At 32.4% G+C, this 72,089-nt stretch overlaps 4 protein-coding genes across 4 annotated transcripts; 3 read left to right on the top strand and 1 right to left on the bottom strand.

The window, feature by feature from the left end:
• Positions 1-13,892: 13,892 nt before the first annotated feature.
• On the top strand, positions 13,893-19,291 carry LOC110621189 (S-formylglutathione hydrolase). Its single transcript, XM_021765342.2, has 7 exons — positions 13,893-14,130; positions 14,736-14,853; positions 16,222-16,269; positions 16,982-17,178; positions 17,540-17,638; positions 17,721-17,786; positions 18,849-19,291. The coding sequence occupies exons 1-7, from the start codon at positions 13,984-13,986 to the stop codon at positions 19,026-19,028; spliced, it is 855 nt and encodes a 284-aa protein (XP_021621034.1). The 5' UTR covers positions 13,893-13,983; the 3' UTR covers positions 19,029-19,291.
• Positions 19,292-26,629: 7,338 nt separating this feature from the next.
• LOC110620568 (protein MIZU-KUSSEI 1) lies at positions 26,630-27,774 on the top strand. The gene has a single exon (XM_021764355.2). It carries the CDS (start codon positions 26,825-26,827, stop codon positions 27,635-27,637), a length of 813 nt encoding a protein of 270 aa, XP_021620047.1. The 5' UTR covers positions 26,630-26,824; the 3' UTR covers positions 27,638-27,774.
• A 14,824-nt stretch (positions 27,775-42,598) lies between these two features.
• Positions 42,599-51,983, bottom strand: LOC110621282 (NADPH-dependent thioredoxin reductase 3). Its single transcript, XM_021765505.2, has 10 exons — positions 51,732-51,983; positions 51,069-51,276; positions 50,800-50,905; positions 48,626-48,891; positions 46,649-46,928; positions 45,709-45,816; positions 44,512-44,598; positions 44,279-44,383; positions 43,328-43,458; positions 42,599-42,943 (listed from the first exon to the last, which is right to left on the bottom strand). The coding sequence occupies exons 1-10, from the start codon at positions 51,952-51,954 to the stop codon at positions 42,883-42,885; spliced, it is 1,575 nt and encodes a 524-aa protein (XP_021621197.1). The 5' UTR covers positions 51,955-51,983; the 3' UTR covers positions 42,599-42,882.
• A 16,776-nt stretch (positions 51,984-68,759) lies between these two features.
• Positions 68,760-70,900, top strand: LOC110620163 (heat stress transcription factor B-3). Its single transcript, XM_021763782.2, has 2 exons — positions 68,760-69,291; positions 70,167-70,900. Exons 1-2 carry the CDS (start codon positions 69,037-69,039, stop codon positions 70,632-70,634), a joined length of 723 nt encoding a protein of 240 aa, XP_021619474.1. The 5' UTR covers positions 68,760-69,036; the 3' UTR covers positions 70,635-70,900.
• The last annotated feature ends 1,189 nt before the right edge of the window (positions 70,901-72,089 follow it).

Here is a 72,089-nt window from a genome sequence, read left to right as displayed (position 1 = left end):
TTCTACTCTAGCCTTTTACTACCTGAACCGGAATCCCTGGTCTATCCTGCTTTTCCCACACATCACTGGAACATTCCAGGGTGAGGTACTAGGTCAGATAAACCATCATCTACTAGCTGCCTTACAGCACTACTCATCCACTTCTCTTCTAACTCTTACCTCTCAAAAACTCTTAGAACTTATACCAACACATCAAAGTTCACAACATCTGAGTGTATCCAAGAGTGAACATACCTAACCCCATTAGGTTTGATGTGTTAGTCTCCTGTTGAGTCCAGGTGAAGATCCGTATCGGAGCTGACGGATTCGCTCCAGGAAAACTTACCAAAGGAGGGGGTACACCTCTCTCTCCATCTTGACTACTAGCTTGATCCAAAGCTGGACCTGCTGGCTGAGCTGCTCCTCCTGAAACTGTCCGTGGTGACCGTGATCTGTTAAGCTTCGTAGGACATTCACGTGCGAAGTGCCCCTCTTGTCTACACCGGTAGCAAGCGGTTGTCCCTGCTAGACACACTCCTCCGTGTGACCTTCCACATCTCTTACATCTTATAGGGCCTGAACCTGAGGCATCCAGACTAGCCTTCAGCCTCTGCCAAAACTTACCCTTCTTTGACCTTCTCCGACCTCTGGTCTTCTTCTTTCCTCTTGTGGCTGCTGTGCTCAGAGTGGAGGGATCAACTTCTCCTGTGCTTGAGTTCTTGGACTCCTTGGTCCGAACATCATCTTCTGACCTTCTCATACTTTCTTCATCCATACTTACTTGCACACCTACATCCCTTCTCCGCACCATTTCTTCCCTGTTAACCTCATAAGACCTTTCTCGGTCTCTTGCTGTCTCCTCTCTACTTGCTCTTGCCTCTGGCAATTCTGGGGAAAAGGTATCCATACCGTCCCATTCAGATGGATCTGACTCCACCGATTGACCATCACCTTGCATCTCAGCTCTTTCTGAAACACGTAGGCCCACATGCAATCAAACAGAGCATCACGTAATCTCTTCTATAAACATATGTATTATGAATGCATCTGTCACCAATACTCCTCAACCTAGCATACATGCCATGACCAACTGTGCCAAAAGCCATTTCTGGTCTCTCAACTCATCTCATATCATAACATAGCATATTGAGGAATCAGGGATCCGTTAACATTCATAATACATCTAAATGCACATGCATCAAACATGGCATTACACATCTACATGCAAGACAGGACTCCTTATCCTATCCTAATGGACATGATCTTTCTCTTAATCTTTCTTATTGTGCTTGCCTTACTAAAACAACCTCTTTCCGATGTGAGAGACCTTGCTCAACACACCGTACTTATGAGGCCCTCTGCTCTGATACCAACTGTAACAGCCCGGAAACCAGTACCCTTCCGTAACGGTTCCAAACTGTTCGGCACTAGGATCCAGATCGGCTTAAGGCCGCCTAGACCCGTAGTAAGCCTGACATTCCTTCTATACATCTGGTCTAATCCTTTACATGATCACTCTTTTCATAAAACTTTATACCTTTAAATGCCCCAGGCTTACCCCGAGGGACTGTGATTAAAAACTCTTCTTTCATTTTTTCCAAGCTCAACGCATGCATGCTCTTATTTATTAAGCTTGGCCATAAAATCCTCTGTAAGACATTTCATTCTTCCTTAAAACATCTTTTCTCTTTAAACTTACTCGTTCTTGAAAACATTTCATACATCATGAAAACATATCCTTTCTGAAAACTCATTGATCATGTACCCCTTATAGGATTAGCCAACCATAGACATTAGGCATAGCACATCTCTAAACCATATTTCATATACTCTTCCTAGCTTTACTTTATCTCTTTACATTCATACATCTCATGTCCATACATTCTCATGTCCACAACTATACTATACATGCATACATTTATAACATATCATCACTTACATAACCATCTATTTCATTACATCTCAAACATAACTCTTCATTACTTTAGTCTCTACCATCTTTAACTTCTCATAGCTCCTTCCTATTATCCATCACTCTAACTGGCCCTGCAAAAATGGGAATAGGGGAGAGGGATGAGCTTCTAAAGCCCAGTGAGTGGAATCCATAAAAACCATTCATTAAAACACATGCTCTTATGTCATACTTCACATTACAATAATACACATCAAGGAAGAAGTTGTCACCTATAGCCCTCTTCCTAACTGACTCACTTGTAAAATTTCTTTTGTACTTAACTTTCTGAAAACAGATTTGTCAGGGCGATTAGGCCTCCTGACTGAGTTCTGAAAATGTTTTGTCAGGGCGATTAGGCCTCCTGACTAGCTCATGAAAACATTTTGTCAGGGCGATTAGGCCTCCTGACTAACTTCCTGAAAACATTCTGTCAGGGCGATTAGGCCTCCTGACTAACTTCCTGAAAACATTCTGTCAGGGCGATTAGGCCTCCTGACTAACTTCCTGAAAACATTTTGTCAGGGCGATTAGGCCTCCTGACTAGCTCATGAAAACATTTTGTCAGGGCGATTAGGCCTCCTGACTATACTGACTCAATAATAGGGGCAGTTAGGCCTCCCTGCTCATACTCTTTATGCTTGACTCTTCCATTACTCTTTTCTCGACTTTTCATGTCATACTGAGGGCTACAGGGTTATTCAACATTCATCCGCATACTTATCCAGTTATGCAATGCAGCATCTTCATGGTTCTAGTGCAACAACCTATTATCTCATGGCATTCATGATGCATGTCTCATGTTCATCACATTATTATCTTTTAGTATTAACCATCCTAGCATTAACATGGCAATTATGATGCATGGATCATGCTGAAACATTCTTTAATTTAAAACATGCATAGTTAGTCCCACTCACCTGGAACCTCTGCTTTACTAACTTGGGCCAACTCTGTACTGTAGCTAAACACCTCTTCTTTGCTCAAATCCTACACAAAAGGACTCTTATGAGGTGTTAAACATCTCTAGCATAACTCTAAAACACCTTCCCAAAACCCCTCTAATGCCTCATAAACATGCATGACAATTCATGCAAAGGAAGGCAAAACAGAGCACCTTCGGTGACACTTTCGGCGGCCGAAAGTCTCTTCCAGAGACGAAACTCGCCTACTTTCGGCGGCCGAACCTCTACTTTCGGCGGCCGAAAGTCCCATTATCTCTCCTTCGGGTGCACCTTCGGCATCCGAAAGTCTCGTCCAGAGACGAAACTCAACCTTCGGCGGCACCTTCGGCGGCCGAATGTGCATGACAGATCCGAAAGTCCACCTTCCGGAAGCAGCCTTCGGCAGCCAAAGCCACCTCCACAAGGCATTCGGCGGCCGAAACTCACTTCGGCGGCCGAACCTGAGTTCTTCCAGAACCCAGTTCATGCACCAACGCCTCTCCTCAACCCTTCCTCACATACCCAACATGCATAAAACCTCCTCAAGACATGTATAGACCTCTAAACATACCCAAAGAGGCCTAAAACACTCTTAAACTCTAACAACAATAACATAGAAACACATAGTGCACAAAGGGTCCCTAAAACCCTCCCATGCACACCCATGCTCATCTAACCCTTTCTTCCCATAAAACTCCTAAAACTATCCATCAAACATGCTTAAAACATCATAAAACATAGAGATCAACCCTTACCTCTTGCGTTGGTGTGACCTCAACTTCAAAACGTGGAGAAAACACTTCCAAAAGCTTCACACTCCTCAACTAGCTCTTTTTACTCAAAACCTTCAAAATCAAGTTAAAAGCTTACTACAACTTTGAAAGATCTTGGAAAACTAAGAAATCATGCCAAGGAGGACATAAGCTCACCTTGGATGGGAAGAGGGAGAAAACTTGCCTCTTCCACCGCCCTAAGTGGCTTTTATAGAGGAGCTGGTCAACCACGTTCGGCGGCCAAACATGCAGGCGAACCATGCAATGTTCGGAAGCCGAACTTTTCTTTCGGAAGCCGAACCTCAAGCACTTTCGGCGGCCGAACATCACCTTCGGCGGCCGAAACTGCATTTTGTCTCCTTCGCCGTTTTCTCTTCAAAACTCAAAATCCTTTTTACTAAACCTTTTGAAAACCTTTGCTTAAACCCTTACTGGCAACTCCAACATCCGAAATTCCACCGGACTACAGGAATTTCGATGCCTGAGTAAGCCGGGTATTACATTCTGCCAGGCTGTCTGGTGAGTATCATTCTGGATCCTAGGTTGGGCCGAGAGTTGGGCCAGAGAGGAAAGGGCCTGCTTTGTGCGGACTGGGTCGATCTGAGTGAGGAAGCTTGGTCGAGCCCAGCCTTGAAAGTTGGATGAGCCAGGCCTGCTTTGAGTACCAAGTACGTGGGCCTTTACTTTGTGGGCTTTAGGTTGTGGTCGAGGCCCTGGACCGGGGTGAAGAAATCTAGCGGTCATCAATTGCCCCTTCACCTTCTCGGTAGTTATTGCTCCAACTGCCGAGGGGGTGAATACCGAGAACCATTATGACCGCGCCTGTTCGTGTTCAGATGCCTTCATAACACCCTTTCATCTTTTCGTCACTGCTCAGTTTTTGAATCCTATCTGCTCTTTCCCCTTTCGGGCTTTTCTCTATTCTCCGTGTTCTCTGCTATCTTTGCTTTCCTATCACCGTCATCTGGTCATGCCTTTTCTTTCCTTTTCCATGAATATCTTTTAAGATTCGGACATCGTTATCTTAGAGTCTAGCATAACTCTGCCTTGTGCTAAGGCCTTAGGCTCTGAGTATATATATCAGCGCTAGCTCTTCTTCATTCTCAAACCCTCTGTTGGAGCGAGAGATTCTTGTTTTATCTGTGAAGGGTCCATTTGACGCCTTCTTCAGATAGAGGTGAGCTTGGGGTTACATTGCTTTGCTGCCCCAGAGATTTGCTTTAATCTTGCATTTGTCATCTTGCTAGAAAATAATTCTAACTTATCTCTGTTTTGGAACTTTTCTGCAGTACCTGAGATAAAGATGAATCAGTTCAAAGTTCTTGAGAATTTGAGGTTACCTCTAAGGAGTTTGAACGTTGCTTTGGAGATCCTTCTGGTAGGGCGGTCGATGGGTGGGACCATTCGGCAGGTTGTTGAAACTGCTTTACCTAGGTCTTCTGGCCGGCCTCCTCCTTTGCTTGTTGTCCGGGCTTCAAAGAGGTTCTGGGCTGTTAAAGGGTTTATTCTAACTTTGCCTTTCTTCGAGAGGGAAAAGGAAATTTCCCCGATGTCCATGTTGTCTTCTTTTGATATAAATGGAGGTGGCGAAAATGATCAATTTATTGTCCCCTTTGGTGTGGAGTACTTGTATTATGAGGAGCTGAGATCTGCTGCGCTCAGTCAAGCTTCCGTCGATGCCTTCGAATATATGTTCTGTGATCTTCCTGAAGTCGTGACTAGAAAACTTATGTTTTCAGGGTACATTCGAACAAGCTCGGATATTATATCCTGTTCGTATGTACCATGAATCACATTTGGGCAACATGATGCCGACCTATAGGGGAACAGTGAGAAATGCTTATGGGAATCAACTTGTTCAGTTCCCCTATAATAACGAGACAGATCTTGGCCTTTCTGCTAAATTTATTTTCCGAGCTACGAGAATTCCTCCGATCCGAAGACTAGGGTAGTGGGGTAGGTGATAATGATGTAAACGCAGACGATGTATCTGATCATGTAAATCCTCTAAGGATAGCTTTTTGTTCTGTAATGTGGGTATTTGTAACGCGCTGTAATGAAACTTTCGTTTTAATGAAATGCTTGTTTTTCATTCATACTTGAGCTGTTCTTCCTTTGTCATGGGTGAAGTACTGAGACTGCTTTCTTCGTAGTTTTATCCAATTAAATTTTGTTTTGCGTTTCCCGAGCTGGACTGACCATATTCGTGAGCTCTTGCTTTTAATCGATGAGCTGAGCTCCGGACTCACTTAGCCAACTGAGCTTTCAGTTAACTTTTTCCGAACTAGAATATCCGACCTGTGAGCTCTGTCTTTACTTGATGAATTGAGCTTTGAGTCTCCTTAGCCAACTGAGCTCTCAAGTTATGTTTCCCGGGTTGGACTAATCGACCTGTGAGCTTTGTCTTTTAGTCATGAGTTGGACTCTGAGCCCTCAGCTCTGTACAATTCCGAAGTGCCCTCATCGCTTCTTTCCGATCTCGTAGCCTTTGTTTAATAACGATAAGTCAAATTTATAACTTTTTAAGTGGTGGGCAGGTCTGACCTTTATCGTGCTCCTATCTACTTGTATTTTTGAGTCTTTTCATGACTTGCCCCTTTATTTGCTTTGTGTTTACCATAGGGGTGGTGAAGTGGTAAATTTTTGTAAGTTAAGTTGTACTGACTGGGAAATCCGGGTAGAGCCCTATCTTTGAGGTTCAGGCGAGTTGGGCTTGTATTATGTAAACGGCGAATGGGCTTTTGAATGATGGGCTGTCATCGTGGACCTGGCTCTTGATGGATGTGGATAGGCCCAGCGATCATCTTTTTGCCCCTTTACCTTCTCGCCGGTTATTATCTAACCGTTGAGAGGGGAAACTTCGAGAGTAATTAATGATCGCACCGTTCCAAGACAAAACTGTTCAGATCAACGTTCCGTCGCATTATTGCCTTTCATTTTGACTTCTTTCTGTCTTCCGAAGAAACTAGCTCTCTTCTGCTTTCTGTTGTCCTGCAACTCCTTTTGCTTTTTTCACCCTATTGCATTTTCAGGTACGCTTTTTTGTTCTTCCATGGAAGGTCCAAAGCTCCCCGATGTCGTTAATATTAGGTCGCATATTACTTCTTCCAACATAACTAAGCACATTTCCCAGAGGCTCTTAGATACTCCTCTGTATCTTATTCGAGCGCCTTTTCAAAATGAAAGGATAGTCCTTCCTAACCCTCCTCCTCCTGGTTTGATTGATCCCCAAAGGGGTCGCTGTATAGTGTTCTTTCTCAAACAGAGGGATTTCGGTCTACCGTTTCCTTTTACCCCTTTCTTTATTGAGGTTTTCGATTACTTCGGGGTAACCCCTCAGATGTTATCCCCAAATTCTATTTTGTTTGTCCTGTTTTGAGTCTATCTGCCTGAGTTGGGGTTTTACCCCCACAGCGTGCCTGTTTGTCACTTTTTTCCGTCTGGTTAGGGCGGTTCAGAATTTTTATTACTTTTCCCCTCGTAGTGGGTTGTCTCTTTTCACGGGCTACAAGGATTCCATAAAGGGATGGGTATAGAATTTCCTTGTGGCGGAGCTGAAATTAGAGTCCGCCTGATCGTGGGATGTGGATCTAAGTTGGGAGGAGGTCCATCCGGGTTGCAATGAGCTGCCCCAATTGAGCCTTATTGAGCAGGTGGGGTTGCTTCGACTGACTTCCGTTGAAAGGAAGTATGACGTCGAGAAGTGTATGTTCGTGTCCAATCTTAGGGATGTCCGGGACACGGGTATATTGCTTTGTCTAGCGATTCTGTTTCTTCTTTGCTCATGATATCAGAAAGTATGCTGACTCTTTATAATTTCGTGTTTTTTGCAGCTTCTGAGGTTAAAATGGATGACATCAAGTTCCCTAAGAACTTTGTCCTGTCTCGGGATAATATGCACGCAGTTTTCGACGCTTTTTCGGCTGGGCGTTCGGTGTCTGAGGCTGCTGCGGAGGTGGTTCAAGCTGTTTCCTCCAAAAAGGTTAGCCGACCTCCTGCCAAAGCTTCTTCTCGAGCTTCTAAACCAAGCTCTCGCGGCACCAAATCATGTCGGCCATCTAGCCGTGGTGGATCGAGCTCAACTCTTAAGCCCACTGAAGGGTCTAAATCTACTCGAGCTTCCTCGGAGGACGCGAGGGAAACCTCCCTAACCATTGTGGAGCAGACCCAAGTCGTTGAACAAGTGGAGTCGGGTCTTGTCCATTCTCCTGAAGGGGTGTTAGGGGGAAAATCTAAGTCCCCCGTTACTGAAGACAAGGAGGCCTCTGGGACAGGGATGGAGATCATCCTCATAGAGGACCAAATCCCAAATGTTCCTTCCCAAGATGCCCCTGCCTCTGTGGGGACTGGGCCTGAGGGATCTGAAGGCATTCCACTAAAGACCGGGGATAAGCGCCCAGCCCCTTCTGGAACATCTTCCCCATCTCCTGCCCGAAAGAAATCCAGGGCCACCACAGGATCTTCTCCAGCTCTTCCTCCCATTGGGAAGGAGAGAGGTGTTCCTGCTGTGCCTTTGTTATCTTCTTCTGACAATGCTCTAAACGCGTCGGACATTACCTCTGAATCTCCGGCCAGTGCTGTTGCCGAACTTCTTAGAGAGCGAATGTTCGGTGGAATTTCCGAGGCCTCAGATCCGCGTCTTCTTGCCCTGACTGGTCTCTTAGCCAGTTCTACCAAGGAACAGGCGTCCTTTCGGTCTCGCTCTCGTGAGGAGCTCGGATCGATGATTAGGGAGATGCTTCTGATGGTAAATTACTTCTCCACTTCTCTTTTAGTTTGCTTTATTTCTTTTTCTTTGACGATTGTTATTCCGTACTAGGTGACGGGCCTCTTTATGGAGGTGGATGTTCGTGATCGCTCCTTTCGGGAGTCTGTAGACCGTCGGATTGAAGAGGCACGTCTGGATGAAAATTTATCTGCAACTAGTGACGCCCGGGGTAACCTTGCAGCAGCTCGGGAGCATACCCAGTCCCTCCAGGTAGAGTTGCACTCTGCGCTGGAGGTCATTAAAAAGGCTGAGGAGAAGGCGGCTGAGACAGCAGAGCACACCAAGTCTTTAGAAGCAGAGCTGTCTCATACTCGCAAGGTTCTCAAGGAGTCTGATGAGAGAGCAGCTGCCGTGGAGGCTCATTGTGCAGAAGTTTTAAAGCAGCTGTCTTCTATGACGGGGGCCCTTCGAGAGAGAGATGAGGCTGTGAGCCAGAGAACTGAGGTCCAGCGTCAATATGAGGCCTTAAAGGCTGATTCTGAAGGACTGCAGGTTCACCTGAAGGAGGTGAAAGCTCAGAAGGAAAGGGCACTAGCTCGGGTGGAGGTCCTTGAGCGGGAGTTGAGTACGAGCTCTGATCGTATCCGAGACCTGGCTTCGTCGGCTGAAGAGTTCAACCTTCGCCACCAACAGCTCAGCCATGAAGTCAGGACCTTGGAACGTAAGTGTTCGGCCCTGCTCAAGGTAGTAAAACATGTTGAAGACAGGGCTCAGCTAGAGCGTGAGCAATGTATAGCGGAGTATCAGGAGTCTGATGAACTGAAGAGGAAGATCGAGCAGGCCTGTGAGGTTCACCTTCAGGACTACAAAGATTCTTCTGAATTGAAGGCGTTTGTAGCTGAGGCTTGTGAAGCACATCTGGATGAATATAAAGCTTCCGCTGAGATGGGGTCGGCTATTTTTAAGAAAGCCTTCCGTATGTACGTAACCGGTTACAATCGTGGTTTGAGGGAAGCTAGACACGCTCCTGATATTCGTTTGGAAAAGCTTCGTAAGCCTGAATTGGACTCAGATGGCGAGCCGATGTTATATGGGGAAGATGATTTCCCTATGCCCAGAGGGGATTATCGCGTCGTAGGCCGGCCATCTGTGTCTTCTTCAGAAGAATCCGAGCCGGAGGGGGAGGACGAGGAAGTTCTTGGGTCAGAGGGAGATGACCCTAATTCTGAGAAGGAGGACCCCCACCTAGGGTCAGAGATTGCCCCTGTTGTTAATGTTGAGAGGCCTGATCCAAAGGAGGCCGTGCTTCCTCCAGATGTAGTTGTAAATAAAGATAGTGTAGGCGAGGATGTTCTCACAGATGTGAGTCCTTTAAGGACTATTTTTCCTTCTACTTCGTCCGAAAAATAGATTGTAACAGCTATTTTAATGAAACTTTGATTCCTTTTTCCTTGAACTATTCTTGTTCTTCATATTTCTCTGCTTTTCATACTTGTAATATTTGCACTACTTATTCTCATTTATAAGCTTGTTCCCCACTGAATCAGTCTTAAGTTGTGAGCTCGGTTCTTAGCTAATTGTTTGAGAGATCAAGTCTCATATCTTTTAATAGCGACTAAAGTGTCTGTTTTTCTGTTTTTAACCCTTTCTTATTGGTTGTGACTTCGGATGTCTGTTCCAGACAAACTGATTTGGGCTTTGAGTATAGCCTTTTTACCTTCATTTATCTTTCTGCTGGTTTCGTCATTTATGAGCCTTTTTATAGAGGGAGCTCGGCTTTTCGCTCGGCCTTTATACTTCGAGCGTTAGGGTACAGGATTATCCGAACTGGGAGCTCGGCCTTTTCTTCTTACCCAGGCTTTAAGTATTAGCAGTCATTTCGAGGTCGGTGTTTTTTAGCTGTTATGCCCCGAACCTCTTCAAGAGGTCGGAACCTCTTTGGGAGGTCGGAATCTGATTTTTGCTTGATAGCCTTGAGTCCTTCTTTTTTGTGAAGTTGGAACAATATTTTTATAAGTTGTCCCTGCATATGATATGAGAAGTTTGTACTTCGAGAGGTTTTTGGGACCTTCACCGACCGTTCTTGTTTTGTTTTTCCGGGAGTTCTTAGGGGATCCCGGTCTTCATGCTCTGGGAGGTCCTTTAAGGTCCTCACCGGCCATTTTTGTTCTGGGGTGACCTCGGGGCCCCGCCGGCTGTTTTTTGCTTCAGGAGATCTTACGGGATCCTGATCGTTTTGTTCCGGGGTGACCTCGGGGTCCCGCCGACTGCCTTTTGCTTCAGGAGATCTTACGGGATCCTGATCGTTTTGTTCCAGGGTGACCTCGGGGCCCCGCCGACTGTTTTTTGCTTCAGGAGATCTTACGGGATCCTGATCTTTTGTTTCGGGGTGACCTCGGAGCCCCGCCGGCTGTTTTTTGCTTTAGGAGATCTTACGGGATTCTGATCTTTTTATTCCGGGGTGACCTCGGGGCCCCGCCGGCTGTTTTTTGCTTCAGGAGATCTTATGGGATCCTGATCTTTTTGTTTCGGGGTGACCTCGGGGCCCCGCCGGCTGTTTTTTGCTTCAGGAGATCTTACGGGATCCTGATCTTTTTGTTCCGGGGTGACCTCGGGGCCCCGCCGGCTGTTTTTTGCTTCAGGAGATCTTACGGGATCCTGATCTTTTTTGTACCTCCTTGAGGTTTTGCACATTATTCAGGCACATTGGCCTTACTGTCGCTTCGTCATCTCAGCTGGTTTTGTGTCTAACTGAGGTCTTGTTTTTCAAGGGATCTCTCTGAGCCCTATTTGTTCTTTTTCACGGAGGAGTATTTATTCACAAAGATAATCACATTGTATAAACAATTTTATTCACTCATGTGTGTCAGAATACAATGTTTTTCTTTACAAATATATTAAGGGAAATACCTCTTTAAGTGCTGGATGTTCCAAGCGTGAGGCTCAGGGTTTCCTTGCATATATTCGATCCGGTATACCCCTGGCTTGACCACTTTTGTCACCCTGAATGGACCCTCCCAGGTCGGTGCTAACTTGCCTGCGGCCGCTCTTTTCCCTGTAGCTTCTAGGTTTCTTAAGGCCAGATCTCCCACTTTCAAACTTCTCTCTCTAACCTTTTGGTTGTAATATCGTGCTGCCCGTTGTTGATAAGCAGCAGTTCGGATTTGGGCTTCTTCCCTAACTTCTTCAAGAGCATCTAGGTTGCTTCTTAACTTGTCCCCATTAGTGTCCTCACTAACGAATTGGACTCGGTGAGTGGGAATCTGCAACTCAACTGGGACTACGGCCTCTGTGCCATAAGCAAGTGCAAAGGGTGTTTCTTTAGTGGGTGCTCTGGGAGTGGTTCGGAGTGCCCACAGGATACTGTTGAGTTCTTCAGCCCAATTCTCCTTTGCGCCATCTAGTCGTTTCTTTAACCCTTGGAGGATAGCTCTGTTAGTGACTTCTGTTTGGCCATTAGTTTGAGGATGGGCCACAGAGGAGAATTTGTGCCATATGCCCATGTTCGTTGTGAAGGCTCTGAAGGTACTGCAGTCAAATTGTCTGCCATTGTCTGAGATAAGCACTCTAGGTATGCCGAATCTACATATGATATGCCCCCACACGAAATCTATCATATTGCGAGCTGTGATTGTGGCCTCTCCAGGATTGGGTCACGCGTCTCTGCCATACAGATTCGGGCGTACGAGGGTATCAGGCGCCTGCCCCATGCGTAACGGCCTCTGATTCTCCTTGTGCGTACGTTCGAGCGGATCTGCCAGGCTGTCTGGTGAGTATCATTCTGGATCCTAGGTTGGGCCGAGAGTTGGGCCAGAGAGGAAAGAGCCTGCTTTGTGCGGACTGGGTCGATCTGAGTGAGGAAGCTTGGTCGAGCCTGGCCTTAAAAGTTGGATGAGCCAGGCCTGCTTTGAGTACCAAGTACGTGGGCCTTTACTTTGTGGGCTTTAGGTTGTGGTCGAGGCCCTGAACCGGGGTGAAGAAATCTAGCGGTCATCAAATAGAAATACTTAATAATATTAAAATTATCTATAAAATCATGAAGTTTAAAGATTAGTCTCCATTATACTTTAATATACAATATTATATTTTAACATTTAAGTAACCGTATTTTCGCAGCAGTTATAAAATTATTACTTTAAAGTTTTAAAGGTCCGACAATCACTCTTCTTCTCAAGCGGTTCTCTTTAATGACTTTGTTTCCTTGGCCTGCTGCTGTTGCTTTTTTTTTTTTTAAGATTTGGCAACTTAGCATATACGATTCAATAATTCTCAATCAAGCTCAGCCATCCTTGTTGTTGTTAGTCTTCGTAGTTGCCTGGCCTCTGATGCATTTGCATGTCGATCGTGAATTTCGTTTGAGTTGTTGAGGTATATTGATGTTTGGGAATCCCTAGAAGCTTCAGTTGGTTCTTTAATATTTTCGGGCGGTTCTCCTCAATGCAGCTATTTTTCTTTATCAACGGCGCTCCTTAACATTTTTCTTCTTCTTTCAGGTAGTTTCTCTATTTTGATAGGGCAAAACGCCTATTTTATTCCTTAAAATATTTGTCAATATTTATATAATCCTTTTTTTTTTCCAAATAAGCCTTTTAATTATTTAAATAAATTAAATAAGATTTTTAATTTTTAATTATAAATTAAATATATTTTTCTAGGATATATAAGCTTTTAAATTCTAAAATAAACTATTAATTGATTAAAAAGCTAACCTTTAGTGTCACAAATTATAATCCTAAATAGCAGATTCAGTCAAACCATAACAATGAAAAAAGAGTGAGAAGAAGAAAAGAAAAGAAAAATAAAATAAAGCAGCAATCTCAGTCACCTCATGATAAAGGAAGAACAAGAAGATAAAGGGAAAAAAAGGAAGACCATGCTACCATAAAAGAAGAAGAAGAACAGGAGTTTAAGAGGAAGGAAAGAAGAAAGAAAAAAGAGATTAAGTAAAAGGAAGAAAAACAAACTTGAATAGCAGTTAGTAAGCTTTCCTTCTGTTCTTTCCTGATTCTTCTTCTTTTCTTTCCCTATTTCTTGGTAGCTGAATGACTCAATGGAAGTAGAAGGGCAAAAAGGTTGAAGTTGCTCGCCTCGCAAGCTCTGCAAGGTGCAGGACTACACTCAGTAGCAGCTTTAAATTAAATAAAATTATGCTAAATTAATTATAATTTAATTAAAATTAAATTTAATAAAAATATCATTTTAATTTATTAAATTTAAACTCATTAAATTTTTATTTAGCTAGACCAATAAAAATATCAACTTTCTAAACTATTTTATTAAAAAATAAAAAAGCTAAAAACAAATTTAAGGTAATACGAGACTAAACTTAATAATATTTAAATAAATATTTATCAATTTTAATTAATATATTTAATTAATTTTATAAGAAGTAATAATTTTTGGTATAAATATATAATTAGAAGAAAAAATCTAAAAAGATTTTGATGAAAAAGCCCATCTACCTAACAGTGGGTCCACTGTCATGGAGGCCCAGAAATGGACAAAAACAACCAAGTCCACCTGCTCCTATAACCTTTCAAAGAAAAAGTTCTCACTACTCACCAGCCGAGCAAAAATCTCTACATAAGATTTTTCGCGAAGGAAGGGAGAGATTTGCTGTGGAAGAAAATGGAAACGAAGCCGAGTGAGATCAGTAGCTCAAAGATGTTTGGAGGATACAACAAGAGATACAAGCATTTCAGCCCAACACTGGGCTGCTCTATGACTTTCCACATCTATTTCCCTCCTTCCACTTCCTCTTCTCACAAATTCCCTGTATATCTTCTCTGCCTTTTTTTTTCTCTCTTTTTTATAATACCCATTTCCCATTTTTTTATCATATTTTGTTTCCCAAGTTTTAATTTTCAATATTTGCTGCCTCTATTTTTTTATATTATGCGATTTTGTAGTCCAAATTTTTGAATGATTAATTGTACCAGTGAGATGGGATTCTCTTTAAATCCATCTTTTGCTGAGGGGTTATTAGCGGAATGCACCCAAGAGAAATATGATCGTCTTTGTGTGTGAGTGAGGTAGTTGGGTTAGTGTGTGGTTGGTGAGAAATGGTGAAATCAAATTACTATTTTTTTTTAAAGAAAAATATCAATCAGCTAACTCATGATTGTCTGTCCAAAATTTAATCCAAGTTAATGGTGATCTTATTGCTCATTTGCTACATACTCTTTGAGTCCCTTGATTACTGAATTTAATCATTTCACTTGTAAACATGCAGTTTCTTAGTGTTAAGACTAGACAAAAATATAATCCCATCATTAATCCTTATGAATAGTTTACCATTAATTTGCTTTATTTGTGATTATGATTGTTGCTGCAACATAATATGTATACATCCAAATGATATTGCTTTCATGGTTGAGCAGATCCTTTATTGGCTCTCAGGCCTTACCTGCACTGATGAGAACTTTATAATGAAGTCAGGAGCTCAACGTGCTGCCTCAGCTAATGGTGTTGCACTAATTGCACCTGATACATCTCCAAGTAAGGTTATAAAACCTTTAGAACTGATTCTTGGCATGCCTTTTATTAGCATGTATGGCTTAAACATTCATATATAGATTCATGATTCTATTACCCGTTCACTCTGCTTTTCCCAACACCATGTGAAACTGTGTTGGGGACCAGTCAAATGACTAAGACAATATGTTAGGCTTGCGGAATTCTCTATTTAAGTTTTTGATCTTTTACTTTTAAAATTATACCTAGATTAAAGTATTTTGTCTTCCATTTTAATGTGTTCTAGCACTGGTTCCTGATTTTCAGTCACTAGACTATGTTGAATTTTTGTTACTCTATTTAGGAACTAGGCAATGATGTTATTGTTATGATTTGGAGGATGTCTCTTTTAACAATTGGGGGTTGGCGAATAGCTGTTTGACCCACAATAGCTGAGACAACTTGTTTCACAATGATAAAAATTAGTTATTATTATTACTAATTGGATGTTTGGATAATTGGATATCTAATAATAGTTGATCTAAGGGTCTGATCAAGTTAAGCGCTAGTAGTTTATAGTTTATAGCTGTTGTTGATGGTTTGCTGCTGATAGCTAATGGATTTTAATGCTTTGGTGAGAATTATTCTTTAGCTGTTATTGCTTGTTGAATATTCAAAAGTCTGGTATTATTACTTGATATATCTTTAGTGTATTACTTTTATTAATTTAGAAAATTACTGTTAATAAAAATAAAATGAGATTTGGTTTTCTATAGACTTCCACATTGTTTTTTTCCTTGGAAAAAATGCAAATAAGAATTGTTATGGAAAATATTGAAAGGGACAGTTCAATCTGACTATTAGAAAAAATCCCAAAGACTACCAGCTGAAGGGTAAAAGTTTCAAAATGGAGCATTTGGAATCACGATAAGTTGCTGACTTTCTCAGGGTAAGTGTTTATTCAATATGCTAACTGAACATATTTGAGCCAATTCTTTGGGATTAAACAACTAGCAGTTCCTCCCATGTCTCAACGATTAAAGCAAAGCTCCTTATGTAGGGCTTTTGGTACCAACCATTGATGTCCTAAAAATGATAATATTGATTTAACTTTCTAGTTTCTATAGGCCATGGAGGTAGGAAGTGAGATATAATGTGAAATTAACTACAGATTGACACATAGTTGACATTTTGAAGACTTTAATCCTGCACTTATTGAAATCTTGATTAGCAAAGAAAGTAAGAAACATAATTATTTGCTGTTAGTGAGTGAATTTCAATATCTTTTCACTTGTGGTTATCATTTTTTATTGTATGAATACCGTTGTTATTTTTAAATCTATTTACGTTAGTACTTGTATTCTAGGATCTGTTTTGCTGACAATTTGTCATTTCTTCTTCTATTGCTTGCAGGAGGCCTGAATGTGGAAGGAGAATCAGAAAGCTGGGATTTTGGTGTAGGTATGGGCTTGGGCTGCTAAGCTTCTGAAACTTGCATATATTGTTTGCTTGCTGAAAATGCTTATGCTTGGAAATTGCATCCCAAATGGATAAGACAATGGAAATTGAAAATTTTCCTAATTTTATTGTCTGGTGAATTTAATAACTTTTCATAGTTGTGACTAGAATTTTTCATGGAGATGTGAAGGAAAGAATGAAGTTCATTCTTTCAATATTCCTATTACTAGCCAAGAAGATAAAATTGCTTATTCCTTACATTCATTTTTGATTCTTCAGCACTGCTAAACTCGTGGACAATTATTTTCCAATCATAGGAGAATGATGCAACCAAGGAAACTTAACGATATCTATGTTATTTTAGTAGAGAGCTTATTATTATTGGCAATGGCTAATTAATCAAATTTGAGAGACTATTCCTTTTCTTTTCCCCTTTGAGTGTTCTTGGTTCTACATTACTTTGCTTCCTGCAGATGCAAAGCTGACATGGGGCATTCTTGTTTTCACTTTTCTCACCAGCAAATATCTTTATTTTTTTCATCAATCACAGAGTTTGCATCAAAGCCCAGTGCTGTATTATCTTTCTACAATGTGGCACAGCAATACTGGCATACAAGCTTGCCAAAAACGGCTGTGTGTCCAAGTATTAAGGCGTGACTTCAATTTGCTCAGTGCTGTTAATTTTCTAATTTTATTGTTTTTTCCCACCCATTAGGTGCTGGATTTTATCTTAATGCTACTCAGGAGAAGTGGAAAAACTGGCGCATGTATGACTATGTTGTGAAGGAACTGCCTAAACTTCTCAGCAATAATTTTCCACAGCTTGATACATCAAGGGCATCTATATCTGGTCACTCAATGGGTGGTCATGGTGCCTTAACAATATATCTAAAGAACCTTGATAAGTACAAGGTAAATTTCATCATTATTTTTGTTTTGCTTTTGGATGTTCTGACTTGTGCAGGCTCTTTTACATCAATGAGCAATTTTGTTTCTCTCTCATTTTTTAATTGTTGATACGATTCAATCCATGACCCTCACCATCCCACCCAAGTACTGTTCTTACCATTTAGGTAGGATGTAATTGGCATTGAGATAACACTCGTAGACTAGATGAAAGTCCTTTTCCTTCATTGGGGGTGGGGGAAGCATGGGGAGAAAAGAGTTGGTGTGTGATCATGAGATTCAATAATTTATTCTCACTTTTATGGTTGATTCCTTTCCTTTGTTAAACCTTTCTCTGTTTCATCTCTTTTGTTTGCTTATTTTCCAGTCAGTTTCTGCCTTTGCACCAATTGCCAATCCTATAAATTGTCCCTGGGGCCAAAAGGCTTTCACAAATTATCTTGGTGGCAACAAAGCTGATTGGGAGGTATGTGGCATGAAGAATGCACATCTTGATTTATACTTCTGAAGTGCCTTTGATGTAATTGTGAAAATGCAAAAAAATGCAGGAATATGATGCTACTTCCCTGGTTTCAAAGTTTAAAGATGTGTCTGCTACGATTTTAATTGATCAGGTAAAATTTGCCTTCCCGCTCTGATTTTATCTGGCATTTTATGAAATGATGTCCGGAAGGAAACTTGCTATGAATTTATAGGCCTCATTTTTTTCTGTCTGCATCACTTCCTAATTCAAGAGATATTGATGTTGCCTTGAGAAGTATTAAATGAAGATGTATCTTTAATGGGTAATAAGTATATCCGCGCTGCTTGCTATTTGAGGGCATAATGTTTTAGGTCATGGTTTATGCAGTTGCCAAAGATAGGAAGAGTATTTTTCCGCAGTTTATATTTTAATAAAGGCTGTATAAAGTGTTGTGTAATCAACAAGTTTCTCAATTCCACGATCTTTTTAAATACCATAAACAAAAAAAAAAAAGGGAGATAAAATCATTGGCTACAAGGAGAAGTGTTTTTTTTTCTCAACTCTTACATGGTAAAAGGTCTTTTCTTGAAGTGTTTCTTCGCCATCACTTCCTCCAAATTAGTTGGAACCACTTGCTAATGATGATCTCTTGTAGAGAGAGAGAGAACAAGAAAAGAGAGAGAGAGAGAGGACTATTCAGATTTCCATTCTCAAACATATAAGATATAACCTTTACATGTAGGGGGGCAAATGCAACATTTATGATTAGAGCGTCAAAGTATTCATTAACGTATTATTTACATGTAGGAGCAAATTATATATTTAACAAGTTTAAATTCAATATGATTATACTAAATTAATTATAATTTAATTAGAATTAGATTTAATAAAGACATAATTTTAATTTATTAAATTTGAAATCGTTAAATTTTTGTTTAGTTAGACCAATAAAAAAAATAAACTTCCTAAAACTTTTCTTACTTTGAGAGGACTAAATGTATCAGTATATTAAAAATAAACTCACATTTAATCTACTTTCGTTTAAAAATTAAAATTTTGGAGGGACAACTACCTCTGCTTGCCCCTCTTTGGCCTGTCACTCATCACACACACACATATATATATATATATATAGTTTTATTGTGCATTTCTTCGTTGCTTAGTTCAGGTTTTTGCTTTGTGCTCTTAATTATTTACTGCCGTGTTTGACCAGGGAGAGGATGACAAGTTCTTGCATGATCAGTTGTTGCCTCATAAGTTTGAGGAGGCATGCAGAAGTGGTAATGTTCCACTTCTGTTGCGAATTCAACCCGGTTACGATCACTCTTACTATTTCGTTTCCACCTTCATCGACGATCATATCAGCCACCATGCACAAGCTCTTAACCTGTAATTCACTCATCTGCTGATCTATGGCTATAAGTGATAAGTGGTTGTGCTAATGTGGCTGTAATGTGATGGTGATCCCTTAAATAAAGATTGCTTCCTTGCCCCAGGGTTCACCAGAAATTGGGGAAAATGTTGAGATGCAGTGTGTACGATAATCCCCCGCTTCTGAAGCTAAGACACTTTGGTTCCTTGTAATTGACTGGATAGGCACTGTGGACCTTGGTGTTGCTTTATATTTATGCATTTAGCGTGCGAGCCCTATGGTAATGATGTTATTATTATATTTTTTTCAGTGATAGAGCCCTAAGTCCATATACAATCAGCCCAAAACAGAGCTCACAAAAAAAAACCCTAACAGAACCAAAGCAACCTAGATTTAAAAAAAAAAGAATGTCGAAATATCAAATTCTACAGAGGAATCAAATGCTTCTGTAGATTCTAATATTTTGATATGTGATAATAAATCTACTAGAGGAATTAAAGTCGAAAAATGTTGTGATATCAATTCATTAGTACGTAATCCAGACTTGTGAAAATAAATGTGGGAATAATACATGCAAGATAAAATTTGTAGAGCTTATATTATATTAATGTATTATGTCAAAGTATACAAAATCTGGAGAAAAACATTAATGGAGATTTCAATCATTTTGGTTCAAGTTGTTCCCTTCTTGGTTGGAGTATTTTCTATCTAAGAATGTAATATTTGTATACTATATTATTTACTTCATACTTTAAATAGTCCTTTTAGATTTGATGCATTCACTGTTGGATGAATTTCTGAGTTTTTAAGTTTAATAATATCTTATAATAATGAAATAGTAAAAGCTCTAAACAAAACTTGATAAAATGATTCATATGCATCTCCAAGAATACAAAAAAAGAGATTTTGCAAGTCTCTTAATTAAAATAAAAAAAGCTATTTGCGAAGAAATTGATAATGCTAAATTTTATATAATTATTAATAAAACTCGAGATGAGTAAAAAAAAGTAAACAAATGTCTATTGTGTTGAGATTTATTGATAAAAATGAATATGTGAAAGAGTATTTTTTTTGCTCGATTCATATTAGAGACACTATTGCATCAACATTAAAGGATGAAATCTTTATTGTCCTCTCTCAATATAATCTTGATAGTTCAAAATATCCGAGAATAGAGTTATAACGATGCAAGTAATATGAGAAAAGAATGAAATGGATTACAAGTTTTGATTTTGAACATATGCCCTCGTGCTTACTATGTTCATTGTATGGCACATCATTTGCAATTGGCACTAGTTGGTGCATCAAAATAAGTTGTTCCTATCCATAATTGTTTTACAAAGTTAAATTTCATAATCAACATAGTTGGTGCATCATATAAGCATACAATTAGAAGTTTCTAATGCTGAAAATATTACTCATTTACTTGTTATTGATGAGCTTCAAAGTGAAAAGAGATTAAATCAAATTGTTATTTTACAAAGGTCAGGGGATACATGATAGAATTTACATTTAAAATTTATTTCTAACTTGATGAACATATTTAGTGTGACACGTGAGGTTTTACTAAATATAATTGATGATCGAGCTATATCAGTTTATCACAGAGAAGCAGATGCAACTTAGAGGTACTTATTTTTGAGTTTGTTTCATTTTATATCTATTGAAAAGAGTTCTTTAAAATCTTTAATTTATTATGTCAAACTTTACCGTTTCAATCTGACGATATTTTGAATTCAATGCATTTTCTTTCATCAACAAAATCACTCATTCAAAATATATCTTAATAACCAAAGTGATATCTTTTTATAAATCAATCAATATACCTATACAAAATTTGAATGCTCTTTATGTTGTAAGGAGAGAAAAATCTCGCCATCAACAAAATGAAATTATAATATAATATCATTATAGAATGGATATTTTCAATATTGTAATTGACTCTCAATTAGGGGTGAGCATTCGGTCGGTTCGGTTCAAAATCGAACCGAACCAAATAAACCAAAAATTGAAATTTTAGTATTTATAGAAATCGAACCAAATTGATTTTGGTCAGAAATCGAATCAAACCGATTTTGGTCAGAAACTGAATCGAACCAATCTGATACGGTTCGATTTGGTTCGGTTTGATCGGTTTTGATTTTTAATAATTTTTTTATTTTTTACACTTTATTTTTAGAATTTTAAAATTTAATTAAAATATTTTAATCTTAATATGATTTAATTTTCCTATATTATTAAAAATAACATATTATTATCACTAATCGGTTCGATTCGATTTTTTTGATTTTTTCTGATCAAAATCGAACCGAACTGAAATAATCGAAATTTCTGAAATTAAAAATCGAATCGAATTGAATAAAAAACTGAACCGAATTTTTAAATTAATTCAATTCAGTCAGTTTTTTCGATTTGAACTGAATACTGCTCACCACTACTCTCAACTACAATAATTGAATAGTAAGTTCAATGATTATTTAATAAAATTGCTTCATCTTTGCTCAACTTTAGATCCAAAAGAGATGCATCCATAATTTAGAATTAATGATATTTGCAAAATAATAATAATAAAAAAATTTATCCTCAGAATTTGTTGAATATGAAATGATGCATTGCGACAAGCTAAATTTGAAACACTATCAATTATTTCTGATTTGTATTAATGTTTGATGAAAAATAAAAAAGTCTAAAATATATCCATCTGTGTATCGAGTGGTGACTCTTATTTTTACTCTTTCAATTTTTACCGTTACTACAAAGCAATCTTTTTAACGATAAATATCATAAACATTTCAATAAAATTAAAAATGAGTTTTTATTTAATTTTTTGTTATTATATATAGAAAAGAAATTGCGGAAAAATTTATTATGTATTCACAAATGGATGATTTTTCTAATTTAAAAAAGCTACATACTCTTTTTTTAATATTTTACATTAAATATAATAATTATGTAGTTATTTTTAGCTATGAAAGTTGATTACTATTTGAAAAGCATGTAATCGGAGATCTTCTTATTATTTTTAGCACTAGAGTTTTATTAGTCGGGTCATGGGTTTGGGTTATGTGTAAATTGATTATCAATTTACATTTATGACACTATAGACATCTTCTTAGTTCAGTAAATAAATTAAAATTATCTTCTTAATTAGAACATGAGAAAAAAAATATATTGATTTTTAATACAATATATTTTAGCTGGGATGATTTGTCTAGACAAAGTATTGTAATTTTATTTAATATAATTTTTAGTAACTTTTACTTATAAACATTTTAATAAATATAATTATTTAAAATTTTAAAGGCTGTACTTGTAATTTATCTTATAATGGCGCTTACAAAGTTTTTTTTTTTTTTTTTTTTTTTATAGGTTTTCATTGATTAAGAGGCTTGAAGGCCTAAAAACTTCAGCTCAAGATAAATTTAACAAGCCCAAAAAACCACAGCTATAAAATAAGGCTTTTGGCTAATACAACAGTAAGCCCAAATCTAGCCCAAGCCAAGAAAAATGAAAGCCCAGCTCTTTGCAAGAGAGAAAACTCTCTTGATCTACCGCCACAAACTCTCTGGATCTGCCGTCAAGAGCTGAAGTCATCTTTACAAAAAATAAGGGTAATTTACGATTTAGTCCTTGGGTATTACCATTATTAACAAGTCAGTCCCTATATTTTTAGAAACCTATTAAAACGTCCTTATGTTTTCTCTCCGTCAACGAAATAGTCCTTCTGTCTATTTTTGCCGTTAAAAATATAGTAAAAGACTATATTACCCCCCATTATTTTTTTCCTTCTCCTCTTCCTTCCTTTTCTTCTTCATCAATTCTTCTTCTACTTCTTCTTCTTCTGCTGCTTCTTCTTCTTCTCCTTCTTCTCCTTCTTCTTTTGCTTCTTCTCCTTCTTCTTTTGCTTCTTTTTCTTCTTTCTCGTCTTCTTCTTCTTCTTCTCATTCTTCTTCTTCTTCTTTTTCTTCTTTTTCTTCTTCTTCTTCTTCTTCTTCTTCTTCTTCTTCTTCTTCTCCTTTTTCTTCTTTCTCTTCTTCTTCTTCTTCTTCTTCTTCTTCTTCTTCTTCTTCTTCTCCTTCTTCTTCTTCTTCTTCTCCTTCTTCTTCTTCTCCTTCTTCTTCTTCTCCTTCTTCTTCTTCTTTTTCGGAGGAGGTGGAGGAGGACGACGAAAGAAAAGATAGGGACTATTTCGTTGATAAAAAGAAACGATAAGGACGTTTTAATAGATCTGAGAAAAGATAGGGACTATTTAATTGACATAAAAAAACGATAAGTACGTTTTAATAGATATGAAAAAAGATAAAAATATTTTAATAGATTTTTGAAAATGTAAGGACTAACTTGTTAATAATTGTAATATATAAGGACTAAATAAATAATTTTATTTGAGGGTAAAATTGAATTTTAAAAATTTTCTCTCTCCTCCTTTATCTAATTTTAACGGAAAATAGGACGGAAGGACTATTTCGTTGACGGAAATAAAATATAAGGACGTTTTAATAGGTTTCTAAAAATACAGGGACTGACTTGTTAATAATGGTAATACCCAGGGACTAAATCGTAAATTACCCAAAAAATAAAAACACTGAGAAGTTTGCGCATATCTCCAGGATAGAAGCAAAAAACATATAAGCACCGCCATGATTCGTCTAGGTCGGAAGAGGATGGAGGAAAGAGCTCATTAACATCTTAGTCTTAAGGATCGACCGTCTAGACAACCAGAAGGCCTGCATCAACTTAGAAATAATACTTTACAAGCCAAAAGAGGAAAAAAAAAACACAAAAATCTCTGGAATCAAGGAAGAAGAAGCTTCAATATCGCCTTCCCTCTCTCCTTGTCCAAACGCTCTCAACACATGCAAGCATAAAGGACCAACAACCAAACCACAGAAAAATCAGATCTAATAAAACTCTCATTGATAAGTCTGAATCTAGGAGAAAATAAAAGAAAAAGAATATATTCACAACCCCATCCAAAGGTGGAGACGGGAGAGAGAACAATCCACGCTCTGTCCTTAAAGGGTGAACTTCGGATTGGTTGATTTAAAATTAAATTGAATTAAATAAATTAAAAGTAAAAATTTTAATATTTATAAAAATTAAATTAAATTAATTTTAATTAAAAATTAAATTAAATCAAATCATTAAATTTAATTTAATTCAATTTAATTTAATCGATTTAAATTTTTAATAAATTTTTTATTTTTTATATTTTTAATATTTTAAATTTTAATTAAAATATTTTAATTTTAATATAATCTAATTTATCTGTATTATTAAAAATAATATATTATTATTACTAATTGATTTGATTCAATTTTTTAATTTTTTTATTAAAATTAATTTGAATCAAAATAATTAAAATTTTTAAAATTAAAAATTAAATCAAATTAAAATAAATAAAAAATTAAATTAAAATTTTAAATTAATTCGATTTAATTAATTTTTTTAATTTAAAGATGGATAAAATGAACGTGCCGTACCCAAAAGAGACCCAAGACGACTGCTCCAACGATAAGAACTGACGGACGAGGCTGCAAGAAAACTAAATAAGAGGACGAGAGAGATTCTCTCCAGCACCGATCAGAGAATACATTATTTCATATATTTACAAATTGATTACGGTAAATTAAGACAAATGCACTCCAAATGGAAGCACACAGAGGAGCCCATTCTTTAATTATAATTTGAGTCTAAAATTAAAATAATATTGAAAAGCGAAAGGAAACCACAATAATTAAATATAGTTTTATAAATGTTTGCACAGAAATAAAATATGAAAAAGAAAATAAATTAGAAATAGTATATGAAGTTCCCTTACATTTCCAAATAGATGGGGACAAAGTGGTCGCTCACCACCATGATGCTGCATTGACTTTGATCATCATGCACGTTTAGTTTGATGATTATTCTAATTAATTTAATGAAAATCCAACTCTCATAACTATTAAAATTCCAACATCTTTTTCAATCTTTTTTTATATATAATAATTATAATCTTATTAATATATTTGCATGAAAATAATCACCTTTACAATAAAATTTCATAACGGTAGACTTATAAAATTTCCCCAATCCGCTTTCCATAAAAGACGGTCCACATCAATAATCTATTGATGAAAAAAAATATTATTGTCTCTATTAAGAGTTTCAAAGATATTTCGATCGTCATTTATACATATAGTAAAATCAATTTTCAGAATATATAGACATTTTTTACAATTTATGACGGCAATTTTCGGACACTTATTGTATTAAAGATTTAATTTCTAATTACAAGTCGGATATTTTATTTTTGATGGAAACAAAAGTTCTTAATTCTCGTATGAAATTTTTTCATAATTTTTAAATTTTGATAGTTGTTTCTCGGTTAATAGACAAGAATTGAGATGAGACATTTCGTTAATGTGGAAAAGTTATGGGTCTGTTTATGTGATTGACTTTTTTTTAAATTTTATTGATTCAGTTGTTTTGAAAGATAATATTCAATGGAGGTTTACCAGTTATTATGGATTTTCAGAATCGCAACGACGATGTCAGTCTTAAAATCTTATTCGCGCTTTATCTCATACAAGCTCTTTTTCGTGACTTTATTCGGGAAACTTTAATAATTTATGCTCGAGAGATGAGAAAGAAGGATGAGTATTTTTGCCAAATTATCTTATATAAGGGTTTAAACAGACATTTGAGAAATATTTTTGCCAAATTAAGAGGTTTACCAATTATTATGAATTTCCAGAATCGCAACGCCGACATCAGTCTTAAAACCTTATTCGACCTTTATTTCGTACAAACTCTTTTTTGTGATTTTGTTCGGGAGACTTTAATAATTTATACTCGAGAGATGAGAAAGAATTAGAAGTATTTTTGTCAAATTATCTTATACAGGGGTTTAAACAGACACTTAAAAAATATTTTTGCCAAATTATTTTATATAAGAGTTTGATTTTGAATAATTCTAAATTTTTGTTAGACTCTAAAATTGATATTTCTATTAAATGGATTCCTCATAATGTCAGAGAATCTATTATCTCTGTTTGGAATGATATCTGTTTTTTATTGCATAAAATTTTATTAATATAATTAGTAATTTTATTTTTAAAAAAATAATAAAATTTCATAATTAATATTAAAAAGTCTCAAGTTCAAATTTTATTATTTGAATTTTTTAAAATAATTGAAAAATTACTTATTTAGCGTCAATATTATAAAAAAATTAATTAATTGGATTTTAAAAATTTTGAATTATTTTATCTAATAGACCTAAATTATAGTTTAGATGCACTCGGTTTAGCGAAAAATTACGCATATACCATGTGCAAGTCCTTATCATGATCCAACCGCTTCTTAGCCCTTCCTGATTCCTTTTTTGATCAAACTGCACTTCCTGATTCTAATCCTACGGTCAACATTGGGTCATATAGAATTATTACAGACCAACCATCTAACAAATCATCATCATCATTAACAAGATGGGAAGGGGCATCAATCAACACGGATAAAATCCGAATTCACTAAGCAAATAAAAATCATGTGGAAACAAATTGTTGACCGTTGGATACAATGGACGGTGAAGATCAATTAGAATGGTGTGGAAGCAGGAGGGACCATAATAGAGTGATCTACAGGGAACATAGAGAATGTCTAAGAAAATTATCATCATCACCACATACCTCCATAGTCTCCCTTTATATCGGCCACCATCAAACACCATCATCCCCTTGTCGGCATCTCCTTCTTCTCCTCTCTCTCTCTCTCCATCAAGAAACAAGAAATTGTCTCCATCTTCAGGCGATCCTCAGTTCTTTCTTTAGAGAATGGATCGCCAAGAACTCGTCACCCTTCAGAGAAACAGTAGCTGCAGCAGGAGTACAAAGAAGATCATCCCTTCAAACTACATGAGATCGACGCCTCCCATATCTGAACACGAAGACATCTCCGATAAGCTTCTCCTCAGCAGACACTCTCCAATACAACGGCTGAACAAAATCCATTCAAGATTCTCTTCTATTCTCCGTTCTATCTTCAAGATTGTTGCTTTTCCCAATATAATTATCCCCACCTGTAAATGGCTTTCTCTTCCTACTCAGCTCTCAATCACTCCTTCTCTTGGCCGGAAAGTCACTGGTACCCTTTTCGGTCACCGGCGTGGACATGTCAGCTTCGCAGTCCAGGACGATCCCAGGTCGGAACCGGTGTTATTACTAGAGCTAGCCATGTCAACGTCCATGTTGGTTAAAGAAATGTCGTCCGGTCTGGTTCGGATTGCACTGGAGTGCGACAAGGTTCAGGTTCCAGCGCAGGGGAGAGGCACCAGGTCAGGGAAGCTGTTTAACGAGCCAATGTGGACTATGTATTGTAACGGGAGGAAGTGTGGATTTGCAGCATCGCGCACGTGCACAGACCTTGATTGGCACGTGCTCAGCACCGTGCAGAGCGTTTCTGTTGGAGCTGGGGTTATTCCAATGGTGGAAGATGGCCGGAAAGGCGGCGGGTCAGACGGGGAGTTGCTGTATATGAGAGCAAAATTTGAGCGAGTTGTAGGAAGCCGTGACTCGGAGGCGTTTTACATGATGAACCCAGATGGAAATGGAGGGCCTGAACTCGGTATATTTCTTCTAAGAATATGAAAATTAATTAAAAAAACAATAGAAGAAAAGAAAGGCTTGTTGGGAGAAGTTTGTTTAATTACTTAGTTAAATGTATGATGTAGTTTTTTTCTAATATTTGCTTATATTATCGATGGAAAATTTTAATTATTGTGTAATTAATTTGATTTACATTCTCAATTGATAAGAAATTAATATAAACTATACCATATTATTTTTAATAAAACAAACCGTGTATTCATTTAAACAGTGTTATGAATTCTTTTATACTGTAATAAGAGTAAATTAGTTAATAATTTATTCGAAAATATGAAATATATCGACTAAATAAGAGATTATGGGATGATTAAAATTTTGGTGGTTGTTTTGTAATAATTTTTAATAATAAAAGATAGATTTTGATAAGATTCTATCAATACTTATCTTGTCAAAATTGAATGTCTTGATAAACCGATCGATCTCTACATTTTAAATATTTGAGATTTAATATTTTTATTTTTAAGGGCTGCCATTTTTATAAACTTTGTACAAATGGTTCAATCTCTTAAATTTTTACAATTAAATATTTTTGAATTGAATTTTATCTTGAATTATTATAAATTTTTGTTAAACTCTCGAACTGATATTTTTATTAGATGGGTTTATCGCCATACCACTCTACCTCTTCATACTTTGGCTAGAGAATCTATTAGGAATAATCGTCTCTTTATTTGGAATGATATCCCTCTCTATTTAATAAAATTTTATTAATATAACTAGTAGTTTTACTTAAAAAAAATTAATTTTTAAATCACTTAATTATTATTTAAATATATTTTTCATTTTATTAGTAATAGATATTATAAATACATTATAATAAGAGAAAAAAAAGGCAGTTTTTGAAAAAATAAACAGAAAATAAAATAAGAAAAAACATATTAATGAAAATGGAAAAACAGAAAATAAAATAAGAAAAAACATATTAATGAAAATGGAAAAATAAAATTAAAGTGAAAAATGAGTGGAAAGAGAAAAGAAAATGAAAGTGAAAAAATTGAGAGGAAAGAGTGAAAATTTTTAAAAAATGAGAAAAAAGAAAATGAGATTATAGAGGAGCAAATAAGATAAGAGCATAAAAAATAATAAATGAAAAATGGAAGGAAGGATAAAAAGAATATGATAAAGTGAAAGACAGATGGAAAATGTGAAGAGAAGAAAATAACTTATGGAAAAAAAAAATCAATGAATATTCATTCACAATTTACTAACGGATTTATGAAGCTATTGTAAATGCATTATTTTTTTTTTAAAGAAAAAAAGACATTTCCCTCATAAATTTTGCAATGAGCCAAAATTGGAAAATCTGTCATTAAATTAAAAAAATTGATATATTAAGAAAATCATACTTTTTTCCTAAAAATATAAACAAAATGAAAATTTCATTATTAGATTTACAAATTTTTAAAAATTAATTGTATTGAATTTTTATTAATTTTTTTTATTTCAAAGAAAGGATTTAAAATTTAGCAATGAATTCTCTAACTCACTGCCAAATTTAAGAATTTTTTTTTTACTCTTTTATATATTTATATGGTGAAAATTCATTACCAAATGTAGCAGTGGATTTTTTAATTCTCTATAGTTAAATTTCAAAAATAATTTTAAATTCATTACTAAATATAGCAATAGATTTTATTGCTAAATTTTAAATATATATATATATATATATATTAATTTTCTTTTGATTTAGCAACAGATTTCCCCACTCATCTGTGACGAATTAAAATCACTTGCTAAATGCATTATTTTTCTTTGTTCTTAAATTGTAAAATTAGGTACAGATTTTATAATCCGTTGGTAAATGAAATCATTTCTAAGAGTTAACAATGGATTTTAAATTTATTGTTAAATTTGGAATAAATTTTCAATCTAAAAAATTGTAAATTTAGCAATGAATTTAAAATTCTGTTGCAAATTTGATTTTAAATTCTATTGCTAAAATATAGGGGTGAGCATTCGGTCGGTTCGGTTCAAAATCGAACTGAACCGATTTGGGTCAGAAATCGAATCGAATCGAACCGGCCTGATTTGGTTCGATTTGATCGGTTTCGATTTTTAATAATTTTTTTATTTTTTACACTTTATTTTTAATATTTAAAAATTTAATTAAAATATTTTAATTTTAGTATGATTTAATTTCTCTATATTATTGAAAAAATATATTATTATCACTAATCGGTTCGGTTTGGTTTTTTTGATTTTTTTCTGATTAAAACCGAACCGAACTGAAATAATCGAAATTTCTGAAATTAAAAATCAAACCGAATCGAAATGTATAAAAAACTGAACTAAATTTTTAAATCGATTCGATTCGGTCAGCTTTTTCGATTTGAACCGAATACTGCTCACCCCTACATATTTTGTAGTAAATCTATAACGTATCTGTTTATATATTTGATATAAATAATAAATTTTATGAAAATTAATTAATTTATAAGAATTTTTTAATACATAAAATGAAAATAATATTTAATTATTTGCATATGTATGTATGCGAGGATATAACTTTAATGTACTAAATTAATAAAAAATAAATAAATAGGACATGGTCATAATGGCCATGGAATAATTATAGTAGAGGATTACTATAGCAAGCAAAAGAAACATGGGGATATTGTAGGGAAGATTTTGGACAATGTGTTTAGAAATTAGTGCATATGCTTAATTAATTATTAAATATTCCTTAATTTTTATTTATTAATACTTAATTAAGACTCACACTTTAATGAAATTTGAAATTAACAAGTGCATATCATGAAAAGGGAAGAGTTGAAGGATTACTGGAGTTGGAGATTTTATTATAATAAACCCAAGATTATTGTTTTGTCATTTAGTAATTCAATCATTCAAAGATAAAAATAAAAAATATTAAATTCTAGAGCCAAGACTTCAGTAAATATTTTTCTTGAGACTTTCATTACAAGTATTTTTCGAATCCACAATTAATGATTTTAATAATGTATTTAAGTTTGCTAATCTTTTACTAGCAGATTTAGTAATCCATTTGTTAGTAATTGGATAAAAAATTACAGACTGATTAAAAATAATTTAAGAATAGGCCTAAAACTCATATAAGAGTGATGACCGCTGGATTCCCCCATCCCGATTTGGAGTCAGATTCGTAGCAACAGCCCATTACCTGAAGGCTTTTAAGCCTCCCACATGAATCAGGTTCGGCCCGTTCAGCCTTAAAATTGGGCTCCATCCAGATTTCTCGATTAGACAGACCCAACCTTCTAAGCCCAATGACCAGATCTTCTCTGAGCTCAGTCTTGAACTCCTCTTTCTGCTTAGCCAAGAAGAAGGAAGGTAGCCAGCTCGTCCCCCAGTTGGGTCCGTCCGCATGCGTGCCAGGGGAGAATTAAATGACCGTTACGCATGTAGCAGATATCTGATATTCTAGTACGACCGTATCAGTATGGTATGTAGAGACAGATAGCCCAATGAAAACAAAGCCGTTACACATCACTGACAGAGGAAAGAAAAGAATAAATGGAGGGGTTACTCTCCTTTCGGACTAAGTTTTTGTTAAGTTTACAAAACCCTTATAAAATTTTATTTTTCTGGATCTTAAAGAGGAACAATTTTAATAAGCCAATTAGATAATCTGTTAAAGAAAAAAAATTGGCTAAATTGCCATGGAAATAGCTAGTTGGAGAAAGCATGGGGAGAGTCAAGAAAAAAACTAATTACACTTTAGTTGATTTAAACTATAATTCTATTGTAATTAAAAATCAAACTGGAACTGTATAAATCCCGTAATTTAAAAAAAAAAAATTAAATAACTCCTTGGTTTATTTTTAAATTTTGAAAATTTATTTATACATGAATGACTTTTTTTTTTTGTTTTTACAATTTAAACGGTTTATTTGATAATTTTTAAAGTTTGAATTGATTTTAGGACTTATATATACTAGTTTATGTTTACTCGAATTTTAATATTTAAAAATTTAATTAAATTTATAATGTAATTATATATCTATTTAAATTTTTAGTAAATCTTGCACTTATGCTTTCCGTCTTTATAATTTTTATTTATTTTACCTTTTTTACATATATTAAGATAGATAATTCTTTTTAATAATTTTACAATTGCATTCGTCTTAAAAAAATTTTTAAAAAAAATATTTTGAGAGATTTATTTAAAATAATATAAAAATTAAATAGAATTAAAATAGTTTATTTAAATATTATTATAATATGAAAAAAAAAAGTGAATAATAATTTTAAAATAATTAAACAAAAAAGATATACAAATATTATGAGATGGAGAGAGTAAAAAATTAAAATTTTGAGATAAAATTATTAAAATAAATTTTAATTTTGATAATATTAAATTATTAAATAAAAATTTCAATTTAAAAGTAATAAAATTTCTGCATAAAAAATACGAATAAATGATTCATTTTATCTCTCAATTAATTTTAATAAATTTGAATAAAATTTATAAATGTTAATATTATAATATACTGTTATTAAAGATAAATTACAATACCATTTAATTTATTAAATAAAATAATAAAATATTAAACAATGGTAATAATATATATATATATATATATTTTAAAATGATATGCGTCGCATTCTTCTCCACCCGGTTCAACCACCGGTCGCATCAGCTCATCGCATTAGCACCTCAATCATAGCAGCTAATCGCCTCAACCCTTCCGCCACAAGAGCTCTCACCTCAGACTCTCAGTTGTGCACCTCGACCCTAGTAGACCTTAGCCCTTCAGCCACAATAGCTCTCGCCTCAGCCCCTTAGCCAAAACAGCTCGTCGCCTCAACTTCTCGGTCATCAGCAACTCGTCACCTCAACCCCTCAGCCAAAACAGCTCGTCGCCTCAACCGCTCGGCCATCAGCAACTCATCACCTTAGCCCTTCAGCCATCTGGAGTTCATCGCATGAGATGATCTACTGCCATTTTGTTGAACTATATATGCTTATATAGTAAAGAAGAAAATGAAGTGTAGAAAACTTGAATATTTTTATGATCATGAACTAGCAATGAACTAGCAATGAAGTGTAGAAAGCTTGAATATGTTGTTTGTTCAATTGAGGAATCCAAAGATACTAGTGAACTTTCAATTGATGAATTGCAAAGTTCATTGCTAGTTCATGAGTAGAAAATGAATCGCCAAAATATTGAGGAACAAGCTTTACTTACCTCATCAAGTAATCACTCTTCAGCAGCGAGAGGAGGTGGTCGCGGAAGAGGTAGAGGCCGAGGCAGAGCCAGAGGAAGAGGCAGAAACAGCAACAGTAATGGTGGTGGGAGGCACTCTGATAATTTTGAAACAGGAAGAGAAGATGACCATTCAAAGCCAAAGTATGTTGACAAATCTAAAGTTGAATGTTATAGATGTCACAGGTATGGTCATTATCAATCAGAATGTCGAACTAATTTGAATAGAAATGGTGGAAGGCAATCTAATTTTGCAGAAAAGGAAGAGGATTCTGAAATCACTCTACTAATGACCTACCAAACATCAAATCAGTCAGAGAAAGATACTAAATCAAATATTTGGTATCTTGACTCTGCATGTAGCAACCATATGAGTGGGAACAAGTCTGTCTTCTCCATCATGGATGAATCCTATCAGGACTCGGTGAAATTGGGAAATAACACTAGAGTCTCTGTCATGGGAAAGGGTCAGGTAACTATTCAAACAAGAAGTAATGCAACCCACAAAATTGGTGATGTTTTTTATGTTCCAGATTTAAAGACCAATCTCCCCAGTGTTGGTCAACTGCAAGAAAAGGGGTATGAAATTCAAATTAAGAATGGAATATTCCGACTTCCTGATGATAATTTAGGCTTAATTGCTGAGGTCAAAATGACACCAAATAGAATGTTTCCTCTTCATTTTAATCATGTTTATAATTCATGTTTCTTGGTGAAAGAAGGAGATGAAGCTTGGTTATGGCACTTCTGTTACAGACATTTAAATTTTGGTGGATTAAAGACCCTGGAGCAAAAGAACCTGGTGATTGGCCTTCCTCAAATTACACCACCTTCTCAAATTTGTGAGGATTGTGTCGTGAATAAACAACATCGTAATTCATTTCCACAAGGAAAATCAAAGAGAGCAAAGACTGTTCTGGAACTTGTACATTCTGACCTTTGTGGTCCAATAACACCATGTTCCAATGGAGGTAAACGTTATGTCATCACCTTCATTGACGATCACACACGAAAAATTTGGGTGTATTTTTTGCAGGAAAAATCTGAGGCTTTTGAAGCTTTCAAAAGCTTCAAAATTCTTGTAGAGAAGGAGGTTGGAAGTCCAATAAAAGCTCTTCGAACAGACCGTGGAGGTGAATATAACTCACATGAATTTGCAAATTTTTGTGAGGCTCATGGAATAAAGAGACAACTTACAGTAGCTTATTCACCTCAACAAAACGGAGTTTGCGAAAGGAAAAATCACACTATTATGAATATGGTGCGAAGTCTATCAAAGAGCAGTAGCGTCCCCAAAAATTTTTGGCCTGAAGCTGTCAATTGGAGCATTAACGTTCTGAACAGAAGTCCCACTTTTGCAGTTAAAAACATGACTCCGGAAGAGGCTTGGAGTGGACAAAGACCAGCAGTGGATCATTTTAAAATTTTTGAGTGCATTGCATATGCACATATTCCAGATCAGAAGAGAAAGAAACTTGATGACAAAGGGGAAAAATGTATTTTTCTTGGTGTTAGTGATCAATCAAAGGCCTATAAACTTTATAATCCTAACACTAAGAAAATTATCATTAACAGAGACGTTGTTTTTTATGAGAACAGTTTCTGGTTGTGGGATAAAATTGTCACTCAAGTTCAAATTCCAACCAATTTTGATGGAGAAAATGAAGAAGAAGCTCCTAATGTCGTTCCTGGAAATTCCCAAAATGACGATGTTGATGTTCCGAATTCTGATGTCGCACCAATTTTGGAGGCAGAAACTGAAACTCCAACAAATTCACGTGCTCAACGTGTTCGAAAAAGGCCAGCTTGGATGTCAGATTATGAGGTAACAGGAATTGATAATTCAGATGATCCTCTCACCTATCTTGCTCTATTTTCAGATTGTGATCCAACAAATTTTGAAATTGCTGTCAAAGACAAAAAATGGCGAGAAGCGATGAATCAAGAAATAGCTGCAATTGAAAAAAATGATACATGGGAAATTTCTGATCTTCCAATTGGTCACAAAAAAATTGGTGTCAAATGGGTTTATAAAACCAAATTGAAGGAGAACGGAGAAGTTGATAAATACAAGGCTCGGCTCGTGGCGAAAGGCTACAAGCAAGAATTTGGTGTGGATTATAGAGAAGTCTTTGCTCCTGTTGCAAGACTTGATACAATCAGATTAATGATTGCAATAGCTGCTCAAAATTCATGGCCCATTTTCCAGTTAGATGTAAAGTCGGCCTTCTTGCACGGAGAGTTACAAGAACATGTATTTATCGAACAACCTCCTGGTTACGTTAAAGCTGGTGAAGAGAATAAAGTTTACAGATTGAAAAAGGCTCTATACGGACTTAAGCAGGCACCTCGAGTTTGGTATAGTCGTATAGATGCTTATTTTCAAAAGGAAGGTTTTCGAAAATGCCCGTATGAGCATACTCTTTACATAAAAAATGGAGATGAAGGAAAAATGTTATTTGTATGCTTATATGTAGATGATTTAATTTATACTGGAAGTGATGGTGTTATGTTTGAGAATTTTAAAAGATCCATGATGCTTGAGTTTGACATGTTTGATCTTGGAAGGTTGCATTATTTTCTGGGCATAGAAGTAGTGCAATCTGCTGATGGAATATTTATCTCTCAAAAGAAATATGTTCGGGAGATATTAGATAGATTTCAAATGAGCAATTGCAATTCTGTTACTACACCATCAGATGCTGGATTGAAGCTCACAAAAGATCAAGATGGCAAGAAGGTTGACAGCACTCTTTTCAAACAAATTGTTGGAAGTTTGATGTACTTGACAGCAACAAGGCCGGACATTATGCATTCCGTGAGTGTAATCAGCAGATACATGGAGAACCCCACTGAATTACATCTTTTAGCTGCCAAGAGGACTTTACGCTACTTAAAAGGTACAACTAATTTTGGGGTGTTTTACAAAAAAGGAGAAAAATCAGAATTGGCTGGATTCACAGACAGTGATTATGCTGGAGATTTGGATGATCGAAAGAGTACTTCGGGTTATGTTTTTATGTTAAGTTCTGGTGCAGTCTCATGGTCAACAAAGAAGCAGCCAATTGTCACGTTATCGACAACTGAGGCTGAATTTGTGGCTGCTACTTCTTGTGCTTCACAAGCAATTTGGTTGAGAAATATACTTGCAGAGCTGAATTTTAAACAACAAAAAGGAACTATAATTTATTGTGATAATAGTTCTGCCATAAAGTTGTCTAAAAATCCTGTTTTATATGGGAGAAGCAAACATATTGATGTGAAATTTCATTTTTTAAGAGATCTTAGCAGAGAAGGAGTAATTCAAATGATTTATTGCAGAAGTGAAATCAGTTTGCTGATATATTCACTAAGTCTCTCAAAGCAGCACCATTTGTCAAGCTCAGAAAGTTACTTGGTGTCTGCACTATGGAAGATTAAACTGATTGTTTGAGAACATCAGTTTAACGGAGGAATAATGTTGAGAAATAAGTTTATTTGTTCCTAGTCATAAGGAGTTTGTTGACAGCATATCTCCCATTATTTCGTTATTGGATGCTTTATTTCCTATTTTATAGCTGAAATTTGTTATGCTCTGCTATATTTAAAGAGCTCATGAATGTAAGTTTAATATCAGAAAAATATTCAAATTTCCTACACTTCATTTTCTTCTTTACTATATAAGCATATATAGTTCAACAGATTTTTTTTTTTATCTTGTATATTGTTGAGATTTTAGTAAATATTATATATTATTGTGATTAACTGGGATTGCATGTGGATTTCTTAATTTGGTCGAAATTTTGATTTCATTCTTTGAGATAAATTCAATTTGTTGATTGTGGTAGGGTTTACTTCGATTTTATATGAGTGTTGTTTTTCCCTATTTATTTTAGATTTTGATTTCAATTCTCAATTCTATTTTAGATTCAATTTATCAAAATTAGAAAAAAAAATTGGATTGAAAATTTAAGAAAAGCAGATATTCAAGAACTGATCGATTACAATTGATTGCACATCCTGTCTGGAGACGGAGATATTGGGAGATTAGGGAAAATGGTATTTTGGAGATAAAAAGATATTCTCACTTTTTAACATGAAAAAGTTATTGACTAAAAAGTTATTTATTTAATAAATTTATTAAACGGAAAAATTTTAAATTTTGATAAAATTAAAATTTAAAATAAAAGAGATCTACGGTAAATTTATTAATTATATTATATTTTAAGAGATTAAAAAATAAAATTTTTCTTATAAATCTTTGAAGAGATAAAAATTATACATATCATGTTCTATGCCTAATAAATAAAAAAGTCTTAGCTAATAGTTAGTACTTCATTGAGAGAACTCATTTTAAATAAATATGAGCATAATATAAGAACTTCTGGCTAAGTCCGACCAATGATTTTTTTTTTCAATGATAATTAAGAGTGTAAAATTTGAGACTTTTCAGATTTATTTAGAATACTTACACAGATTAAATTTGTTAGTGTTATTTTTTTAAAATTTTTTAAAATTTTATAATTTAAAATTAATATTTGTACCTTCTTTTAAAACAATTTAAAAAATATATTTTTTTCTCTTAAAAAATATATTAATATGAATTAAATTAAATTTTTTAAAAATATATCCGTATTAGTAATATTACTAAAAAAATAATAAAAAAATAAATAAGCATATTTTATCTCTTAATTTATAAATTTTTTTTATAGCATTAATAATTAAATTATTATACTAAGTTAATGTAAGTGGAAGTTAAACAAATATGATTATTTAAAAATCTTGATCCCTAATATTTCTTTTTTCTTGAATTTTGTTTTATCAATTTTGCAGCACCGAGTCACTCAAGATTCAAGAAAATCTTCTTTTCTCGGGAAAATCTCACTGTTAGAGAAAAGATAGGTCTTGAAGACTATCCTAATACAAACAAGGGAATATATATGAGGTTTAGCATTAGCATTGAAATTTCACCATACCCACATTTCTTTCTAAGTGATTCCAGCTCTAACAAACATTGCTTATCGTGGGAATATAGCCAGTCAAGCAGCGATGTCTTCAACCTGCTTGATGATTTGCTTCTCCTCTCAACGGAGACGCTGTTTACTTCGGAAAAGCATGTTAATCTATACAGTTCTCTAGGTGATTGAGAAAAGTTTCAAGTGTATAAGTTTGAACTTCGGCATCGTAACTGAAACTCTATTTTGATCTCAGAATGTGTGAGTTTTGGACCTAAATCTTGTTTACATTGTTTCCAAATTGAATTATGAATAATTAATTTTTCTTTCTGTGTCCTTGGGCTCTTGCTGGGACACCCGTGATCATCAGATAATGCATTGAATGTGGAAAAAGCACTTATTAGAGACACTTCTTCACAAGCACACATCTCTTGGGCTTTCAATCAATGCAAGGAGAATTCAAGAAGTCCAAGCAACTGTATGTATTTATAGCTCCTTTGAATATATATAGAATCAATGCAATGAGACTTCTCGAGTTTGTATATTGGGACGGTTTTGAGATGAGAAAATTCTTACACGCATTGTACACTCTCATCTTGAAGACACATTGAGGTCTATTAAAAAATTCTTAGATAGATCCAATTCACTATAATTTTTTAACGGAGACTCACTTACCAGTGTCTTGAATCTGTGATAAACCGGGTCAGACAAGCTTTTCCCGTAAATATTGCTCTTTGGCTGTTTTTTGTGGTGGTATAAATTTTTGGGTAGCGAGTTTCTTGGTGGGTTTTGATTGACGTTGCTGTAGAGGTTTGGGTTTTAGGTGTGATTTGCAACTTCTGAATTTCTTTTACTATGATTTCACGTGAATCAGAGTATTGCTTTTATGCTTGGGAGATGGAAATGATGTCTTCATCAAAGACATTGTTCTTGTCTTTATTGTGTTGGCTGTGAATTCACATGAATTAGAATTTCTATTCTATTGGCTAGTATTGGTGATAACCTGTTTTTATGGTTTCACATGAATCATATTATTCTCTGTCTGAATCACAGGGAAAGGAGAGATTATTGTGATGGAGGAACAGTTGAAGATAAAGGATTTGATTAATATGAAGCAATAGAGACTAATCTAAGGGTTAAGAAAGGAGTTGTAAAGGACTCTTTTGTTGGCAAAAATTACGCACTACCAAAGTGATAACAGCTAAGTTGCTTACATGGCATGATAAACCACTTACAAACTTACATGCAAATGAATGCAATTATTAAAAATAAAAACCGTTTATACCTTTAATTTTTACAAGGTTTGTTATTTCATGTAAAATTAGAAATCACCCTTTATTGTATGAAAAAAACTTATCTCGATCCAGTTTATATAAATTCAAAATACATGATTTCATATAAAATTCGCTACATGAAATTATCATTCTATTGTATGGAAAAAACTTATCTCGATTCGGTCTATATGAACTCAAAATACATGAATATAAATGAAAGAGGAGACTATGACTTAGCGATATAAATGCTAAGGTTACACGAAAGTTGTTTGTTAGAATACAATAAAGAGATCTTGAGTTTTTCTATTCCTTTGATTTGGATGATGAGTCTAGACTTTTAAATGTTATGTGGGTTCTTCTTCATAGTTGAGCTGCTTATGAGGAATTTAGCAGTGTCGTTGGCTTTAACACTGCATATCTTGTTAATCCATACAAGTTGCTATTTGCCACCATTGTTGGTGTAAATCATCATGGCAATCTATTCTATTAAGTTGCACATTGATATCACACAAGAATGCAAACACTTTCAAGTTGTTATTCATGACGTTGCTATTTGCTATCATTGTTGGTATAAATCATCATGGCAATCTATTCTATTAAGTTGCACATTGACATCACACAAGAATGAGAACACTTTCAAGTTGTTGCTCATGATGTGACTTGAAATAATGGGGGACATTCATCTATTTTGACAGATCAATGTGAGTGTAAGGATAGCCATCAGGGAGGTAATGCCTAACACTAGACACCGATTTTGCTTACGGCATATACTATGCAAAATACCTTAAAAGTTTCGTGAAGTTATTGATCATGACAGTGCATGGCTTGAATTTAAAGTTGTAATATACAATAGTCTAACCATTAAAATGTCCAAGAGAAATTGGAATGAGTTGGTGGCTGAAAAAAAAATTAATGATATTGAAAACTATATACTGATAAGGAGTACTGAGTTTCAATTTACCTTAATCATACATTTTAGGTTAGAATGACTTTTACTTAAAGGTGTGAGTTCATGCATGTTTATTTCGAGAGGTATGTCAGCTCAATGAGCACACTTAAGAAATTTATTGAATAATATAAACTAGCTATATGTGACAAGATTGAAAAGGAGTTTTGTTGATTTCAAGTTAAAAACTAGAGTTATAAATTGTAGGCTAAATACATATTTGCATGCCTGTATTTTAATACTTTTATTTATCAAACACTTCAATTTTAGAAAAATATTACTTTTAAACACAATTTTACTAAATCTATAATTTTAAAGTTATGTTAAAAAGTAATTTTTTAAATTCATGATTAAATCAATAATTTTAAATTTGTGTTTAAAAGTAATTTTTTAAATCTATAATTTTAAAGTGATGTTTAAAAGTATATTTTTTTCTAAACTTTAGGTATTTAAAATAAAGTTTTTAAAAGTTTAGGTGTTTAAAAATAATAGTTTTTAAAATTTAGATATTTATTAGAACAATAAAAGATATCTGATAGGCAAAAATATTAAAAGTATAAGTGTGTGAGTATGCATTCTGCCTAAATTGTATATCACATTTTGAATGGAAAAATCAATTTCAAAAGACATACTAATTTAACATTCAAACTAGTTTAAGATGAGATTAAAAGAATATGGTATTGCCATATCATCTAACAAGCTGAAGATGGAAGCAGTGTTGCAGATAATGAGCAAAGAACTGAAAAGTTTAAAATTATGGAGAAATCAATAGTCTTGGTATTGAAGAAAGTTTGCTTATGATGTTGAATTTATAAGATGGATAATATTTCAATTGCAATTGCAAAATGTTTGAATCAAAAGGAATAATATGCTACCATATATTCAATTTAATGCCATTCAAAGATATTATGACAATTTAATGAAAGATAATTAATCAAGTGTTGAAGAAAAGATATTTTTCATAGACATGGTAAAAAAGTTTTTTAGTGAAGATTATTCTCATATAAGAGTAGTTTGAAAAATACAGAAAAATGAAAAGATTTTTCTAAGAATCATCAAATTTAGCTTATGAAGATGACAAGATAAGATTTGTGAAACAACTGTTGAATGAAGTGAAGGGAGATTTATTATGCTGGAATGATGGGAATGATTTCTCATGGCAATAATGCAGAGTCTGCACACACTGGTACTCCCATTAACAAAATCAATGAAAATCATGAAAATAAAATATATTTAATTTCTTTTATTTAGGTGGAAATCAGGAATATTAATGATGTGTTTATAAATTTAAATTATATGTGTTTTCTTTTTATTTTAAATTTTAAACAAAAAGTACATATTTTCCATATTGTCATATTATATTATGTTTAAATCATTAGTTTACTAATAAACTAATTTGTCTTAAACTTTTTTTAATTAAAATTCAATCAAATTTAAAAATATAATTCTTCACATGAATATTGTATATATAAATTATTTTAGTTCACATAAATAATTTATAAATATAACACCAACTATATATTATCCCAATTAATTATATATATATATATATATATAAAATAATGTTCAAATTGTATAAAATTAACCCCTACAAATACAATTGTAGAGGATGATAACACAGAATTTAACAAAAAGAAATTTAATTTGTTCTTTCAAATGTATTGTCCGGTAGCAATTAGGTAAAGATGTATTCATCGACTTTCTCTATTTCAAATAATTTAACCCATTAATTTGCAATTGGTGCTCTCATTTTTTACTTCTAATTTCGTCCATACGACTCTTAATAAAACATAACCAAGTTTAAAGGAATTTAGTACTACACGAGCCATCTTCCAAGTACTCACACTCATTCTTTCTCTTCCAATAAAATGAATAGCTTTATCAATGGGAATTTTTTTACATAAAATAGTAATCATAACAATATCAGTGTACTATAAACAAAAAAAAAAAATTATTAAAAAGATAATCTTTACCATTTTATATTTCCAATCGTAATTCTTACAAATAAATTTAAATGACTATGAAAAATGATTAAATAGGTAATTTGCCACAAATTGAGATATCTTGCTGGATAATATATCTCCTGAATACTTTAATTTCATTTGAAGGACTGAAATATAATTTTACTTTATAGTCCAGTCCTTGATTATGGCAGTTTATAAAGTCTGACAAACCCTCGTCTATTGTGGCCTTCACCAAAACCTCACATGTCTCATTTGAAGAAGTGCAAAATCATCAGAATTACTTTTTTAATCCTTAAGCTTGCGTTGCTCCCAAATGGAAAATGTTTTTCAGTGGCACATATTTTACAGCAGAATAATTTATTTTTTATTATTTAATTTTCATGAATATTCAAAAATTAAAAGCTCAAATAGTGGCATTAATTTATATTTATAATAAGAACTTGAAAACTTGAATAACAAAGCAAAATATTTCAAGTAGTAATAATTTTACCTAATTGCTAAATTAATTAAAAATAATAATGTTAAATGATATAGCCCTGAAGTTTTATTTGCTTAGTAAAATAACCTCATTAATTTAAAATTAAATTTAACAACAAAAATAAAATGATAGCCAAACAAACAATTCTAAAGACAAGGACATGGTCGGAAAACGCCAGCAGATTCCATCAGTACATGTCTTAAGAATGAATACAGACAAGAAAAAAATTACGTAGGCAAAGCAGAAGCTCTTCCCAATGTCCAAAATTGAAGGAAATTACGAGATTGGAGATTGAAATCCTCTGCAGTTATGATCTACAATTGCAGTGGACAACAACATCATTGCAAAGAATTTTAATGCATTATTTTGTTATAAAGTTTTTTTAGGAACAAAATTGAATGACAAAATGATGGCAACTGCAAATTTTTAAGTGCTTAAAACACACTCATTTATTAGCTTCAATGAATTCTCTGTACTCTTTCTTCATTTTAACTCCTGATACAGTCCTGCACGATTGAAACAAAATTTTACAGCAGCCGAAAACAATGAACCATGCAAAAATGCTAGCTGTCCGAGCATGAACAGGCGGAAAGAAGACTGAAAAGACAAACGGGTCGATGAGTAATTTTATGGTGGAACAGTTATTCCATGTAGGACAATTACATGGAATAGCAATCCAATTGCAACGTGACAACTAAGCATGTAGGATCTCAAAACATGGACATAACTAATTTTATGGGACCCACTACTGCTTATTTGTCATTTTCTTATGGACCAGTCATTCCATGTAGACATATATACATGGAATCATAGTGATATGATATAATTTCTCGACCATTAGGTGTATGATAATGAGGAAAAACATATGCAAATAACAAAATATAGCCAACCTGAGCATATCCTTGTTCTTGAAGAACTGCACACATGGTGTACCCATAATTCCAGCTGCTTCTGCTATTTCTTGATCTTCCTCGATGTCGATTTCAACAAAATGCACGTTTTGATCGAATTCATCAATCACCTGCCATTTAATCATGAAGAAAAAGGTCATGGACATAGATATACTCAAATGTCAATCAACATAAAAAATTGAAAAAAAAAAGGAAATTCATCAATCACCTCCGACGTTTAGTTTCCTTCATACAGTTTCGGTTTCTTTATTTCCGGTAGTTTATTTTCCTGGGTCTAGTGTCGAGTTGGCTTTCATTTATTATGTTAATGTATCACATCAATATAACAGGACTTTAACATTGGGACAAGATAAGACGATCTTGAAGATCAACTAGAAATTTGAGGTCCACACGTGGCACTTATATACAAGAATATGATTTTTCTCATTGGCATTGCTATCTTCACCCAAATGACATCCATAGTCTGTTCTACTACGTTCAACTTGACAGTATTCTTTCAGTTATGCATATTATACAGCACGCCTCCCATTTAATCAAAGGCAGATTGTCCAAAATTTAGGTGATGATGTGACATCCATCAAGCTGGAACCTTAACGCGCAAGTCTGGAAGTAAAGCCCTCATGGTCTGGCTGCTTGATTATGGCTTTCTAAAAGTCTCAGCAAGTAATACGACAGGATTCCGTATCATTCGACTAGAATCATAATAATATAATTTGTTACATATGTCAGAAGGTTTCAGTGCTTTTACATTGCCATCTCCCACTTTTAGTTTTTTTAAGATTTGTCAATCATCTTTTAATTGAACAAGTTAACATGTTCCAACTTCTAGCAAAATTTCACCACCCAATAGCTCAATGTAATAAAATTTATAGAAGCACAATGTTTGAACTCATGTTCAAAATATATAGTAGCACGGCCAAAGTAACATACCTTGCTAAGAATTGGCTTCAAAGTCCTACACGGACCACAAGTTGGAGCTGTATATAGTACACAAATGAGCCGTGCACTTTCATGGTACAGCTTTCGTAGAGCATACTGCAGAAGAAAAAACAGGTCCGGGAAAGAAAATAAGTTTCAAGCTAAGAATGATTTAAACATCGAGTAGAACTTAATGAGATGTTGACTAAGGAAGACGCCATCCCATCTATAGCAGCAATATGCACCTGGCCTTTATGCTTTGTGAATGTAATGTCAAAGCCCTCTCGAGTGTCTCTGTCAGTGATTTCCTTCTTAACTTCTTCTGTTGGAGGCTGTAATATGGAATTATGAAGAACATGTGAAGTTAGCTCAGACCAGTACAGACAAGCTATGAAATATAACTCTAGATGTTATAGAAAATGTCAGAAAATGAAATTATGACTGAAATGACCTCATCTCTAGATATACCACCAATATTTCACATCACATTCTAGATTTTTAACTTTCATGTATCGATTCCATGTTGGAGATGCAAAAAATTTTACCAAATACAGAAGTTCACATCCATGTTTTGAGAATATATTCAACATGTTCATTTTAATATATCCAAACATGGACGAATATATGATTATACTTATATCTGAAGAAAACTTGCACGTTTCACATCTCACCAGTCTCTTGATCCATTTTTCAACTTTCATTTATTGATTCAAACATTAGAGGAATGAAATTTAACCAAAGCTTGAATTTCAAAATATTGCTTTATGAAGACACTCTAAAATGAATTTGTTCAAAAGATACTAATATTGAAGTAGCTTTGTTTAGCAGAAATAGACATATATATAACATGCATGCAATAGAATATCTCGTGCCCATGTGCATATATAGACAAATGTACACAAAAATGTCTAAACATATACCATATACTGATACATGTGCACGTAAGTGTATAGACTGCTTGCAAATGTGCAGTTCTTTTCAGCCACCTGCACCTAATCATATATGAATTTTTATGCTAAAGCTAAGTAATCAATTTTACATGATAAAGTCTCATTCTCCAAACCAATGTTTTAAGGACTAGGATTACTTTAACATTTGTGTTCCTAATGTTTATTGTTTTCAGCATTTACAACTTACAGTACTTGTTTCTCAGATATCTAACACTATACTCGTACCTAAACAGAGTTGAGTTGTTTCTTGGTTCATGATTGTGAGATGCATTTCAATCCTGAGTTTGTGGAACTTTTGGTTGATGCCTAGAAATCCTAAGTGTGAAGCTAGAGATCTATAACACATGAAAGCGGGATGTATCTAAGAAATAATTAGAGCATGTTTAGTTGGACGTCAATATGAACAGATTTCCTTTTTCTTTCTTTCTTTCTTTCTTTCTTTTTCCCCTTGAGAAGGTAAGCCTAGTGGAGAAAGAATAAATGTATAATTACCTGATGGAACTCTACAAGCAGATCGTTGCTAACAAGATATCTTTCGACTGATAAAGCAGCAACACATCCAGATCCAGCAGCAGTTATGGCTTGCCTCCATTCATGGTCCTATTCAACAAATTAGGAAACTGAATTATAAACTATACAACAACTACAGGGTTTCCGGACAAAAGAAATTTCTAATCAGAATGCTAAGTGAACTTATGCAGCAATTTCAATGAGCATGCATAGAGAAGTGCTTGATGGCTTAACCTTTATTTGAACTAGTAGAGTTGATAGACATAGCATTTGCCTTCCATGAATATGAATAAGTTTAACTATAAACATGAGCGAATTAAACACTTGCTTCAAACTTTATCATCAAACTCTGCAGCCAAGTTTAGAAGAGAATATCCAAATGGGGGGACGTATACCAAGAACAACATAGTTCTTAGTTGGAGAGAAGTGTACATGAGATGGTTAATGCAATTCAATCATTGTGACCAAAGTTCTCTAAAAAAATAAGAACATCGACACATAGAAAATCTTTTGATAGCCATAGTAAGTGAATTTTGTTGCAATATTGCATGTTATAAAATCTTGCACCAGTAGGCAGTAGCTCATGAATATTAAAAGTTGCATTATGCCAGACAATTCTCAGAGAAAAATAACTAAATTTATTTTTAAAACATGCATCACTTCCATTAAAGTCTACGTGCAATTAACTGACATCTTGGCAGCAATTATTTTCCTCATCAGCTCAAAGTTTGAAACTAGAACTTCATTAAGAGAAGTTCTACTACTTACTATGTGTGTTAATTATATTATTTGTTTCAAATGAGCAATGATAGATCCAAGAAATACATCTTTGAACGTTAATGTTGTCACTAATTGAACCGAAGAAATAATGAACTCTATTAGTAAATCATCATAACAGCAATTAAACTTTTCACATGATTACCTGTAAATCTCCAGCTGCAAACACACCTTCAACAGACGTTTTTGCAGAACCTTCCTCAACTAATACATAGCCTGCATTGTCCAGTTCAACTTGGCCTTCCAACAGGTGGCTATTAGGCAAATGGCCAATACCATAGAACAAGCCTTTTGCCTCAAGTACAGATTCTTCCCCAGTATCAACTTTTCTAGTCAAAATACCGGACATCTGCCCTTTGGTATTGCTAACGACATCCACTGTCTCTGTATTGAAGTGTACAGTGACATTTGGGTTGCTGAACACTCTGAAACATTCGCGATAATCAACCTGTTAAACAAACATTCAGGGAGTTGAAAACTCAACATACAAATTGTTCATTAGTATATAGTTCAGGATACCAACTCAGTCAATTAGATAAAGAAGCAAGAAAATAATACCTAAATCGCATATCTTCAGCAACTAAACATTGCCAAGGCAGAGGACTATTGCAAGTCCTTAAAGCCAAATTGAAAAAACATTCCATTTTGAAAGGATCTTATTTTCCATCAATTGGAAAATCTAATATAAAATTTTGCAAAATTCACATGGTTCTAAGGGGAAATTAGTGAAGATTCCAAGATAAACATAAGTTGATGGATGAGCATACAAAGCACAATGTTGGTGGAATCAATCCATTAAAAAGGCTTAATGACCAAAATAAACCTGAATTTTATGGTGGCTTCTCAATTTTTACCTCTCTCTATTTTTGCTAATGTCCTAGATAAACTGTTAAAATTGTTTCATTACCCCCCCCCCCCAACCCCCAGTTATAATTTGGGTAACTAGAACCAGAATTTAGTGACATGACATCTGACACTCATAAAAATAAAAGCTGGTGAAAATCAAACACCTCATTAGCTCTCCAAATTAATTAGTAAGTTTTCCAACTTGGTCAAGAAAACTCGTCTTCCTCCAGACTTAGCTACTAGTTGGAGTAAATGGGTTGCATGAGCAGATTTTACATTTTTCATATTTCTCAAGATTTCATCACATGTTTCACGTACTAACTTAAAGAGGCACGAAATGCAATGAACATTTATCTGAGAACAAATAATCAAGCAAAAATAATTAGGAAAAGTGTACAGGTTTACTCTATTCTCTCTTCATTGGACTATATCTAAACCTTACAATCACACATGTCCCACCCAGGATCAACATCCCTAGGGTGCGAGAAGAAAATGATGGAAGGTGACCTTCAAGAAGGCAAGAAGATGGTGTTGGCTAAATTGGACTCCACAGTTAAACATTAATACTTGAGCAAAGAAAGTGAACTCTAGCATCAAAAGCTCTGAATGGTACCAAGATTGGGACAGTTTGTGGATCTTTGACCCCAGACCATGGTTGACTATTCAAAGCAATTTGGGCAGTGTGTCTATTTCTACAGCAGGTTGAATTAACAGGAAGTATGTGGGGTTTCATTCTAGACTGCAGATAGAGGGTTGAATTGATGGAGATAACAGAGAAGGAAAGAAAGAAAGAAAGAAAGAAAGAAATGAGTGTTGGCTATGCAGACTGCAGAGAGACTGGAATATCTAACGTAAGCAGGGTCTTGTAAAAGGGTTGAATTAGAAATTTGTTTGATGGATCAACATTATTTTGCCAAGTTGTTTAGTTGCATATCAGCAATTCCAGTTCCAATTAGCCCCAAACTAACCAGAGGCCAAAAGTAAAACAACCTTAAAAGTTCACATAAGATAATAATAGAGAAAGAGAGAGGATGGACTATAATTGAAATTTAAAAAACTCTATGTTCAGGTTATGCTTTTCTTTGGGTAATTAAACCATTAAAGGGTTAAAAGAATATATTTCATTTTTTTATTCACATTGCATTAACAAGGGAGATAAGCCATAGATATCAGGTAGAAATGTGTTTAACCAAATTCCAATGCCTCATATAGCATTCTGCAAAAAGTTTATCCCACTAACCTCAACAACCATAAGAAAGCTTCCAGCATAACTCACCTATCTTGCATTGCTTTAGATGCCCTAAGCTGATCCTTGCGTACAAGCAAATGAACATGACGGGCATATTTAGTTAGGTACAGTGCTTCCTCTGTAGCTGTATCACCACCTCCAACAACAGCAAGTACCTGCCCCTTAAACAGCGGTGATGCTCCATCACAAATCGCACAAGCACTAATTCCCCTACTCCAAAATTCATCTTCACGAGGTAACCTGAGCCTTTTTGCAGTGGCCCCAGTTGCAAAAATGACACTGTGGCACTTAACCTGAATGTTAATGTAAAAACTAAAAATTAAAAATGAAAAAATGATGCATATCATAATGATGCTCTTATCTTGTAATCTGTTTCAAATGCCAATTGATAATAATCCACATCCTATTAGCATAATGAATAGGCAAAGTAGAAAAGGAATGATAAATGACTCGTATTCACAAGAGGAGATAATCACCACATGACCTCGAGCCCATAGCGCAAAGTTCACACACACACACACACATAAAATATGAATATATGCAAAAACACCTTTTAGCATGGGAGAAGCAAAGGTTTTCATTCTTTTTCCCCTCTTTGTAAGTTATGCAATTAACTTCAGATCAGCAAAAGGATATAAAAGAAAAGAATCTAACAAAACATTGCACATACATGTATAACATATGCTATGTAATAGAGTAATCATAACAAAATAAAAAGTAATAAATTCTCTTATTCTAGGAATACGTTGGACTCAGATTCAATAACAAGTTGAATTGGTTTTGAAACCAGAAAAGGTCTTTTCCATGCAGATTCAAAACATCTTGAGTTGGTGGCATGGTATGTTATTAATGGACATAGTTACAGGAAAAACGGATTGTTGTTACTGTTATAGCCTTTAATAAAGGTAATTTTAAAAAAGTATTGTGTTGTGGCCATAAAAGTTGTGCTCATTAGGCAGCATCTTGGGAATCTTTTTTGGACAGTTATCATCTGAAGTCTGGAGACCCTTTTTTTCTTGGGTAGAGGCAGTGTTGGCTTTATTCATTAAGTTTTCTAGTTTCTACACTCTCTCTAGGCATTTTTCTGTCAAATTTCCTCAACTATCAAGTCAAAGACTTCATTTCTTTATAAATTCCTGATCTTGGAAGCTTAGGACATCCATAGACAATGTTCTTGTCAAGTGAAGGAGAGCAAACCAACACTTCAACATTCAAATTTGCAAATGGTGAGTTATTTATGTTTGTTGTTTGGGTTTATGTACATACAGGCTCCATAGAAGCCAGAAGAATAAGTGATGCGGTAGAATCTATATTATATTTTAGCTATTTTACTTATTTATACTTAGTTTTTGTTATTTATTTCATTCACTCAAGATTTACTTAATTAATTTACTAATGCTTGTGTGTGCATACACTAATTTTCACTTAATTACTATTACTTAATGTGTGTGTATATTATGAATACCTAATTACTATTATTTAATGTGTGTGTGTGTTTGTGTAAAGATTTACTTAATTACTATTACTTAATGTGTATGTGTGTGTGTGTTAAGATTTACTTAATTACTATTACTTAACGTGGGCGTGTGTGTGGGGTGCATGTGTTTGTGTAGATTGTTTATGAAATTTATAGTGAAATTTTAGTTTATCCAATCTACAGGTCATTGCTTATCATTTCTAATTCTTAGCTAATTTCAAAATCATTTGTAGACAAATACATAAGCAATTAGGAAATAGCATCAAAGAGATTTTCAAGTTTCAATGATGTTTGCTAAGTATACATTTAAGCTATGGCAAGGCAAATTTTAAGAAAAATTAATTATCATGATTTCTTTTGTAAAAAAATGTAACTCTTGAACTTAGTGTTCATATATTAAATAGTAAGTGTAAAACCTAATCTTGAATTAAAATATTAGTTTCTTATTATAATTATTTTGATTGATGCATAAATAAGTTAATTTAATGGATGTAAATCATGGCTATTGAGAACGAATCAAATCGTATGATTCTATTTCTCAATCTTTTTAACTTGCTCCTGTAAAACCAAGAGGTCAAAAATCAGTCATTTACAACCACTAACTGGTATTCCCTTTGTCCATGACCACAATTCAAAACCATGATAGCACGGTGCAAAAGGCATGATTCTAAACGTAATAAATCCAGCATATCTATAGAACAACATGCCATAAAACCATATATACCTGTCGTTCACCACTTCTCACAGTGAAAGGACTGTGTTTAACATCAACAGATTCTACATCTTCTTGGAATAGTTCAGCTCCCCAGCGTTCTGCTTGCCGCCGCATCCTAGTCAGTAGACAAAGTCAAGAACCCATCATATAGTTTCACTTCACTAGAAATAACAGCTGCTTATATGCACATATCATCTATTCCACACAAGAATAAGAATTCAAAATAAATAAATAAATGAACATAAATAAAAGGAAATCCAGCTCTTTGTCTCTATTACCTATCCATCAAATCCGGACCAGTTATTCCTTCTGGAAACCCTGGAAAGTTCTCCACTTCAGTGGTAGTCATCAGCTGTCCACCAGGCACACCACCCATTTGATAACCCTCAAACACTACAGGCTTCAAATTGGCACGTGCAGCATATATTGCAGCTGTATATCCAGCAGGACCCGAACCTATAATTACCACATTCTCAACTCCTTTGGCTGCAAGATAAATGCCAAATCAGCATTGAACAGCTTCAGACCAATGGACATCAACACAAACAAGAGTAGCATAAACTTCAAGTAAGAACCTCAAATGTTTCATCCCATGTCATCATATACATACAAAATTATTTGTCTAATCCATTCCAAAACAAGAGAGAGCTAAAGATAAAGAGTTGCAAAATCAAAATGATAACAGTTTAAATACAATGTATCAACATAGAGCTAACTACAAATAACCAAACTAAGCCCATGTAAATTGCTAAAAAATGGATCAATTAGCACCACAAATACAATCGATCAGAAATGCAATTTGGTATCTATGGAAAGCAAAGGACTAATATAATAGCTTCTTCTTAAACCAAATTAGCATTCCTTCAGAAAGAGGAAATCCAACTCTACCTTGTGAATTATAGAATATAGATAGAAAGAGAGAGAGAGAGAGAGAGAGAGACCTGGAGAAGGGGGCGGCTCGGCGGAGGATGCTTTGACTCGGAGAGGAGATGAATGAGTAGAAGGGAGCGAGTTGAGGCAGAGAGAGCGTCGGAGAGAAGGAACGGTCCCGTTCCTGAGGACAATGAGGGAGTGAGGAGGAAGAGAGAGTGGGGTGGAGCTCATGGCGAGACGATGGGAGTTTACGGCGCCGATTCCGATTCTTATCTTCGGAGTCGCAGCCATAACGGTTTCAGACCATACAATGAAAATGAAAATAGGAGCATCAAGTTATATTCTGTTTTTCTGTAGACAGTAAAGTTGACTGTTGCATACGCACTCTCCTCCTGCCTCGGGTTTGTCTACAGTCGCGCTGGTGCGCGTAACAATCACGTCCCTTTTTATTTTTTTTTTATTTTTTTAACATAAATTTTATTAATTATATCAAGAAAAAATTTAATACAGAAGATACAAATTATTCAGACCAGCGGGTTTTTCCAAAATACTAGACTATTTAGAATCCAAAGTATTAAGAAAAAATTCTGGAGTAACATCAACATTTAAAACATTTTTAAAAAATTCATAATATAAAAATCAACCAGTGGAATTAATATAATAAATTATTTTTCTAGCTAACACAGAAACTAAGATATTCATGCAAGAGTTTTAGCCATTTTAAATTTAAAACTATCTCGTGAGTACTCAAAAATTATAGTCATAAATAAGACGTCATGCATCCACATTACATTTTACATATACAAAATTGGGTGTTCGCCATGAATTAAAAGAGATAAAAGGGGAGATGTCATGAAAATTACCTACCAAATGATGAACATTCAGCCATGATGATAGAAAGTTCAAAACTGATCGAACAAGCAAATAAGGACTTGGATGGCAATCTAGCCATAGGTGGGAATTCTCCTACCATTTAGAGATTTCAAAGAGTCATACACAACTTACCCTATAGTGAAACATCAAATAAGTCCAAAATAAATTGAAACAATATATGATGAGCAGGGATAGGAAATTCCAACAGTACACTCAAAAAATGCCGACAATGGAGCAAAATACATAAAGTATCCTCCCCAATAGCACAAAACTAACAATGATGGGAATATTTAAACCTTTTAGAATCGTAGCTAAATTAATAGATAAAATGCCTCGAAAAGCCATCTACATGAAATTTTTAACTTTTGATAGTAAATAGGTCAATTAATGAGTTTCTTCCAAGAATTCAGGATGATAAACAGGTCAAATTCTACATCCATATTAATCAATAAATAATAATTCGATTTAACAATGTATAATCCATTGTGTGTATAATGCTGTACTCTTTTATCATATCGTCTAGTGATACTTAAAGGAAGACAAGAAATGCAAGTAATATCATTAAACAATAACAATGATGAGAGTAATTGTAAGTTTCATCTCGTACCATTTTCGATAAGTAGACTCGAAACTCTGAGATCCTCCAATCTATCCATACATGAGTCTCAACAAAAAAAATTATTATCTTTATTAAGCAATTATCCCTTATACTCTAATCAGATTTTTATTTTCTACTCTCCACCTAGTATCAAAATTCAGCAAATCCATTGTCTGCAAAATGCTCTTTTAAACAAAATTTGGTTAGATTCTTTATTAGTATCAAGAAAATCAACTCTAAGAAAATATTTAATATTTTAAAAATATAAAAAATCTACCAATTAGTAATAGTTCTTCCATTAATTTTCGTCGTTAAGTGTTTTACTATATAATTTTTATAATTTAAAAAAATTTATTAATTAATATTTTAATTTTATAAAAAATCTATTAATTAGTTTTTTGGTAAAAAAATAATATAAATTTTTTTATAATAATTAATGATTAAAATTAATAAGAGAAACTAATTAAAATTTTTTTAACATATTATAAATGTTTTAGTGTATTTTGTAAAATTAAGGATCAATAAATGAGTTTCTAGGGATTAAATAGTAATTATTTTTTAAAATTTATTTCTAATTATTTAAGTTTATAAATAAAACTTACAAAGAATTTTCGCATACCTCATTATAATAGTTAGATAATAAAATTTTCTTATTAAAAAATATCATTATTAAGAGATTTCTAGTAGCATTTAAATATTTTAAAATAAATTTAATTCACCAAAAATAAAATCGAAATCAACCTACGAAAATTGAATAAATAATAATCAATAATAAGTTAATCTCTGGTATCCCCAATCAAATTAAATATAAATATATAAGATTTTTTAATTTATCCAAAAATCTTTTTAGAAAATGAGTACAATCGTATTAGTCTTGCCGAAGCGAGTACAAAAGAAAAGGTACGCGAGCGAGTAAGATAAGACACACAATCACATTTCTGTCTTTTTCCTTTCTCCTGAGAGTCGCCTTAACGTCTCGGTTGATGCGGAAAGAAGGCTAAAAGAGGACGTGGGGGCCTCCAGTATTAGCGAATCATATACCGTTGGATTTCATCAATGGCTGTCAATGCACCTTGACGCTGATTAAGTTGTACGTTCAATTTTGGTAGGCCGTAAGAACGTGATCACCTTATATAAAAATAAACTTAATAATATTTAAATTAAATATTTACATTAAAATATATTTAAAATAGTATGATTGAAATTAAAATATAAATCAATATTAAATATTACTAAACACATGACTGCATAAAATTAAGGTAAATTATATAGTTCAAATCTAATTTTAAGGATGATTTTAGATTGATTCTATGACCATCAGACATTGACACCTTGATCGAGATCGAATTTTGGTAAAAAAGTTCAACTTAAAACTCATTAGAGTTTATTATGTAAGCCGATCCATTAGCATACAATTTAATCTATGGTTGAACAGGTCGGATTGACCGGGGTCGGATTCATCAGCAGGAACTCAATGCATCTGATGTGATAGGGAGTAGGAGAGTAAGTCCAACTATGTCACAACTTTATCAGCACCGAAAGAAAATTAAATGGCTGCTTGACGATGGTGGGCAGACGAATACGCCCGTACATACAGTTTTATGTGATAGCGACAGGTAGTACCGTAACCGTTACTAGAGGATAAGAAAGAAGGAATAAAAGAGTGAGCCTGACCCATTCCAACTAAAATTACTTATACACACCTGCATCCTACTTTTTTTTAAATTTCAAATAATGAAGTTTCTTTAATTTTATTTTATTACCAAAACATCTTTTAATTTTAAGAACAATTTTATATTCGTCTCTCAATCTAATTTTATAGCTAAAATATCTCTCAATTTGACTAATTTTATTTTATTACTAAAATATATTTCAATTTTAATTTTATCTAAATAAAAGTCTATCTTACCTATAACATTTCGAGTTAAAAATAATGACATTATTTTTTTTATTTCTCTCTTATTTTTACAATTAAATAGATAAAATGTTATACTTTAACATATTTACTAATAAAAATAATTATCATTAATTATTATTTTTAATATTAAAATAAAATGCTATAACTTTTTTATTAATTTATTAGTATTTTATAAAATTATTCAATTATTATTATTTATTTATTTACATAAGATTTTTAATATTTCAAATAAATTAGTATTAATATAAATTAACATTAATCATCTTAATGAAAATATTATATAAATAAATAAATATTATAAAATAGGAGAAAAAAAAAGGTAATTTTAATCTTTTAATATGAAAAACTTGCTATTACAGATTAGATAAACTTTTGTTGAGACAAGATTAAAGTTAGGGAGATATTTTGATGACAAAATGAAGTTGAAGGGTGAATATGTGATTGATGTTACATAATAACCGTTCAAGGAAAACTGTAATGTCACTACGAAATAATGTTATGTGGTAAGAACTAGATACGTAAAAAAGGCGATCCATCTAAAGAAAGAAGATTTAGATACCATAATATCTAGACCATTACTCAGACTCTTCCATTCCCAGTAGGGGGAGTCTCGGCACTAAAGTAACTATTAATAAGCATAGTCTAGAGTATCTCCATCATGTCTGTAATCACGGGATCACTAACATCCCTTATCAAGCAACCGACTATATCACTATCGGATTATCGGGAGATGTCATATTTAACTTCACCTTCTTACAGTATAAAGAGAGAAGAATCAATGAGGCAAAAATAAACTATTTTCCAACACTAAAATCTCTAAGCAATTCCTTACATTCTCTATACTAGCCGATACTGACTTAAGTGTTGGAGTAGCTTCTGTAGGCACTCACCACCGCCTCACATTCTCTTCCTTGTAGGTTCTAGCCAATCACAATACAGTTCTATTCCGGCCACGTCATCAATCTAATCTCAGTAACATCATTTGGTTCCGTTATCGGAAAATCCTTGGAATTGGCACTATCCTTTTGGATTACAACCAGTCTTCTGCTCTTTTTCTCGTAAAAAGAAATCTCTCTTTTCTCTTTTAAGATGGTTGGTAGTTCACGGGCTACTGCTAATATTGCTACCAACGAAGATATCATTGTTTCTTCCACCTCTAATAATAGAGAAAACACGCCTCCCATTGTCAATGAAGCAGACTTCAATAATTTAAATAACGAATGGGTACTCCAGTACATCCAAAGGCTGCAGGCTATCCTCATGCAGTATAAGGCTCAGGAAGAGGCATCAAACATGGCCCCCAAAGGTAGGGAGGAAGCTTCTGTAGACACCCCAAGGGCTCGAATAGAAACGGTCAAGATACGGCCTAAGGGAAAGGCCGAGTCTGGAGACGAATTAGACGAAGCTTCGAAAGGCATTGATTGGAAGCTAATGTGGGCCGTGCAAAGATACCAAAAGGAATAAGAAGAAGATTTCAGACTGGATGGTGTTTCACCTCTTTCGAAAAAGATCTTAGCAGAAACCTTTCCCACTAAGTTCAAGTTCTCTAGCCTGGATAAATATGACAAAACAATAGACCCTAAAAGCAACCTAGCAATCTTCAGGACGACCATGCAACTTCAGAATATAAACGATTTTGTGTTATGTCAAGTGTTTCCCTCAACACTCATAGATTTGGCTCATAAATGGTACCAACATTTGAATCCAAGTTTAATTCAAAACTTTAACACATTTTGCTACGTTATTTAAATCCAAATTTATTACTTGCATATCTCTTAAAAAACTCTTCTCTAATTTGCGGAAGGTCTGCCAAGAAGAGGGCAAGTCTTTAAGGAGATTTATCTCACAATTCAATATTGAGGCTATACAGGTAGAAGAATTGAATAATGAGATAGCGTGTGAAGCATTAAAAAAGGAAACTCGCAACGTCAAATTCATAGATTCCTTAATAAAAAAATCCAACCGCAACGTATCAGCAGTTGATAGATAAAGCTCAGAAGTATATCAAGTTAGATGATAAAATCCAAGCATTGAAAGATGATAAGAGGGCGAGTCAAAAGCAAAGCCAAAAGTCCAAGAGACGAGGACATGAAGGAGATCATAGGAGTTATCCCATCTCACGAAGGAGGGATGAGCAAAGTAAGTACAAGAATCATACTCCATTGAACGACTTATGAACTCATATTTTGATGTGGATTAAGAAAAATAATAAAAGAATCAGGTGGCTACCCAAGCTCAACCCTAAGAAGGCAGAGAAGTGAGGCAAGATAAAGTACTATCGCTTCTACGAAGACCATGGTCATACAATAGAAGAATGTCGGCAACTAAAGGATGAGATCAAGAGATTGATAAAGGACGGCACCTTCAAAAATTTACAAGGAAGGGAAGGGAAGAGAGGAGACTTGAACCCAAGAAACCAAACCCCGAAACAAACCCTGATCGAGAACATATAGGGGTCATACGTGTAATAATGGAAGAACCTAGGAATGGTCAAGAAAAGCAAATATAATTATCGGACTGGTAAGAAACCTTTTAAGTCTCGAAGGTCATTCTCCTAGAGGTCTTACAAGCTTGACAAGTTTGGGGAGATGAGTGGTCATCCACTCGATATATTTGTAACATCAGGCTAATAATAAAGTTACCGAGGTATTTTCATATGTTGTATTCTTCAATGATAGGGAATGATGAGATTGCCTTCCTCAAAAAAGGAAAAAGATTAAGGAGACAAAAAGAGGCCACAAGGCGGTTTTCACTAAGTCAGGTTATAAGACGGGTTCCACCAGACCATCCGAGCGTTGGTCCCATCAAACAAGGCCACAAGGCCGTCTCCGCCAAGCCAGATCATAAGGCGGATTTCGCCAGACCATTCGGGCATTGGTCCTACTAAATAAGACCACAAGACAGTTTCTGCCAGGTCAGGTCATAAGGCAGGTTTAACTAGACCATCCGATCATTGGTCCCACTAAACAAGACTACAAGGCAGTTCCCATCAGGTCAGGTCATAAGACAGGTTCCGCCAGACCATCCAGACATTGGTCCCATTAAACAAGAAGACAAGACGGTTTTTGCTAGGCCAAGTCATAAGGCAGGTTTTGCTAGACCATCTGAGCGTTGGTTCCACTAAACAAGACCGCAAGGTGATTCCCGTAGGCCAGGTCATAAGGCGGGTTTTGCCAAACCATCCAGGTGTTAGTCCCATTAAATAAGGCCACAAGGCGTTTTCTGCCAGGCTAGATCATAAGGCGGGTTCCACCAAACCAACTGGACGTTGGTTCCACTAAACAAGTATTAAATCCCTATGAGAAGTCTTAGGGTGAGTCTAAGGTCATAGGTGAGTACAAGCCTCAGTATCAAACTCAAAGCGGGTATATGCCAAGCCAGATCTCTAGACGTTATTCCTGTTGTTCAATTATTTTCAAGTTATTTTTATTGTGATGGACGGGTATTAATCCTTGGCGATTCTTTGGAAAGAAAAATTGTTTAAATCTTGAAAAAAAGCTGTAAACACAGGATATACAGCCTCTCAGTAAAAGCAATGACAAAATATATTTTCATTAAATATAAAAATGTTACACGTGAGGGATATCCTCATACTCTCCTGCCCGAGACTCCATTACCTTAGTATTCTATACATATATTACATTATTAGTAGAAACCCGGTTGGTGGGAGTATCTTCAGCATGCTTCCCCTCCTCTTCAATTTCATCCCCCTCCTCGAGAAGGATGTCGTCTATCCAAGAAAAATCCGAAAAGAAAAATGTTTCGTCAGCTCCTTCTTCACTGAATCCTATCCTTAAACATCTCCCCATCCTAAGCCACTGTCTCCTTTTAAGCTCAGCCTCAAGCTCAGCAACTCTGGTAGAGGTAACCCGAACTCCCTCAACTTGCACTTATAGCTCCAAGACTTGGCGTTGCAGCAGGACCACCTAATCCTCAGCCGATTTAGCTCGATCCTCAAGATCCAGTTTGGAAGCGAGGGTCTCATCAAGGTCAGTCCGAAACTTATCCACAGACTCTAGAGTCTCTTTTATTGTACTTTCATTTATCATGAATTAAGAGATTTTTAAGATATAAACAAATAGGTTATACCATAAAAAATAAATAGAATCCATTTTAATACCTCTTGTATCTATAATGTACCGAAATTCACCTTAAAATTTCCTCTAAAATTAAGCTAATAATTAAAACTTATGGTACAAGCCAGCCACATATTTTGAATAAGAATAAATATATATATATATAAGGGGGCATTGAATAACAATGTTTTCTTAATAATGTTTGAAAATTTTGAGCGAGAAGGATGATAAAAAAAAATTTTTTGGGTGGACCAAAGGTAGATTGCCACGCTAGAAAAGATTTGTCGGGTTTCACAGAAATCAAATTAGATCAGCTGCAACGAAAAAAAAAAAAAAAAAAAAAAAACTTTATAATTACACACGCCTTGATTGACTTCTATATAATATACAGACTTTAAACTACACTTTACGTTATGTCTGTAATATTTCTTAACTTCTTTAAGTTTATTTTATATATAAATTAAAGTTAAATAGGTATATTACAATTATTTTTCAATTTTAATTTACATAGCAAAATTTTTTTTTCTTTAAAATTTGTATGAAAGTATTTATAATAAAATTTTAATTATACAGATCTAATTTGTTTAAAAATTTATTGTTTGACTAAAATTAAAATATTTATTTATTCATTTTTTCATTACATTTAAATTTATAATTAGCTTAAAATTTTATAATTGTATTATATATATTTTTATTATATATATTATTTTAATATAAAAAATATTTATTTTGCATTATTTTAATTGCATATAAATACTACTTAATGGTTATATTTTTTCAGTAAAATTTATATTAATGTCTATTTATATAATATCAATATAAATAAATGTAATTAAAATAAAGTAAAACACTAGATTTTTCTACATTAAACTAACATTTATAAGATTAAAAAATATAAAATACCATTCTACAATCAAAGTATAAAATTTTAAACTTATTATAAACTCAAATGAATAGAAAATAAAAAATAAAAAGTTTAATTTTTAATTTAACTATAAATTTTTAAACAAAATTACACAATTATAATTTAAAAAATTTTAAAAAATAATTAAATTAAAATTCAAAAACTTTTATTATCTAAAATTAGAAACTATAAGTGAAATTTGTATACTAAATGATATGTAAACTGTCGATATCATATCATAGAGAACTTTATTTCACAAATAAAAATTATAATAAAAATTATAATATTTATGATATTTAGAGGACATGAATAATTATATAATATTTATGATTTTTAATATATATTACAAATAAAACTATAATAAAAAATTTAATAAGTTGATACGTATGAATTGTAATGTAGTATTTTACTTCATAAACCCTCACTGTCAATGAGAAAGGACATTTTCATGTTTGTAAGTAGAAAAAATGCAATAAAAATAAAAGGGTATATATGTAATTTCATAACTCAAATGTCACTTTCCGCTTTGATTTTTTATTCTTTCCAAAAAAAAAGAGAAAAAATATTTGGAGGAAAATAAGGATAATTTTTCTCTCTCCATTTATTTTCTCTCCTCTAACCAAACAAGGATAATTGTCTTTTCATGATTATTTTCCCTTAGTTTTTCCATCTATCTAAATAAATACGAAATTTTTGTTTGGATCTGATTTATTATAAATCTAAAATAGGATAATTTATAATTTAGTTCCTGGATATTACCATTATTAACAAGTCAGTCCCTGTATTTTTAGAAACCTATTAAAACGTCCTTATGTTTTATTTCCGTCAACAAAATAGTCTTTTCGTCCTATTTCCCGTTAAAATTAAATAAAGGATGAAAGAGAAAATTTTTAAAATCTAATTTTACCCTCAAATAAAACCATTTATTTAGTCCTTATATATTGCAATTATTAACAAGTTAGTTCTTACATTTTTTAAAATCTATTAAAATATTTTTATCTTTTTTCATATCTATTAAAAAGTCCTTATTGTTTTTTTTTATCAATGAAATAGTCCCTATCTTTTCTCATATCTATTAAAACATCCTTATCGTTTTTTTATGTCAACGAAATAGTCCCTCCTCATCGTTTTTTTCTGTTAACGAAATCATTTCTCCCTATATTTTTAGAAATCTATTAAAACGTCCTTATTGTTTCTTTTTGTCAACAAAATAGTCCCTATCTTTTTTCTCAGATCTATTAAAACGTCCTTATCGTTTCTTTTTATCAACGAAATAGTCCCCGTCTTTTCTTTCGTCCTCCTCCTCCTCCTCCTCCTCCTCCTCCTCCGAAGAAGAAGAAGAAGAAGAAGAAGAAGAAGAAGAAAAATAATGGGGGGTAATATAGTCTTTTATTATATTTTTAACGGCAAAAATAGACAGAAAGACTATTTCGTTGACGGATAGAAAGTATAATGACGTTTTAATATATTTTTAAAAATACAGGAACTGACTTGTTAATAATGGTAATACCAAGGGACTAAATCGTAAATCACCCTTTAAAATATAAATAAATCTTATTTTCCCACTAAACCCAACTCCATTAAAGCCTAGCCCAAAAGTTTCAAGAGTATCTTTGGTTTTAATTAATAGAATTATTTGAAAATTTAGTCAATCAAAATATCGGTTCAATTCAGTTAATCAAATGCACAATTTGACCGTCGTCTACCACGAGCATCCTTCATGCGCGATTTGAAGACAATTGATTGTTTAAGTCGTTGGGCTTGTTTGGTTTTGTGGCATTACTGCTTAGAGCTTTGAATTGGTTTGTTATAAAAAAATTAATTTTAATAAAATAATTAAATATTTTTAACATAATTCTAATACTATTTATATTAAATTAACAAGTCTCATATTTTAATTTTAAAATATTATTAAATATTTATAATATTATATAATATTTTAATATGAAATATATCAAAATACAAAAATAATCAATAAAATAGAGTTTTCACTCTTACAATATTCAAACTCTTAAAAAAAGAAAATAACCGTCAGTCAAGTTTTATAAACTTTATTGCAATTTTTTCAAAAAAACAAATTCTAATTAAATTTTTTATTATTATTCTTATAAAATATTGTAAATTTATTTATTTTTTATAATAAAATTACGTTGTTTTGGATAAAATTATGTACTTTAGTAGAAAATAATATATTTTAAAAAATAGTTATAGTTATTTTAATTTAATTTTTTTCTAATTTTATTAATATATATAACCTATTTAATAATTATATATATGGTAATAATAACCATTATAAATATATATATATAATTAATTTTAGTAATTTATATTTTATTTATATAAATTCTATTAATATGAAAATAATATATAATATAATCTATTTAAACAGAATAAACTATAATTAACGAATTAAATTGGTTAAATTATACTATTATACTTTTTAATAATTATCTAATAACTAATACATATAATAATTTATTATTATTATTATTATTATTATTATTATTATTATATAACTAATAATAATTATTATAAATATATATATACATATATATTTATATAATTATTTTAATAATTTATATCCTATTAATACAATTTTATTAATATTGATATAGTATATATATATATATAATCTATATAAATAGAATGAACTATAATTAATTAATTAAATTATATCATTACAAACATTTAATAATTTATTAGTAATTAAAATATATAATAATTATATATATAATCAATTTAAAGAGAACAAATTAAAACCGTTTAACTAAATTAGTTAAATAAAATAATAAAAAATATATAATAATTAAAGAATATTGTAATAATATATGTGTAATTTTATAGAAATGATATAATATATAAAATATATCATTGAAATTATATATTAGAATTATAATATCATCATAAATTTGTTTAAATATATATATATATAATTAATTTTTTAATATGATTCTTTAAAAAAATAAAATTAAAATCAAAACTAAATAACTAAACAAATTTAATATGATAATTTTTTTTTCATTTCATGTTAAATTTCAATTATTTCTTTCCATTTCAATTAAATTCCTCTGTTTTTAGTTAAAAGGTTAAATAAATACAATTTAATTACAGCTCTTAAAATAAAAAATTGATAAAATTTTATTATATATTTTTTAAAAAATTATTATAATATTAAAAAATATATTATTTAAAATTGCTTGAACTCATAAAAAATTTAAGACTATAAATTTTAAAAATAATATAAAAATATATATTATAATTTTATTCATTTTCATTTTAAAGTCCATAGTTAAACTAGATCTTTTGCACTAGAAAAATAACAAATTATTATTTTTAAAATTATTTTTAATATTAAAAATTTCATATTTAAATTAACTATTTATAATTTAAAATTTATTAAATTTTAAAGAGATACTAAACAAAAAAAATCTAAATATTTATAATAATTCACATTTAAATTTAATATTTTAAATTTTAAACAATAAAATTAAAGATTTTCAATTTGGCACAATCATAATAGAACTAAATTGAATTTGGAAAAGTTAATAATAACTATAATATAATTCTTAAAATTTCATATTATTAATAAAATATATAATTTTTTAATTTAAATTTTATATTAAAATTATTTATTTTTATATAATATTAAATATACTATATTAAATAAATATTTATTACAAATAAATTTGTATTATATAAAATATCACATATGAATAATATATACATTAAAATATTCTACTCAAAGTTAATCAATATTATAAATTACGTATATATTTTTTATATTTTAAAAATTTTACTTCCTATTAATAATATTTTAAATTATAAAGTTTTAATTTTTTTATATTTTAAGTTTTTATCAATATCTATAATATTATATAAAAATAAAAATAAATATTAAATAATAATATTAATAAAAATATATATTTATAGATTATTTTATTATTTAAATAGAATTTTAGAGATTATATTGTAATTTATTGTTAACTTGTATAAATTCAAATTAGTTTTATAATAAATTGAAAATGTTTAATTTTATTATTTAAAATTTTAAATATAAATATAAATAATCATAAATATTTAAAATTTTTTTATTTAATAACCCTAATAATAAAAATTCATCCTATTATAATTCTATTTCTTTTTGAGAAAAGCATTACTAGATTCTTTATGGTCTCAAAATTTGGTGCTATTAAATAACTAGATTCATTTATATTACAAGTGCTTTTTTTTTTTTTGTCTTTTGGGCCAGCATCAAGCCCACTAATTTTCTTAAAAAATAAAAGAGAAAAAATTCTAACAAATATATTTTTTTAATAATAGAAAGTAAATAAATATAAAAATTTATTATGATATCCCAATTGTTTCTTATAGAAAAAAGCAGTTTTTATTTGATTTGCATACGTGAACCTTAATAAATTAATCATGATAAAAATTTGGAGAAAATAAAAAAATATTTATATTATATTCAATTATAATATAAAAGTAAAACTTATCTAAATTAAATTTAATATAAATATAAATTTTATATAATTTTTTTATTTTATATTATCAGCATAAACATAATTTTGTTAAAAATTTTTTAAATTTTATTATTGATATTTTGAGGTTTAAAAAATAAAATTTATAATATATATGTAAATCCTAATAAATATTCTTTCCTTTTATCTGTTAGCGATGTCTAATCGTCTCTATACTATAGCGTTATTTGTTTTTATCACTTAAATTCGTTCGCACGAATACATCAAAATATCTCTTTACATTACATAATTATTTAATTTATTTCGATGTATATATAAATAAAACTGTGAAATGACTAAACTCACTTACGTACTTTCTGTTACATTATCTAACAGAGTTAAACTTTTCATGTTGAGATGGCGTGATCAATTATTTATTAATCGGAAACTGGTTTCCCACCACTAGCTAGACCGACGGTGAAGCCGCGGTTGAATGAATAATTGAGGAATAAAGCAAATGGGAACACAGAGCTGCGGTTGGTGAAGCTACATAATTATCCATACCACACTTCAACATTTTAATTATTTTTTATTTTTATTTAAAAAAAATATTAATAGAATGGATTCTCAAGTCAAGAAAGCTCAGCTCCTTAACCAAAATAAGAACCTTCCCATTATGTCCAAATACCTTGTATTTTCTTCTACTTTTATCCGTAAAAGCTCATTTCACTCTCCTCTTTAGCGCGTGTCTTTAACTCCCAATTTTCTTTTCTTTTTAGTTTTAGGTTTTTTTGAGAATTACATGTATTTTTTGTTAAAAAACATAAAGTGAGAGTTTAATCTACCTTTCAAATTCAATTAATTTTTATCTATCACACAAATTTAATTTATTCAAAAATAAATTAAAAATATTCAATTTAATTTATTTTTAAACCGAACCGATCAATCGAATAATCACTCATTTATATATATATTATTTTTTAAAAATATTATTTTTTTTAGAAAAATAAAATTAGTTTTTATTTTTTTATTTGTACAAAATAAACAGATAGTAGAAATTAATTTATTATATATAAATTTTGTTGATTTAAGTTTTACAGGATTTGAAATTCTGATAATAAGTATTATAACACAAATTCAAATATACAAATAAGTTAGCTAAACTATCAATGAAGTTTGTATTAATTTTTTATTTTTATCATAAACTTTTAATTTATATAATTTAATAATTTAATATTTTTCCGATGAAGACTCTTAATTAAATTTTTTTGATGTGGTCCATGAAAAACTAATATTTTAAAGTAATATTTCTCAGTTAATATATAAAAAAATCAACATATAATATTTGAAAATTTTGGAAATTTGTAATTAGTGAAAAACAAATGCAAGAGCGTGAGATAAACGGATAGTTTTGACAAGTAAGGTTCTGCGCAGGAAAATCAAATGCAGAGAGGAAAAAGAAAATTTTGGAACGAGAAGGGAGCACGCCAAAAGTCAAAAAATCACTTCTATCCTTCCTATGCGGGAAATAGGGCCAAAATTATTTAGTCATGCGGATGTTTTGAAATTTTAAGAAAATAGAGTTTATAAGAATATATTTAAATTTAATCTCAAAAATTATATATATATTTTCTTTCTTTATTTTTTAATGAAGATAATCGTTATTTTGTTATAATATTACATATTTTTATTATGCAATTTTATATGTACGAACATATTTTTTAGTTCATACTTATCAAGTGGCTATTTAATTTCTTTTCAGCGCGTATGTTAGTATGGTTGGAGTGTAGTCAAGCGTATTCTTCTACTCTCATCACATCACTGGTGCTAAAATTTCTTTTAGGGATTCAAGTCTTGGTTTAATTCGGCCTGCTTCAATCACAGATTGAATAGCGCTGATGAGTTGGCTTATTTGGTGGATTCTATTGAATTTTGTGCCTTTCTTTATCCTGAATTTGACTTTAGTCCGATATAGAATTCTGGCGATCATCAAAAATTAAAATAAATTAATTAAAGTTTTCCAATAAATATTTTAATTTTGCAAGATATATAATTATTGTAATAAATTTAGTATATCTTATATATTAAAATTTAAAATATATTGTTAATAAGAATTATTAATAATTATATGGTAGTATGTATAGATCTTTTAATGTATTTTTTTTATAAGTAAATCTTTTAGTAATAGAAATTAATATTTTAATTAATAACACATTCATATTAATTTACAATTAGTGTTGTGCAATATGTTATATATTTTATTTATTACATTATATATTATTTTAATATCTAAATATATTAAAATATCGATTTTGTTTATTAATTTAACATTATATATAAAATGACATTAAAAAGATATTATTAAAATCGAGTTTTATTACTGTGAAACATTAATTTTAAAAAAATTAATTTTAAAATATAAAAGTTTAATAATAGTTTACCAGCAAATTTAAATGAGAGAAATTTTTTTTATTTTACCATGTTTTTTTAGCATTTAAAAGTTTTTAGAATGAAATCACGTAAAATAGTTGAGAGGTGTGTTTGGATGATTCCGTTTAAAATTGAATTAAATCGAATAAATTTAAAATTAAAATTTTAATATTTATAAAAATTCAATCAAATTAATTTTGGATAACAAGTAATTTTAAATCGAATTGATCTGATTTAATTTAATTTGATTCAGTTTGATCGATTGGATTTTTTAATTGATTTTTTTTATTTTTATTCTTTATTTTTAATATTTTAAAATTTAATTATGGTATAATTTTTATATTGTCAAAAATAATATTATTACTAATCGATACGGTTTGATTTTATAGATTTTTTTATCAAAATCGAACTAAATTAAAATAATTAAAATTTTTAAAAATAAAAATTAAACTAAAATTTTGAATTAATTTGATTTAGTCAATTTTTTAAATTTAAACTAAATATCGCTAGCTCTTAAACACGGTGGCTCTATATTTTTTTTGAAATGAAGATTAAAAATTAGAAGAATAGAATTTAAGATCTCTGATATCTTTTACAAAAATAATTTATTTTTTAAAACATGTATATTAAAAAAGTTAAAAAATGGATTAATTTATATTTTATTTTAAATATTATCATATTGTTAGATTATCGTATACAATTGTTATACTTTAAAATCACTGTCGAAATGGAACGCCATGCTTTTTACCAACCAAACCGGACACAAGGATTAGAGAAAATTCTACGTTAGATAAAGAACAAAGAATGTAGAAAGTATCAGCACACCTAAAACTTTAGGTTTTACAAAATACTAAAACTAGGTAGCTATTCCATGGATTATTCCCACTAAAACCTTCCCCTATTCTCCTCTAATCCCAGCCGTTGATCTTCATTATCATGCTAGGAATATTCATCTCAAAGTGTGAAGAAACTCTTCTATTTCATAGATTTATAATAATGGCTTAATAATATAAATTGTCTTTATCTACCTTCTAGACTGTTTGACTTAAGGATTCAATACTATGTCATGCTTTATTGCCACGTCATGCATATTCTTGCAGTTGGAAAATAAAAAAAAAAGTAAATCTATAAAATTAAAGAAATAAGGTGGAATGAAACTCGAGGATTGATGTATTAAGAGATTTACAGGTTGTTTAAATTTAAATAGGGAGAGGGATTTTTTTTTTATTTTTTTTATTCGTCATAGATATTTAATTATTTTTCTGTTATATTATTATATATTTTTATTGTTCATATTTATACGCATGGATGTGTTAGAATTTATCATTATGTCAGGTGACTATTTAATTCTTCCCGTGCGTATGCGGAGCAGGATTGATCGGACCTGTTCTTTTTTTTATCACATCACTAAATTGGGTTTTTTTTCAAAAAAACTCATGTGAGATATGTTCAATCTGATTCCTCGACTAGATTGGCACACGCAATCTGAACTGGTTTGTTTTAGAAAAGAATCGGTGGATTTTAAATATGTCTTTTTCATTAGAGTCTGATGTAAAAGGCCCGACCATCACGAAGGATTATCATGAAATTTTCCTAATGGAAAAGTAGTGGACATAGAGAAAAGAGTGTAAAACTGTAGTTTATTGACTAGTCAATAACATAGAAAGATAACCCTACCCATCAAACACAATCAAAACCATAAGATTCAATCCTAGGGTTAAAAGCAAAGGTTCCTCAGCAAACAACCATGGACCTGCATGCACGTAATTTTGAAAAATATATTTTATATACAAAGCGTGGCTTGACTTTCTTGTGAGTATATATGAGGGAAGAGTTTAGCCTTAGAACATACGTTTCAACCATTTCTTTCTTCTCTGTTAAAGAGAGAAATTAAGAGGAGAGAAGAGAGAAAAGAAAAGAAAAAGCCCTTGCATTTCTCATGAACTGTGGAGTCGTACTGGGTTTCTATTGCTGGGGCTGGGAGTTCTTAACTGCCCTTCTTCTCTTCTCTGCCTCCTCTTAATCATTTTCTCACCTTCTCTTTTTGTTTTTTTTTTTTTTCTCTTATTTTCTTTCGTTTTCTTTCTGTTTCTTTCGTTTTCTTGCCGGATTTTCTTATGGGGTCTACAGCTTTAGATAATAATAATAGTAATAAGGGTTTCTTTGAATATGTTCGTAAATCAACTCCGCCTCCATTCTTGCTTAAAACCTACATGCTGGTGGAGGATCCGGCTACTGATCAAGTGATTTCTTGGAACGGCGATGGAACAGGGTTTGTGGTTTGGCAGCCGGCGGAGTTTGCCCGTGATCTTCTTCCAACACTGTTCAAGCACAGCAACTTCTCCAGCTTTGTCCGGCAACTGAATACATATGTAAGTTTCTGAAAATAATAATAATAATAATATAATAGACGTGCTCGTTTTAATTTTTGACCAATTCAGGTTACAAAGATTACACGCAGTCTACAAGTGATATTTTTAATTTTTTTATTTTTAAAAAAAAATTATTTTAAGGTGTTATTTTGGTCAAGTATTGACTAAAATTCTGCGTTTTAGGTTATTTATAAATTTTCTGGTTGTTGAATGAAAGAATAGGTGAAATGGTGCTATCTAAACCTACCCTTTTGCTGTTATGGTCACTTGGCCTTCATCATCCAATTAATTTCCCTAATTTCATGTCTTGTTAAAACATCTTACGTTATGTAAGAAGTTTCACTGTTCCTACTTGTTCATAATTTAATAGTTCAAGTCTTCATTTGTTTTTATTCATTCAAATTAAAAAAAACCCTTTGAATTCAATAAATATATATCCGATGCTAAGTCATGTTTTTAGCAGTTTTACATAATAAATTAGATTGAAATAAGTAATAATATATATAATTGTATGAATCATGCGTTCAAATTTTTCACTATATCTTCTTTACTAGATATTATTAAGTGTTTATGATACATATGCATCATCTCTTATAATCATATAAGGAGATTATTTCTTTGTATTACGAAGAAGATCAATATATATTTTTATCGGAGATAAGTACTATTTTCATGTATTATTATACTATAAGTATTCTATAATCTTCCATGCTTTACCTGTTGTTTTCTTGTCATATAGTCTTTATCTCCTAAATTCAAAGGTAAATCAAGTTCTTTTTAGTCCTCCAAGAGGGAAAAAAAAGTTAGAAACCTATTAGATTATTGAAGGTTTATTATTTAATCTATTATGTATGTGTTGTGATATGGCTATGTAGGGTTTTCGTAAAGTTACAACTAGCAGGTGGGAGTTTTGCAATGACATGTTTCGAAAGGCTGAAAGAGAGCTCCTTTGCCAAATTCGTCGACGAAAAGCATGGTCTAATAAGCAGCAACCAACTGTACCAATTCAAACTACACCACAAGATTCTGATGAAGATCAAAGATCGTCATCAACTTCATCCTCGTCTGAATACAGTATCCTAATCGATGAAAACAAGCGTCTTAAGAAAGAAAATGGGGTTTTAAGCTCGGAACTCACTGGTATGAAAAGAAAGTGCAAGGAGCTTCTTGATTTAGTGGCTAAATATGCACATTTTGAGAAAGAAGAAGAAGACGACGACAGCGATAAGAGGCCAAAGTTATTTGGTGTGAGACTAGAAGTTGGGGGAGACAGGGAGATGAAGAGAAAGAGAGCTAAGATTAGAGAGTGTGCAACTGTTTTATTATCTCAATCATGCAAATAAATTATATCAATAGTTAAAATTAATCAATCAATCAACAATGAAGGAAGCAATAAACATAGCTGTAGCTACTTGGAATTGAAGCAGCTTGCTAGATATATAGCATGAAGTAGATGTAGTTTTAAGTTAATTATAAGCTTTAATGGCTGCAGCAGTGAACTGGATATGTATCTATTTATACATGCACAGTGTTATGTACTTCAAAAGGATGATAATATTGGGCACAAGCCCTTCAATCATAAGGGTATGTCTTATATTTTGTGGGTTAATCTCCTGTTCAAATATATTAGTCTAATTTTTATTATTAGAATTAAACAATTTAATAAATTTTATCATATTCATGTATAGAAAATCTATATTTATATATTTTTTTATTAAAAAAATTATAAATAAATTTAAATTAAAAGAATTGTGGAACTCACGTGGAGTTATTTTAATAATTTAATTAAAGATTAATTTTGATTGAAAACTAATGATATCTCAACAACTTACTAACACCGTTAAAATAATAAAAAATATAAATTTTTTGTGTTGACGAATTTAATGACGTAATACTGATTTTCCAAAGCTCAAGTTTCATAACCTACTCAAATATCCATAACCTAATAATTGAATATCAATAAAAAAAATTTAATTCACTTCAATTATATAATAAAAAATATAAATATTAAATATTATTTTTTATTATTATTAATATTCTAAAATTTAAAAAATAGGTTTATGGTGGTTGCATCAGTTTAAATGGAAAATAAAGTTTTTCTTTTTTTATCTATTTTTTTTTGTCAATCGGTGATGTCTAATTATTTCTTTATTACCGTGTCACCTGTCTTTATTATTCAGGTCTGTACGTACAGATGTGTTAAAATCTCTCTTCACGCTAAGCGGCTATTTAATTTCTTCCAACAATATGTGAATAAGATTGCGAGATGACTTGACTTACTCTTCTTCCTATTGTCACGTTATCGAGATACGCTTTTTCTGTACGGATTCATTCGCGTGGTCCATTCGGCCTGCTTCTCATTATCGGATCGAAAAACACACCATGAGGCCGACTCACTTGAATAAAGTCTAATGGGTTTTGGATTAGTATTCTTTTTTAGATCCGATTTCGCTTCTAGACGAAGGAGGACATACGGTCATTAATTATTAAAAGACCTAATAAAATAAATTATATTTAATTTAATTATTTTAATAATTATTTAGAAGTGAATTTTAACTGAAAAGTAAAATTTGATTTTTTAAATTTTATTTTATAATTTAAAAGTAAACTTATTTTTTTTATGTAAAGTTAAGCTAATTATTGAAGAAATATATATATATATATATGTATATATTTGACTTTGGAGGAAGAAAAGAACAAAATCCACCATTAAGAATGATGACTTGTAGAATGAAATGATGCCCTTATTTTCTTCAAATTTGACTTTTGTAGATATATTTATATAATTTTTTGCGAAA

Source organism: Manihot esculenta, chromosome 8 (genome assembly GCF_001659605.2).
Source record: "Manihot esculenta cultivar AM560-2 chromosome 8, M.esculenta_v8, whole genome shotgun sequence".
NCBI classification, from domain to species: domain Eukaryota; kingdom Viridiplantae; phylum Streptophyta; class Magnoliopsida; order Malpighiales; family Euphorbiaceae; genus Manihot; species Manihot esculenta.
This window is presented reverse-complemented; position numbering and strand designations above follow the sequence as displayed.

Coding starts and splice junctions, on each gene's coding strand:
- LOC110621189 (XM_021765342.2), top strand. CDS start 13,984: ATGGAAACGAAGCCGAGTGAGATCAGTAGCTCAAAGATGTTTGGAGGA. Junction 16,270..16,981: donor AAGCTGGGATTTTGGTGTAG/GTATGGGCTTGG, acceptor CCCACCCATTAG/GTGCTGGATTTTATCTTAAT. Junction 17,179..17,539: donor AGAACCTTGATAAGTACAAG/GTAAATTTCATC, acceptor CTTATTTTCCAG/TCAGTTTCTGCCTTTGCACC.
- LOC110621282 (XM_021765505.2), bottom strand. CDS start 51,954: ATGGCTGCGACTCCGAAGATAAGAATCGGAATCGGCGCCGTAAACTCC. Junction 46,929..48,625: donor TCTAAAGCAATGCAAGATAG/GTGAGTTATGCT, acceptor CGAATGTTTCAG/AGTGTTCAGCAACCCAAATG. Junction 44,599..45,708: donor TGCTTGTAGAGTTCCATCAG/GTAATTATACAT, acceptor TCCATATTACAG/CCTCCAACAGAAGAAGTTAA.
- LOC110620163 (XM_021763782.2), top strand. CDS start 69,037: ATGGGGTCTACAGCTTTAGATAATAATAATAGTAATAAGGGTTTCTTT. Junction 69,292..70,166: donor TCCGGCAACTGAATACATAT/GTAAGTTTCTGA, acceptor ATGGCTATGTAG/GGTTTTCGTAAAGTTACAAC.
- LOC110620568 (XM_021764355.2), top strand. CDS start 26,825: ATGGATCGCCAAGAACTCGTCACCCTTCAGAGAAACAGTAGCTGCAGC.